Source organism: Sander lucioperca, chromosome 11 (assembly GCF_008315115.2).
Source record: "Sander lucioperca isolate FBNREF2018 chromosome 11, SLUC_FBN_1.2, whole genome shotgun sequence".
Taxonomy (NCBI): domain Eukaryota; kingdom Metazoa; phylum Chordata; class Actinopteri; order Perciformes; family Percidae; genus Sander; species Sander lucioperca.
Window position 1 is genome coordinate 10714937 of NC_050183.1, and position 50896 is coordinate 10765832.

The 50896-nt window shown below is 40.3% G+C and overlaps 1 protein-coding gene across 1 annotated transcript; it reads right to left on the minus strand.

Moving 5' to 3' along the window:
• Nucleotides 1-22493: 22493 nt before the first annotated feature.
• tprg1 (tumor protein p63 regulated 1) lies at nucleotides 22494-47546 on the minus strand. Its single transcript, XM_031311785.2, has 6 exons — nucleotides 47439-47546; nucleotides 46819-47159; nucleotides 45137-45228; nucleotides 37989-38165; nucleotides 24653-24806; nucleotides 22494-23101 (listed from the first exon to the last, which is right to left on the minus strand). Exons 2-6 carry the CDS (start codon nucleotides 47137-47139, stop codon nucleotides 22907-22909), a joined length of 939 nt encoding a protein of 312 aa, XP_031167645.1. The 5' UTR covers nucleotides 47140-47159; nucleotides 47439-47546; the 3' UTR covers nucleotides 22494-22906.
• Between the last annotated feature and the right edge of the window lie 3350 nt (nucleotides 47547-50896).

A 50896-nucleotide genomic window follows, 5' to 3' on the forward strand; every position in this document is an offset into this window, starting at 1 on the left:
GTTAATAGCTCAGCAGACACTTATTTATATTTATATAACAGATATCACATCATGATTGTTTCTGTAGTTTTTGAAGTCTTTTAATAATCTTTTACCCAGCAAGTAACATTCTGTATATCACGGTGGAGCTGACGAGGATGTGCATTCACCCTAGTCTGGATCAACGGAAGTACATTTACGGGATAAAGCCTGACATGTCCCTCATCCTCCGCTCTCTGTGTGTTGCCATTCTCAAACTCTGTTCGCTTCAGGAAACAACAACAAACTGCCATTCTCAGCGTGTGGCTTGCTAGCTCGGTGACAGACAAAGCCTGACAGATGTACTTCCATTGATCCAGACTACCAGTGAGTGGACAAAACACTGATTCAGTCAGTAACACTGAAGAATAAGTCAGTTCACTTTAAAGATTTTGTGTTGATGATTCCTTTGTACATGTTCTGAACAACTGTAATAAAGGTGGTATCAATCCTCTGATCAACTCTTGGCGAGCATGCGATTAAGCATATTTCCCAAAATGTCTGACTATTACTTCCATCTAAAACTAAACAGTTGCGTAATAAAGACAGCTCCCAAACTTGATGTCATTTGGGATTATGGTCCATTCCACAACGCAACAAGCACCCAGATGGTTTAATGTGTTAATTATTTATTATATTATTATTATTATTATTGGAATGCTGCAGGTGATTACCAACCTGAAACCATGTATACAAATAATAAAACTCCACAATAATAGATTTGATCATGTTAACAAGGAACAACAAGCTTGAAATGTGTTGCTATGCCTGCATGACACATATTGTTGTTGCCTTCTATGTTTGTTAGTCAGTATTAACCAAGCAGGAAAATAACAGGTCTGAAAAACAAATCTGTTTTGAAGTCTCCAGCAGGCTGGCTGAGAAGGTTGCAGGACAGGTTTGTTGAGCCTCAGGGGCCTGTGGATCCATTCAGCTCCTGCACTCAGTCTCTCCTCACTCAGATCCTACAGTACAGCTTGTTACTTCTACATTAGGCACATAAACCATTTAAAATATGCGTAATCCTGACAGACGCTCATATACAGCCGAGTTAAGTGATCCCAAAAGATCTCAGAGCCATGCCACTCTCGCGCAGCCAGAGCCTGAGAAAAAAAAAACCCCACCTGATGACAAATCTTTGAACTTTCACTGCTAAAGCAAACACATCAAGTTGATGGTGAGTTTAAATGAATGCATGTCCAGTGCTGTTTGGGGGTGATACGTGATATGCATGGTTGGGTTTTTAGTATGCATTATTCACCTGCTTTTGCTTGGAAAAAAAGTGGAAGGGTGGAAAATGTGATGAATATGTCAGACAGTTTTTCCGTGTAATCTACAGACGCCGAATTGCTCCTTTTCAGCCCCACCCCATTCTGACACAGCCAAGTAACTTTGCTCAGTTGCAACACATTCTCACACACACACACACACACACACACACACACACACCCTCAGGTGGACTGCAGCGAGAGCAACGGATGGGGAAGAGATCAACCGTGGGGTGAACTCGGACGAAAAGTTCAAGTGCCAAACTTACTGTAAGGTGATTCTGTGAAGGCATTGCCATAGAATGCAACACGCGCACACACATGCACACACATATGCACACACACACACACACACACACACACACACACACACACCTCATAACACCTCCTTTCCCGCTGTCAGTATTCGTCACAGAGAGTCATGGCACAAAGAAAAGAAGCTTATCTTTCACCATGCGAGGCCTTTCAAAACACCACACTATCCCTCTTATCAAAACAATTTGCAGGAAAAATGCCAGGAAGCACAGAAAATGTAACTTTAGTCCTGTCAGACTCGGTTCAGATCACGCTGAACTGACCGGGGAGTGTCTGTGACCCATATGCACTGCCAGAACTGTGTACACTGTGGCACAACAGGAAATGCCACAGCCATGTCGGTGGCACCTAGACTGAAGATTGCTGGAATGTAAACTCTGTCCACACAGACATCACACCCATCAGCACTGTCTGACCAATGGCAAGGTGTCACAGTGCCACCAGCAGGTTTTGGAACAAAGGACAAAAAAATTGCACACTCTTAAACATTTTCAGCAACAACTCCATCCTCCAGGATCATCCAATGAGCACTGAGAGCCCTGGAGATGTTATTTCTCACTGTGTGTGTGTGTGTGTGTGTGTGTGTGTGTGTGTGTGTGTGTGTCTGTTACAGCTCCGGCTGTGATTCTCTTTAAGTAATACACAGGCTGCATCTCATAAGTACTTGCCTCCAGATCTTATAACTCAGGCCCCTGAAGGCTGCGGCCATGTGAGCCGTGACAAACAAATTCTGGTTTGCGACTTCTATGAGCTTCGTGTTGAGAAAATATTTACTGTGCATGTAAAGTACGTCCAGGGGCTGGCCAGTTCACGTCTACTGAAAGTTAGCAGTGGCGGACATCTGGTGAAATTGTAGCCCACAGCTGTCGCCAGCCTGACATCTCCTTGCTCTCAAATTTATCTCCCGCCACTGGGACATCTGCGTACGACATGCCAGCCATATCGAAGACATATTTGCAAACTGTGAGGAGGTTGCTGGGGACACAGTGGCTGACACAAGAAGCCCAAGGGCTGCTGCTGCTGCTGCTGCTGCTGGGCGGAGGGGGTCAGAGGGAGAGCCGGGGCACTCACTTAGCGTCAAGACATCACATTCTTCCCTCCTGTGCCGCAGGTCAGGCTGGGGGGGGGGGGCAGTTAAAGGAGGGCTGGTCTTTAACCGGGGCTCACACTGACATCTTAACCTCACTCATAAACTGCTCCACTTGCTGAGGAAAACAGGCCCTTGAGGCAGAAATGGCCACTGCTCGGACCAGTGTGATTAACATTCTTAAAGGATAATAACACTGTTTTGACACAAGACTCATGTGTGGTATGTTTTCACACTGATAGACACACTGTGTGATATGGTTTTGTATTTCTGAAATTTTTGGTTTTCACTGAACAATGCCAACAAATTTGCCTCTGTGCTGCCATGTGTATTGGCTACAAACATGATTAAAGATACCAAAGTAAAAGTACTGATTGATTAATTGAATGATTCTTTATTTACGTGTCATGCACACTTAAGTGCCCAAACCCTGATGTGTTTATACACCAACATTTCAGTTGCAGTGTTCAAACATTTCATAAAATTATAGGTTGTTTTACAGCTCGTTCTTAAACAAAGTATTCTGCCTTCTCTTCTAAGCTTGGCAAATAAAATCTGCTACAAAAAAGGTTCCTTTCTTTAAGCATAATTCAAATTCTTCATAATCATCCACCCAGAAGATATCACAAATCGAGGTCATTTTAGTAAAAAGTGCATCCCTCATGTCCTCGTAAACAGGACAATAAAACAAAAAATTAACCTTGTTCTCAATTTCAGCCAGCTCACATAATAAACAGAGTCTGTCCTCCTAATGACCCTGTCAGTGTATTATTGGATCAGTATTACTGATGCACTAACAAAGAAGTGCTACTTTACTGTGTAGTTGGTCAAAGTCACAAATCACATTTTATAGAATCACCATGTTTTGTATGTTAAATCTTTATCTTAAAAGTAACTAACTACATGTGCAATACATCTATTGGAATAAAATGTACAATATTTTATTCTTAAATGTAGTTGAGTAAAATACTTATGAACTACTCAAGTACAAATAGCTCAGAACTGTACTTGTGTAAATTTTACTTTCTTACTTTCCACTGAAACATGGCAACCCAACAAAAATCATTAAAATGTTTTTTTTGTTTTTTTCATTCTCTTGACATTTTTTGAATGATGCTACAATTCACATTTGTATTTCAATATACTTGTTAAGTACTTTAACAAGCGCAAGCTCAAGACTAAGAACAAAATCAACAACTATTCCACTACTACTGATATTAATGATAACAATAAGAGTGGAAATGGCTCTATTAGTATACATTTGACAGATGTCAAACTTATATATTTTAAAAAGAGAAAAAGAGTGGCAGTCTTACTATTAAATCAGTAAGATATTCAAATATAAATATTACATTTCTTGTATTTTGTGATTTAACTTACTTGCCTTTACACTGCCCCTGAAACTTCTAACATTTAGATGAAACACTGTACGACAGTTTCACATACAGTATATGAGTATCTGCTTGTTGTAGCACTTTACTAAAGCTGTATGTCCTCACTGAGAGAACATTTAGAATGGTGACTTTCTAGATGTATTTTGCATACTTTTATAGACATTTGCTCAACACTCTGCCTGGAATACCTGTTGTCTTTGGAAACTTTGGCACAACATGAGCATGTAAACATGGAGTCTAAGAGGCTAAAAGTGTCAAACATAAACTCACCTCATATGTCTTTAATCCCTGATAAAAATGACTGAGGCTCATAGGAATATAATTAGACTTACAAACACACAACAGTGCCAGTGCTGAGGCAGCCAAAACCATAAAAAAAAACAACACTGATAAAGCAATTTATCATGTTTAAATACATTTTACTACTGTGTATTCTAAAAATATACTGGAACAGTGCATATCCTATGACTGCATATACTGTCTCTATGCAGTGGTGGAGTAACCAAGTACATTTACTCAAGTACTGTACTTGACCACTACATTTCAGAGAGAAATATTGTACTTTTTACTCCACTACATTCATCTGTTACAGCTTTAGTTACTAGTTACTTTGCAAATTAAGATTTTTGCACACAAAACACATGTAGTTTATAAAATCTGATGTTTTATAATAAACTAAACTACCCAACAATATAACGGCCTACAAGTCCAGCTGAGCTGATCAGACCATTACACACTTAGTTGATTGACAGAACTGTTTTGTTTGTTTCCAGATTCTAAAATGTGAGGATTTTTCTGCATTGAGTACTTTTACTTTTAATACTTTAAGTACATTTTCCTACTTACATACTTTTACTTCACTAACATTTTCAATGCAGGACTTTTACTTTTTTTTACAGTGTAGTATTAGTACTTTACTTCAGTAAAGGATCTGAATACTTCCACCACTGTTTTATGTATTGACAGTATTTAGAAGAAGGCAGACTATTTCCCCCTGTTGGCAAGAAGGTGAAGGTTAAACTGTAAACTTAACTAAATGGAATTTAGAATTGATTTACCTTCAGGCAAACTAGTGTAAACCATAAACTCTGACATAAATCACACAATGTTTTCCACTGTAGCCATAAAATATTATCATGGGCATCAGATTGCAGACAGCTATGTTGCGTATGTGTATGAGGGTTTTAATATGAATGTGGGTTTAGTATGTGTGTGTATAGCCTACATGTCTGAGGCTCCCGCCGGTCCCCTCCGCCGCAGCCTTTCCAGCAGCTTGTCATCAGTGCTTAGTGTCACCGCCGCTGACCGTCTGCCCAGCGTCTAGTGGGAGCATCCTGAAACTAGGAGCTGGATGACTAACATGGCAACACAGATACACTCTCACATACAGTACCAGTCAAAAGTTTGGACACACTTTCTCATTCACTTGAATGGGAAAGTGTGTCCAAACCTTTGACTGGTATACTGCCTGACATGTGAAATATGGCAGGGAATGCAATCATTAGTGAATAGTGCTCGTCTAATGTTGAATACATGCCACTATGGTGATTTCCATCAGTTACACATGCTACATGTACAGACTGGAGCTGTCAGCAGCTCAGTCAACACACTGTCACTTAACACCTAGTCTATATCCTTGACGTTTCACATAATATAATCATAGTAATGATTAGTAGTTATTAAAGTAATAATAATTGTAACGTGAGGGTTCGATATGTGGTGGTTGTATCCCTCCAGGGTTTCCCCCACAAAACTTGTTCAGCCGGTGGCAAGTGTCTTTTTTTGACGAGGGCCAGCCTGGGGCCAGTCCCAGACTGATGCCAGTATTAACGTAGAGCCAAGTAGTTTCTGTGATAACAGAATCATGGAAGGAATCGCCAAATTGAGAATTTAAAAACAAGCTATAAGAAATATTTCATAGGGCCCTACATTAAGTCAGTGCTGAAAGCTAATTGGAGATTTAAAAATATGACTATGTGTAAGTTTCCAAACGAGCCGCCCCACTGTAACCAGTTTAAAAAACGTCTTTAAAATACATTCAATTTTTTTTTCTCAGTGGCTTTGGCCTGGTGGGGGGCAACTTAGGCCCGGTGGGCCACCAGGCTGGGGGAAACCTGCACTCTAACTAAGAAGAAACAGCTGGATGGAGACGGTTGACTTTGTTGAGCAGCACTTTACTGTTCTTCACTCTTCATCAGCTCCACAACACTTCATCGTTTTGCTTAATCACATGTAACTGAACTAACCAATCAGACGCTAGCAGAACTTAGACTTAGGTAAAATGGGAGAAAACCACAGAGGTAGATTCATAACTGCTGATATAAATAATGAATCATATAAATACGCAAATACTGTAAATATGTGAATACTGTGTAAACATAAATATCTAAATGGTTAACTGTGTAAACATACAGCTGTGTAAATGAACTCAAATATATGAATTATCTTGTAAACCTTACATAATGATTTCAAATTAATTTTGATTAAATGGACTTTTGTTAACCATGCAGTATGTTTATACAGGAATAAAAACTTGAACCAATACTTTTTGTGTCATGGCCTAACTTAGTTCAGCATGAAGCTAGCCTGGCTCTGTCCAAAGGTAAAAAAATGGAAATATTCCAGGACATAAGGCCCAAAAACGTGCTAAGCTAAGCTAACCGGCTTCAGGCTATAGCTTTAGTGGTATCGATCTTTTCATCTAAGTCCCAGGATGAAAGTCCATATTCTCCAAAAATGTGAAACTATTCCTTTTGAGTAATGGGGTACCTGGTTGAGCTTCCCCATGAGTTAAGGCTAGGTCCTTGTCACAGCGGCCGCTGGTTCGGTTCCGACCTGCGGCCCTCAGCTGCATGTCATCCCCCTCTCTCTCCCACTTTCCTTACTTAATCTGACCTATCAAAAGCAATAAATAAATATACTGTATATATTTACAGTATATATATATATATATATATTTTAAGTAGTTAAAATGAACTCCACCTCAAGAAGCTACAACATTATGCCTCAGTAATATCAATCCAATAATAGAAATGCAATTTATTATTGTAATAATAAAACACTGACAGCGTGCATCCAGAGTACCTTTCCTTTAATACTTTAATTACATTTAGCTGATAATGCCTCGGTTCTTTTACTTAAGTAGAGCTTTAAAAGCAGGACTTTTGATTGTAATGGAGTATTTTTACATTGGGGTATTGCTACTTTTACTTAAGTAAAGGGTCTGAATTCCACCACTGGAGGAAAGCTGTCTGTAAGAGAAATAAAACAGAATTAATTCTTTGTGGTTTCGCAATTATTGTTGACTCAGCAGGTTGGCCTGATACTTTTTGTCTCAGTAATCCAAAACATTTGAAAACATTTGAAAAATGATTAGCTAAATGTGGGGGCTCTGGGATTCACAGTGCTTGGGGTCCAAGGTTTTAAGGCAGAAAAAAAAATCTTTAATGTTAAAAAAATATATTATAAACATTACCCCTTTATGAGAAAGTTAAATGATTTCATTTCATGTCATTTGAATACAAAAAAATATCAAAAGAATAAAAAATATTGCTGCTCTGATTTTTACTGTGCACAAACATATAAAAGTGGAGAGTCAGACAAAAGGTTGCACGTCTTGAATGTCCCTCTCAGCTTTTGTTTTCCATAATAAGAATCCAGGGTGTGTTCTGGGCTGTAACATTCTGCATAGTTGGGAGTGGATTTGACAGTTCTCCAAGTGTCCCATAGCCCTGAGTTCAGCAAACACGCTCCAGACACAACAGTGACAGCTGGGGGAGAGATACATAAAAACAGTGTCTCTATCTCCATTACAAGACAGCAATCCAGACAACAACCCAGTAGCCTCTGCGCGCGAGTGTGCCAACACATCCACATAGGCCCAGAGTACATGCGCGAACAAACACATGCACGCCTTTCCTCACACATTCACTCCTTCACACTTACTGTATTCACTGCTGCGAGGGCAACAGATGGAAAACCGAGGGAGGCGAGAAGAAGGGGAAAGTGCCACAGAGTATAATAAATGCTGTTGGACTTGGCCCGTTAGCAACCAGCATTCCTCTGACAGGTGTAACATGTTTCCCAAACAAACAAGCAACACAGATGTCGGAGGAATAAAAATGGTGACTTGAGGTTGCATGACCTGTGAAAAGAAGCCTGGTATCCAAGCTGGCATATCTTTGAGGGCTTTGAAGGTATTTCAGAGAGATGAGAAGACTGCGTGCCACACCAGTATTGCAAGAGTGTCTCGGAGAATTTGTCTTATGTTACCCGCCCCAAGCATCCCAGGCAGCTCTGGTTGTTAGCCGGGGCCATCCAGGGTCACAGGCACTGATGGGCACTTTTTAAGCCTCTCACTTTCTCGATCACATTCAGCTTCGGGGCAGTGGGGGAAATCATCTTGCATCACAATCAAGCAAAATAACCACTTGGACCTGTCGAGCTAGACATGGAGACTTCCGATGACCCTGACCTGCAACAAAACCACTTGTGCAAGGCCATCCCTCAAACAGGCCTCAAGTTAACTAGCTAATTTGTTAATAGCTAATTCAATTAAATTTTATTTATAGTATCAAATCATAACAAGAGTCATCTCAAGACACTTTACAGATAGAGTAGGTCTAGACCACACTCTATAATTTACAAAGACCCAACAATTCCAACAATTCCCCCAAGAGCATTTAATGCAACAGTGGCGAGGAAAAATCCTTTTAGGCAGAAACCTCGGACAGACCCAGGCTCTTGGTGGGCGGGCGTGTGCTGGTGCCGGTTGGAGACATTGATACAGATATATGATTCATAATAATTATATCAGTTGGTATGATGAACAGTGGATAGCTCACTTAGTACTGTTTTCATACACAACATGCTTCTTGTCTTTTTCAGAATTAGTCTGGATCAAAGGAAGTACATTTCCAGGATAAAGCCTGAAATCGGAGGTCCCTCACCTTCTGCTAAAAATAAAAAATAAAGAAAATGCAAAGTATTTTTATCTCCTATCCTATATATGCATGTGTGGTTTAGCCAGACCTATCTCCACAGCGCTGTGAAGATAGGTCTGGCTATGCAAAAATATTCCAGAATAAAAGTGACAAGTGTCACCAGAGAGTGAGGATAACTCACTGAGGGACTTTTAAGGTTTTGTTTTACAGGCTGGCTGATGTGCCTGACAGAGGTGTGTCCTAGTGTCGGTCCATAGCCACAAACTGCCAGTTTATCAGTTTGATGTTCTACTGTTGGAATAATAATTGGAGTGAAGCGCAGGCCGTATTATCTAGCCCAAGGCGTTAACTTACCTTTCCAGAAAGGAATGCAATCATTAACTTTGAAAGTCATTTGTCTTCTCTGAGTCCATGTGCTTCTCTTTGACAAAGCAGTGATCTACACGTACTGTACTGGGTTGTGAGTGTAGAGGAAAAGGTGATGAGAGTTTAATCCTTCAGATTTGAAATGCAGCACACCCTCATATAAAATGGCTGTTTAATTTGGTTATTATAAGATTTAGGTCAGAATGTGTATAACAAAGAAAATACTACTCAACGTTACTGTAGTTTAAGTACTTTAAAAGGTCCCATGACATGATGCTCTTTGGATGCTTTTATATAGGCCTTAGTGGTCCCCTAATACTGTATCTGAAGTCTCTTTATATAGACCTTAGTGGTCCCTAATACTGTATCTGAAGTCTCTTTATATAGGCCTTAGTGGTCCCCTAATACTGTATTTGAAGTCTCTTTTATATAGACCTTAGTGGTCCCCTAATACTGTATCTGAAGTCTCTTTTATATAGACCTTAGTGGTCCCCTAATACTGTATCTGAAATCTCTTTTATATAGACCTTAGTGGTCCCCTAATACTGTATCTGAAGTCTCTTTATATAGGCCTTAGTGGTCCCCTAATACTGTATCTGAAGTCTCTTTATATAGACCTTAGTGGTCCCCTAATACTGTATCTGAAGTCTCTTTTATATAGACCTTAGTGGTCCCCTAATACTGTATCTGAAGTCTCTTTTATATAGACCTTAGTGGTCCCCTAATACTGTATCTGAAGTCTCTTTATATAGACCTTAGTGGTCCCCTAATACTGTATCTGAAGTCTCTTTATATAGACCTTAGTGGTCCCCTAATACTGTATCTGAAGTCTCTTTATATAGACCTTAGTGGTCCCCTAATACTGTATCTGAAGTCTCTTTATATAGACCTTAGTGGTCCCCTAATACTGTATCTGAAGTCTCTTTATATAGACCTTAGTGGTCCCCTAATACTGTATCTGAAGTCTCTTTTATATAGGCCTTAGTGGTCCCCTAATACTGTATCTGAAGTCTCTTTTATATAGGCCTTAGTGGTCCCCTAATACTGTATCTGAAGTCTTTTATATAGACCTCAGTGGTCCCCTAATACTGTATCTGAAGTCTCTTTTATATAGGCCTTAGTGGTCCCTAATACTGTATCTGAAGTCTTTTATATAGACCTTAGTGGTCCCCTAATACTGTATCTGAAGTCTCTTTATATAGACCTTAGTGGTCCCCTAATACTGTATCTGAAGTCTCTTTATATAGGCCTTAGTGGTCCCCTAATACTGTATCTGAAGTCTCTTTTATATAGACCTTAGTGGTCCCCTAATACTGTATCTGAAGTCTCTTTTATATAGGCCTTAGTGGTCCCCTAATACTGTATCTGAAGTCTCTTTTATATAGGCCTTAGTGGTCCCCTAATACTGTATCTGAAGTCTTTTATATAGACCTCAGTGGTCCCCTAATACTGTATCTGAAGTCTCTTTTATATAGGCCTTAGTGGTCCCCTAATACTGTATCTGAAGTCTTTTATATAGACCTCAGTGGTCCCCTAATACTGTATCTGAAGTCTCTTTTATATAGGCCTTAGTGGTCCCTAATACTGTATCTGAAGTCTTTTATATAGACCTTAGTGGTCCCCTAATACTGTATCTGAAGTCTCTTTATATAGACCTTAGTGGTCCCCTAATACTGTATCTGAAGTCTCTTTTATATAGACCTTAGTGGTCCCCTAATACTGTATCTGAAGTCTCTTTTATATAGGCCTTAGTGGTCCCCTAATACTGTATCTGAAGTCTCTTTTATATAGGCCTTAGTGGTCCCCTAATACTGTATCTGAAGTCTTTTATATAGACCTCAGTGGTCCCCTAATACTGTATCTGAAGTCTCTTTTATATAGGCCTTAGTGGTCCCCTAATACTGTATCTGAAGTCTCTTTTATATAGGCCTTAGTGGTCCCCTAATACTGTATCTGAAGTCTCTTTTATATAGACCTTAGTGGTCCCCTAATACTGTATCTGAAGTCTCTTTAACATAGGCCTTAGTGGTCCCCTAATACTGTATCTGAAGTCTCTTTCCCTAAATTCAGCCTTGGTGCAGAATACAGCCACTAGAGCCAGTCCCACAATGAGCTTTCCTTAGGATGTGCCATTTGTGTCTGTAGCTACTGAGGAGGAGAGAGGGGGGCAAGGTGGAGGGTGGGGGTGTGGCCTTGACCAACTGCCACTTTGCTCATTTGAAAGCCATGTCTCTCTCTCTCTCTCATGGGTGGGCCAAATTCTCTGGGCGGGCAAAGCAGAGAAAGGGGAGGTAACCTTCCTCCTTATGACCTCATAAGGGGAAGATTCCAGATTGGCCCATCTGAGCTTTCATTTTCTCAAAGGCAGAGCAGGATACCCAGGGCTCGGTTTACACCTATCACCATTTCTAGCCACTGGGGGACCATACGCAGGCTGGGGGAACGCATATTAATGTTAAAAAAACCTCAAAGTGAAATTTTTATGCCATGGGACCTTTAACAATCAATTATTATACTGTAGCCTACTGTTTATTGTCAACACTGTTACAGTAGTTGACAGTCCACATTGAAGACTTGCCAAAAGTATTCATAATTTCCAAATCTTTATGTCACTCTCATACTTCCACTACACTGTAAAACCTCATGCTGTTATGCAGTCAAATCAAATGACTAATGTGTACATGTAATCAAATGTGAGGCCATTTGTAGTGATATGAACCCACAGAAAATGATCACCTGACTCTGTAGTTCCCTTCAGCTCGACAGAGCGTTTTACCGTCTGTCAGCTCACCGTTTTGTTTTTCCGGCTCACGACTTCACCGTTTTGATTCAGTTTCACTGTTCTAACCAGTGCTGTTTGCAGCAGACAGCTGTTTTCAGCCTAACCCCTAAACGACTGTCCGATATCTGCTCAGCACTAAACAGCGGACACATTTAGAGATAGCTGGTGAACTTAGTGGAGCATTTAGCAGCTAAGATATAAAAGATATTTTTTCAGGAATTCAAATCAAGTACATAATATGTCAATGTTGTGTTTACAGCTTGTGTCTGCTGCCCCCAAGTGGCAAACAAACTAATTCTGTTAATGTAGAGTAAAAAGATGTCACTTTCAGGTGAAGTTCATTTTTAACTTTACAAGATGGACATTTTTCTTTTGTGTGTTTTTATAGTTCACTTCATTTCATATTTTATATGGCGTTTTCTTTTGCGGGGTGCAAATGTTTCACCAAAACAAGTTCCTTCCTGAAACTATTTTGCAGAACCACCGTCCACACTTTAAGGTGAATCATGATAGTTTCCTCCAATAAAAGTAAAAACTGAAAAACACTGATACGACAGTAACTCCTTAATTAACTGCAAAAAAGGTCTGATTTTGTGGCAGGTAAAAAACTGATCCTCAAACTACTTCAAACTGAGCAACGCATTCTCATGAACAGGTTTGTATGCAAATTCTGAATTCTTTAAATCAACTTGCAATGTTTTATGGCAGCATATACACTTAGATGTTTAAAATGAAATAGATTAAACTGATTAACAGTGTACATTTTGTGGTGAAATGCTTTTTTTTAATAAGCGAAAAGAAAACTAACATCTGCGTCCTTACATCAAACCTCTTATCACGACTGCAAATCTGTCAATGATGTAATTAGTTATGTATACTAAACTTACTGCACCAGTATCTGCCCTCCTGGCGTGTCTCAGCAGTGACTCCTGAGTACAGACTCTACATACAATGTTAGCAGCAAATTAGAGCTTTAATTCTGGTGGAGTACCTCAAGGGCAAAAGGAACATCTGAGGACAGCGTTGGATCATACACAACAACACACCCACGCTCCCTCCTGTCTCCTACACATACATGCACACACACACACACACACTGGGCCATCATATTCATTCTATATCCTGACATTTAGAGCAAGTCACATCACATCTAGACGTCAGCCGAGTGAAGCGATGCTCTTAACTGATAAAGGTCGGGAAAAAGGGAACAAAACACGTAAGCTGCATCATCTAACCACGTAATCACAAACGTTCAGCGGTATAAGACGTATTCAGATCCTTAACTTAAGTAAAAGTACTAATACCACACTGTAAACATACTCTGTTACAAGTAAAAGTCCTGCATTGAAAAGGTCAATCAACTAAGTGATTAATGGTCTAATCATTTTAGGTGGTCTTGTAGGCCTGTATATTGTTGGGTAGTTTAATTTATAATAAAACATCATATTCTATAAACTACATGTGTTTTGTGTGCAAAGTGTAAAGTAACTAGTAACTAAAGCTGTCAGATGAATGTAGTGGAGTTAAAAGTACAATATTTCTCTCTGAAATGTAGTGGAGTAGAAGTAGAAAGTGGCATGAAAAGAAAGTAAACTCAAGTAAAGTACAAGTACCTCAAATTTGTAGTACAGTACTTTGTAAAAGTACAGTACTTGAGTAAATGTACTTAGTTACATTTCAACAATGCAAACATTACATCTAAAGAAATCCGTCATTATTTCAAATGATTAGTGACGCGACAGTCTTTTCGTTGCAATGCTACAGCTCAATGCTTTTGGTAACTGCTTTACCTGCAACTAAAATAAAGGCATGACAATTACAGAGTAAAATGATTACAGGTACAAATGTAGTCCATGGAAACCAAACAAAAACAAACACAGTTGGATATTCTCCCAGTAATGTCACCGCTTTGAATCATTGGGTGACCTGAATGTAAAACTGAAGTTTTCTTGAGGGCCAAAGCTACATAACTTTATAAATGTTCATGTATCTGGCAGTTAATCCTGTTTTTCGGAACATCTTTTTACAACTTGAAGAGCAGAAATATGGATGAGGTGCTTCGCTCCAGGCCAGAGCAGTGCTTGATCCAGGATACAAAACATGTCCTCACTCTGGGAGGAAACATGTTAACCCCTTCAAACCCTAAGGTTATGATACACGATCCTGAAGGTGCTGAACTTAACCGTATACTTTACGTTGTGGGAAACAGCTGCATGCACTCCTGGGATGAATGGTACTTAACCTTGTTTCCTGAAGAGAAAACCTGATAAGAGTCTAAATACTGCTGGCTTGATTTGCCTACATGCACTTGTATTTGTCACTCATTTGTGAACAGAACCAATTTTATCAGTGTACAATTTTACTTTCAAAGCTATAATACTTAAGATTTTCATGAAATTAAATCCTGTTTTTGATACTATTTATGGTTGGCATTCTTTTGGCAATATCCATATAATGCATTTAAATTCTGTAATTACCTCTCTATATAGTTTTTTTTGTTCTTTGGCGAAATCGGATTGATTTGTTTATGATTGTGTTTTGCCTATGTGTTTTATTTTTATTTTTTTATTTCAAAGTATGTTGATTGTTCGAGATAAATAAAAAAACTAAACTAAATAAAATAGTAGGCTAGTTTTCATTGTTACTGGCGGCATCCGCCATTCCTGTGCTGGATTCTAATTGTCTACCTGTGCATGAGGGATTCAGAGTTAACAATACAGCGTGTAATACAGCGTTACTGTAATGTTTCATTTTGTCTCAATCTCAGCCTCACTGTTTGCTCTTTACTCCTCTATCAGAATAGTCAGAAAAGTCCCTCCCCTTCCGGTGGACCCCCATGGGACCTTATTTCGGAAAAAATAGGAACGGTTGTGAACGGGGAGGGACACATTATTTTTTGTTCCCAATTGAATTGAGCCATGGATTACACATATCATGTTTGTCCATTTAAAAGATACTTTTGCAAGTCAATCAAGTCTTAGTTTGTGGTAAAACTGAAGTATAAGACTGTGAAAATTAGAAAGACTACTCACTTCAAAGTCACGTGGATGACGTCACGCTGAAGCTACGATGTTTCCGTGTTCCGTAATGGGATGTAAAGTTACTCTTGCTCCTTCTTTCGCTTCTCCGCTGATAAAACTTTACTGGGTAAAACAGATAAGGTAAGACAACGTTACATAGCTAGCTAGTGAGCAAGCCTAGCATCAAGCAAGGGGACATATATTGTAGGAGACGAGAGATGTAGTTCATACAAAACTAAGTTGTAGACAACAAACCTACGACAAACTGACTTTCTTCACTTGCAAAATTACCTTTTAAATTGACGAACATCATATGGGTAATTCATGGCCAATTCAAATGGGATCAAAACATGATTTGTCTCTTCCCATTGTTACCGTCTGGCTCAAGGCCAGCAACAAAAGGGAGGTCACACACAGATAAATTAGTCAAAAAGTAGTTTATTTAACTAAATAGACTCAACATAAATACAATAGTGGGGTGTGTAAATGTAGAAGACGTGTTTGCAATGTGTGGATGAGTGAATGAATGGTGTGATGTGTGTTGTAATGTGCAACAAACCAAACAAAGAACAAAATGGTGGATGGATGCAGTAGGACCAGCTGAGAGAGAGTGAGACTCCCAGGAGGGCAGTCTTTTATGCCTTCTGTAAGCCACGCCCAGATGGCCAGGTACAGACGACCCTCCCAGCTCCACCTACCCGCCCACTCCCAGTACCTGCAGACAAAGGAGCAGAACATGACAGGCAGGCAGATTGGGAAGGGTCGTCACACCCCCTCCCTTAAGATGGGAGTCCTCACTCTTTCCAACATGCAACTCCAACTGTTACAAGTACATTAAAAAAAAAATATGCCAAAAAGGTGAGTCAAAACTTTTCTGGAATATCAATTTTAACCTGTGTATGTCAATACAACCTGCAGACGCTCTCATAGCTTAACCATCAAGGTCACCCTCTCAGCAACCTTGGTACCTAGGAAGAAATTTAAGAGAGAAAACACCAAAATGGATAGAAAAAGATACTGCAGGAAGGCAAACCTAAGTCACTTAAACAGTCATAGCTCCGGACATGACATCAGCCACCGTATCTTCAGCTCCTTGATGTGGGCATCTTTCTTTTTCACCACTTCTTTCTGCTTGATGAGTTCCTGCACAACTTCCTCAAAGGACCAGTTTCCCGTTTCACCTCCTTTTTCTTGCCATGGATGTCCTTACGTCCAAACGTGATGTCTTCATGTCCTGTTAACTTTTTATCCCTGGCTTTGTAGTTTGTGGAGAGAAACATTAGTGTTTGCTTGCAAGTCTCCACTAAAGGGGTTAGGGGAACGCCGATCTCCAGAACTGCCCGAACGCCCACCGTTGTTCGTCTTGCGACCTTCCTTCTTTCCTGTCACAGGTTCCAGTAGGCTCCTTTTTCTCCTTCTGCTCTTTTACAAGATTACTGTAAGACATAGGCAAGGGAAAAGCAGGCACAGGAAATACAGACTCTTTTTCACTGGGCTATCAAGACAGGAACCTTCACTGGCTCGGCTCATAGCTTGTGTCACTGCACAATTTGAAAGCACCACGGAAATGTTCTTGGGTGACTCAGGACCTTCTACCTGGTGAGTTGGAGTATCCACCAGAACAGATGAACCAGGCCACATACGATTTCCTGCCAGGTCATTTCCAAGAATGATGTGTACTCCCCCCATAGACAAGGAAGGGAACACCCCCATGGTCACTTCACCTTGTACCAGATCTGAGAAAAGTGTCAATTTATGCTGTGGAGCAGAAAAAACAGTCAAACCCATCCCCCGGACAACAACACTGGAGCCGGTGTCTGTCTCAGAGGAGAAAGATAGCACAGAGTCCACAATAAATGAGTCAAGCGCCCCTGAATCTCTTAATATTTTTACAGGAACTTTCCTGCCACTCCCAAGCAGTGAAACATAACCATCAGCTACAAACGCAGCATAACCGGGTTCAATCTCCTCATTAGCTGAGGAAATAATCTGCTGTTGCTCCATCACAGGAACCCTAGTCCCCGACTCTGATGAAGGTTTTGTGTGTTCCCGCACAGCAGCAATGACACGACTTCGCTCTGCACGCAAAGACGCAGCAGCAGCAGACGATTTTGCTGGCGAATACCCAGGCTTCAACTTCAACACCGGGCACTCATTTCTCCAGTGACCCTCACCCAAACAGTAATTACAGACACGATTTCCCTGGAAACCCCTGTAACCTTTCTGTACCTTATGACAAACTCATGTTAGAGTGGGCAGCATCTCCACGACCACAGTTCTCCCCAAAAAAACCTCTATGGGTCAAGACAAACTCATCTGCCAATTTAGCAGCATCTGTAACCTTGCTTACTTTCTGTTCATTTATGTGAGTTACAACACGGTCAGGCAGAGTATTTTTAAACTGTTCCAGCAAAATGAGTTCCTGCAAATCCTCAAAGGTTTTTACCTGAGACGCAGCACACCATCGATTAAAATGAGTGGCCAAATCACGAACAAATTCAGTGTGAGACCGCTTCTCTTTCTTTTCTGACCTGAACCACTGACGATATGCTTCCGGCACCAATTCATAGGCCCTAAGTACAGCAGCTTTAACCATTGGTAGCTAATGAATTGGTAGCTAACACTGTCAGCAACACTCATGGCTGAGAATGCCTCCTGGGCTCTGCCAGTGAGCACACACTGAAGCAGTAGAGTGCTCTCAGTGTCAGACCAAGTTCGGGCCTCCGCTAAACGTTCAAACAACACAAAGAAAATGTCCGGATCCCTTTCATTCAATTTTGGAACTAACCGCAAATTTACAGAAACATCAAATGATGGAGTATGAGGAGCAAGCCATCAGCCCTCGGTGGTTCAGGCTGAAGCTTTCCCTTACTTATAAGGTCCAACCTATAGCGCTCCAACTCTACCTGTTGTCTTGCCTGATCATGGGCAAGTTCAGCTTCCCGAAGACGAACATCTTGTCGTGCCTTTTCTAACTCCATAGCGTTCTTGTGTCCATGCTGCAATTGTAGGAAGTGTAGCTGTTTCTGCTCTTCAAATGACAACCCAGCCCCAAAACCAGCCGGCACAGGTTAGACACTTTAACATCCCCATTTACATCAGATAAACTAGTCACTACCACAGGCACACTAGCAGACTCCACTAGGACAGGCAAAACATCCTGCTCCACTAATTTGGCCTTTAAGGTGTCCAGCAACTCATCTTTGTTTAACTTCTTGGGGAGATCTACGCTGTAATGGTCAGCCACTCTAAATAGCTGCTCTTTTTTGTAAGAATTAAGCAACTCTTCACTTGGACACCGAACAAATTCGTCAATTGAAGCCATTTTTCCAGACAGAACCTTTTCTCAGCAAGAAATACTGTACCAGCACACTACAGGTAGGCAAGAACACCACCAGAAACAAGTTTTCACCACCACCAGACAAAGATGACAGGCTGTTTTAGTTATGGAACCTCATTCCTCTGGCTAACTGCCTAACCAATACTACCTCTCTCACTCAACCCTAGTCTTCATGCAGGCTAGCAGAGGGATAAATTAAGCACAAACCGAGTAACCCGGTTAACTTTCAGCATGCTGAAAATCACCTAGACAGCCATGGAGTGCACCCGAGCAGCTCCTGAAACTGCTCTAACCACCTGCTGCACAAAAATAACAAACTAAAACAAAAAAAAGGTCAATGGGGACAACGAGTGCCCGTCATTGCTTATGCCTGTCAGAAATAAAGGTTCCAAAAGACTCACCAGCCTTCAACTCTGCCCAGCAGTACAGGAAAACATGTTAACATTAACAATTACCAGAGAGAGCAAAAAAATCTGTGTGAAACACTCCCAATTTTTTATTTTTTTTTTCCCAGTACTAAAGATCCCAGACGAGCCCCCATTTGTTACCGTCTGGCTCAAGGCCGGCAACAAAAGGGAGGTCACACACACTAGTCAAAAAGTAGTTTAACTAAATAGACTAATAACACAAATTAACTCAACATAAATACAATAGTGGGGTGTGTAAATGTAGAAGACATCAGTCGTGTTTGCCATGTGTGGATGAGTGAATGAATGGTGTTGTAATGTGCAACAAACCAAACAAAGAACAAAATGGTGGATGGATGCAGTAGGACCAGCTGAGAGAGAGTGAGACTCCCAGGAGGGCAGTCTTTTATGCCTTCTGTAAGCCACGCCCAGATGGCCAGGTACAGACGACCCTCCCAGCTCCACCTACCTGCCCACTCCCAGTACCTGCAGACAAAGGAGCAGAACATGACAGGCAGGCAGATTGGGAAGGGTCGTCACACCATTCACTACCGTACATATTTTTCCGAAATAAGGTCCCATCAGGTCCACCGGAAGGGGAGGGACTTCGCCTCTCTATTATACAGTAATGCATTATTTAGAAACAAATTAAAGTAATGGGATTACTTTTTTCCAGTAACAAGTAGCGTAAGGGATTACGATATAAAATTCAGTATTTACAGGATTAGGGTTAGAGTAACTACTCCCAGTAGCGCTCTGTTACTTAGACATTTAGAAGTCAGCTTGTTCAACCAAAATGTCTCATTTATATTCCTACATATGTTAAATACAATAGATGTGATGTGTGAGTGTGAAAGTCTTGCCACTGTTTAAAGGCACATAGGCACAATGAGTAATGCTGCTGAATGTGGCTCAGGTGGTAAAGCGGTCGCCAATCTACCAATCGGAAGGTTGGTCATTCGAATTCCCTGGCCCTGAAGTTCCATGTCGAAGTGTCCTTGGGCATGACACTGAACTGTGACTTGCTCCCGATGCTGCGCTATCAGTGTGTAAATGTATATCTGATGAGCAGCTGGCACCTTGTATGGCAGCCTCGGCCACAGAGTATGAATGTGAGTGAATGGTGAATGGTTTCTGTACTATGTTAAAGCACTCTGAGTAGTCATTAAGACTAGAAAAGCGCTATATAAATACAGTCCATTTAATTTAGTAAAGTAATGTAATGTACTATTTATTGAGTAATGCACAATTGATTGCAGTTTTTAAATAACTTGACCAACACTGCTCTCGTTACACCGTATTAGACCTGCATTACATTACTACTAAAATATTAAATTAACTGTTGACATAATACAGTAACGTGAGCTATTTAAATTAGCTGATACATGGTTAAATGTAATTTGCTCTTACCAGTGTATCGGCGTGTGTACTTCATCCACAGCAATCCCACCAAGCGGTCCCAAAACGTCCCAGTTAGAGTAAATTCCGGAAACATATTCTTAGTAAATCTTTACAATCATTCCCCAAAAGAACCAAGCAGGTCTGCCTTGTTGCACGGTCCAAATTGTCTTCAAAACTTGACATTTTCAGAGTGTTGCTCGCTAGCTCGAAGTTCACAGAGAGCGGAAGGTGAGGGACGGAACAAATGTCAGGCAATTATCCTGGAAATGTACTTCCGTTGATCCAGACTACTGCTAATGCAAACCTGAACAGCCTGCTGCTGCTTGACACTAAAAGCATACAACTGGCGAAAACAAGGATGGATTTTGATTGTGAAGCAGTCACAACAAACACTATGTATTTGTCACTGAGGTTAACACTGACCACGATCGTTTTTTCATCTACAAACAAAGACATGGTCATATTGAGAGTGGATCAGTTTGATATATTGCAGGGAGTAACAGAACAGGAAGGAGCAGCCACAGTGAGCTGTTAGATGAAGAGCTGCAGGCTGCACACCTCCAACTCTTCAGCAAGGTAACCAACTTCACTATGTACTGTTGTTGTGCTGTGACATCAGATTGTGGTTTCTATCATTATCAATCAACTGCTTATTAAAGCAACACAACTTTGTTTGGCTGCTCTGTGTTTCCTGTAGTAAACTGAAGTTGCTGTTACCAGGGGTGGAGCCAGACGTTGTAAATATTCCTAACTCTAAACCTAACCCTAACCCCTTTGTTTTAACCCAGACCTAACCTAGTGGGTTCCAGGGGCATGCTCAGGTGAGCCCAGGAAGATTTTGTTCCCCATTTACAGCAGCTATATGCACTATTTGATAATAGAATGCCTAAAATCTGGTAAATCATTTGGGAAAAACCTAATAGTTGCCAAGGAAAGAATCATTCTGTAGAGCCTAAATCCTATTTTGTATCCAAGTGTTCTCCAACTGTCTCCATCATTCTGAAACCAGACTTATTTTCACTCCTGCTACCTAAAAAGAGGCAAAAAAGTGTTTGATGTTACTATTTTTAAGTTAAATAACGTAGGGTAGGAATTTGGCATAAAATATTACTCAAGGACTGCAGCAACATTAGGACATCTCAAGTTGTGTCATGGCCACCACTAGGTTTATCTTTCAGCAAACATGAATCCTTATATATTTTGAACAAGGTCAGGGAATTATAACTCACTACTTAAGTGCTCTGAAGAAAAACAAAGTGCAAAGGAATGTGTACATTTTATACTGCCACAAAAGGAAAAGGGAACAAAATTTGGACGCTCATATTTTCTTGTCTATGACACGCTCCAAGACAAACAGGTGATACCATACGAGGCAGAGCGACACACAGTAAACACACAAATCAAGGGGAAATTCCAAAACTGTAAAAATACACTACGAATGATAAAACTAAACTGACAAATGTGCTCCCCATGCTCCAGTGAATCTCTGAGGGGCAGAAAGGCATGGGAATGAGCTTTTAAAAGAGACACTGGGGGAGGAAGAAAGGAGTCCCATTGCGAAAGAGTTGAATTACCATATCACTGAGGAGCAAAAACAAAGCTCCTTGAGAGCAGCGGGGAATCCGTCATCCAGTGAAGAGCGGTGTTGAAATGCGGATATTTCTGAGCACTCAGACACCACACATTGGTAATAAGCAGTGGGGGGAGATCACACAGTTGTCACAACCTTATACAGAACATCCTGAGAATCAAGGCTTCAACAGTACACTAAAGCAAACCTGAATATGGTTTGGCAGGGCTGGGTATCGCTGACTTCCCGAATCGATTCGATTCTGATTCACAAGGTCCCGATTCGATTACATTTTCGATTTGATTTCCGAGTCAATGTCGATTTGTGATATTTCAGTTGCCAAACCAATTCAGCTTTGATATGAAAGATATTCTATGTGTTTGACTCAGATCGATAACACCACTGACTGCTTTCTACAGACACGTTCTTGTTTTGTTTTTCATTGAGAATTATACAGAAAAAACACTGAATATAAGCTATATATATATATATATATATAATGTACAATTGTACAAGGTTTCCTCTCACCTGCTGCATTATTTAAAGTACCAATGTTTACAATAAGAATGGACCCCAATGCAGTTACATTAAAGTCCTTTTTATGTAACATGAACACACAGTAAAGTGCAGCTCTACAGACTCTATAGTCAGTGAGGATTGAGTGACATTTCATTTAGATATCTTGAGTTGAGAGGTCAAGGGACCCCTTTTAAAATGGCCGTGTTAGTTTTACCCTCGCCAAAATGTAGCCTATCTTTCATTATCATATGACACAGACAGAGATCAATTCTGGACTTCATGACTCGATATTGGATCATTCAAATGTAAATCAATTTAAATCGGAAAATCGATTTTTTTATACCCAGCCCTACTCTTTGGTGATCCTTGTAAAATTTGAATGTAAACAAACGTATCAACATGAATTCAAGATTTACAAATCTGAGCAATCAATTTGAACGAAAATAAAACTACTACAGTGTATAAATGCAGAAAGGTTAGAAGCCGATATTTCCTCGAGCCACGCAGTATCCCAGTTTGTTCTGGTTCCCGAGGAAAGACATGAGGCCCACGAACGCCTCGATGTGGATGGGCTGATTCAGGACCAGGACGCCGTTGGCCTTCCCAGGAACCGGCCTCATGGCGTGGACTTTCTGCGCTGCATCCTTGAGCTGCTCACGGAACTTCTGGATCTGTGGACAAGAGGGAGGAAGGATCAGAAATCACATTTATTTCCTGTTTGCACCTCTTTGACTTCACGCCTTGGCCAGGGTGTGGCAAACATGAGGTCCCATTATTATTATTATTATTATTATTATTATTATTTCAGAAGAATTCAATCTTTTCTGTCATACTGTACAAGATAAGTAATCATTAGGCCTTTTGATATAAGATTTTCCAGTTTTGTAAGTTTTGGTTTGTTTTTATATAGCAGCAAATTCCTAGCAACTTGCACCGAGTTGTATGGCAATAAAGTATTGAATCTTGAATATTTAAAAAAAAAAACACAAATATTGAACAGGTGGTCGAGCCCTGAGCTGTTTGAGTCTGTGAGGCTCAGGTGCCAGTCACCATCTATCTGAAGTCACTGAAATGTATATATATATATATATATATATATATATATATAATTATATATATAATTCCCCTCCTCTCTTAGTCAGCATGACAGCAGAAGCAGCATGTATGACGTGTTTGAAACACTGTTGAAATCTCACTACATAGTAGCTGATTGCTCCATTCTTTTCTCTTCCTCATGCTGAGTCGCCTGCTGTAATTGCTCATAAACATCCATGTTGAAATCCCCTGGATAGGTTTTGCAAACACACCATACTTTTGTGTTTTGGTTACAAAAAACACAAATCGGAATTTTGCACGTTAAGTAGTCCACACCTGAAACTTTTTTGAAAGTTTGAGTGCTGGTTTTCTATAGGTATACATTATATCTAATAACTGGGCAGTCTTAGGATCCACGTGTGTGTCAGAGGATTTTATTGGGTGTGGAAACAGATTGACAGATTAGACATGAATGGTATCTGATGCCTAATTCCAGCAAGTCATTTCTGTGTGATGACTCATTTAACCACACGATGAATGTCACCACACTGTTGTTGTTTTAACGGTATAATAGTTAAGTGTCTCAATGACTGTCAGAGTACACACCTCCACTTGGATTAGTCATAAAACCTAATATCAAAATATTTCAACAGATACATTCTGAGAAATTAACAGCTCACCCCAATCACAAACTTCCACAGAGTCCTGCAGCTGTTCCAAACTTTCAGTTGTATATGCTGAGATGTGTTTAGAGATATGACTCTAACTTGTGCCAATTTTCACTGGAAATAGTCCCAATGAAAGCTGCTGACAGTGAAGTCTGTGGATTATTCTGAAAATGAAGCCACAACTATTTGCATGGCTCGACACCAATAGTTTGAAGCAGGGTGTTTTTTTATTGTCATCGCAATATCAACTGCCGCAATAAACACATCGCAAAAGGCTGCGACATATCGCAAAAGAGTGTTAGTTGAAAGAATTTGTTGTATTTTAGCAGAATACTGACAGCAGCAGAAATGCAGAGCTAAGAACACTTTGATATCTGTATATTTATCACAAGTAATATCGTTATCGCGATATTCAACAACGTTATCGCATATCGCATATTTTCCTCATATTGTGCAGCCCCTAGTTTGAACGGAGCCTTCAAACAATGCCACACTGTTATCACTGATTGATCCACTTACGTCGCAGAGAGCAGCGAATGTGTCACTGACGTTCCTCACAGGGTGGTGGGTGAAGGTGATGAAGGGGAAGTCCGTGGCGAAGGGGTTCCACCTGGAGGTAAAGGAGGGCTCTCTTAGCCGGTCCCAGAAGACTCGCACCCCCTCCCCCTCTCTCCTGAACATAGAAAGACACAGAGGAACACAAGTGATTAAGTGTTTCTCTCTGTCAGGGACACGTTTGACTCAGATCGATAACACCACTGACTGCTTTCTACAGACACGTTCTTGTTTTGTTCTTCATTGAGAATTATAAAGAAAAAACACTGAATATAAGCTATATATATATATATATATATATATATATATATATAGATTCAGGTTAATCAGGTTGATTCATTTAGGTACTACAAATTAAAAAGGCTGAAAACTGAAAAACCCTTTTTTCAAATGCACTGTTTCTTGCTGCTCTCTGCCTTTAAGTATCTAATGTTAAAGTAATCGGGTGAACAACTAAGAATGTAGCTACCTCCTGATGTGAAACGGCCACACCTTCATGGACCGTTCTTTTTGCCTTACCTTGATTTCAAAAGGGGGACTACCAGACCTGTTGGTTGCATGGTAAAAATGTAAGAATAATATAAAAAAAATATATGGCACTAATCTGTCCTCAGGGCATATACTTAGTGTAAAGAAAACCTCATGTTTACCAGTCTTAGAGGTAATCTACAGTGTGTTCATCATATTAAAGTAAATACCGTGGGTTTTAATGAAAATGCCCTGGGGTCATATCTTTCCTCGGCCTAATGAAACCTCAGAAGACTGAGAGCAAACAGACCTCTGAACACTCGCAGATCCCATCTTTGAAATGATGTTGGTATCTACATTCTGTGAAGGTCCTTACAATTCTCTATTTACCGTTTGTCCATCAAATGTGATCTAGGGCTCTCATATCTGATTACAGTGTCTGTTCAAAAGGTACAGGGTCACAAAGAGTTTAAAACAATCTCCTCTCCTTCTTGTTTTAGGCCAGTGTTAATAACCTTCCTGCAGCATATTCAAATAAAGCTGAACTAAAAAGCAGCACAGGAAATAGATCTGTAAGTATGAGAAATAATGATAATTTGAACCATGCAAAACCTTGGTGTTTTGTATACACCAGTTTCCATTTACCGCACCTGACTGGACATGGAAATGCCTTTTCTTCAACAGCTCTACTGCCATTGTGATGCTCTGGATCTATCCAAATAAAACCATATGCAATCATCTAATAGGAGCCTTGCATAACCTCCATTTCAACTAGCAACTCCAGTCATATTTCTAACATGCCCGAGGTTCATGTAGCAAACATACAAATAGAACTAAACAACATGACATCATGACTTCACGTAAACATACACGCCACTTGGCTTTAGGAAAGTGCCGTTATCTGTACGTATTTTGATCTACGCTGTATACAGCGGACGACAGTCTGCAACGTCACAGCGTAAACACGCCACGTGGCTTTAGAAAGTGCCACGTGGCGTGTTATCACAAGGCTACGTCTTATCGCGAGGCTACGGTTTACAAAAAGAACAAACAGTTGGGATTAGGAAAACAAAAAAACGTGGAAAGGAAACATCACAGGCGGGACACGTAGTCACACGCGGGACTTGATCCCTGCTCTCCTGGGTGGAAGTCCTGTGTTTGACCCATCCTCCATTTGGTCAAAAGTATCGTGATGTTCGATTTTTCCCATATCGCCCAGCTCTAAGTCGATTCATTGATTGGCTTAATCATGAGTCAGCATGAGGAGCGGGTTACAGATGTCTGGTAAGCTCAAGTTTTCTAAATCCACACCTCCAGATTGTTTTCATTTTCAGACTTGTAGTCTTCAGGCCCAACCGACGCTGACTCAAGTGACATCACTTGAGACATTTATCAGACTTCAAACACAGTTCCTCTGGAGGCCCAAAAGGCTTTATACAACTTCCTTTTTTATTCTTTTTTTTTTTGGGGCGTTTTTGGCCTTAATTTGATAGGACAGCTGAAGGTAGGAAGGGGGAGGGTCTGACTTTCATTTGATATTATATAGACCAAAATAATTGATAGATTAATTGATCATTTATTAAAAATAATAGTTGCAGCACTACATATGTATATATTGTATTATGTATATGCAAAACAAGGATTTAAAAGATTGTACTGGAGATATTGTATGGGCAATATGCACTATTCAGGGGTGGCTTGTGGCTCGGAGGTAGAGTGGTTGGCGGTTCAACATGTCAAAGTGTCCCTGAGCAAGACACTGAACCCCAAATTGCTCTCCAGATAAATAGCTGTCCACTGCTCCTAATACTGGGATGGGTTAAAAATGCAGAAAAAAAATGTCAATACATTGTACTATGTGTCTGTTAGGAATAGTTTGTTTTTTTCATTTGCTGAAGAACACTTCTTCAAGTATCCTTAGAAGTCTTTGCACTATTGCTACATGAAAATGTTTTCTATTAGACTCAAAACTATATTTAGATTGCATATCATTAAAAACTCTGGCCCAACAGGTCTTTGTGAATTCATGATCGGGTAAACAAGTCCCTGACTGATTCAAAACAGTAGCAAGAAAAACCTGCAGTGACAGGTTTGACTCCTCAGTCTAATGTAATTATACTCAGAGTACAGCAGTACATCTTTACAGTAGATTAATAATCCTACAAAAGACACAAAGTCAGTGGTTCAAATGTAAACATGCTGGCAACACGAAAGTTTGTCGGAACAAAAGCAACTCTGGGTGATCACACTTCTACATGGAGGGATCATACTCCAAATTTGATGTGGTTTTTAATTCATCTTTCTTTGACAACATGATGTTTTCTGCCCACGCCCCCCCTCATACCAACACTGATTCAATATCAGAGATGCCTATCAAGATTTCAACATTTCCTTAGGCATTGTGCATTGTTGAAACATTTTTGCCGTACGTTATGCGAGTCATTTGCCTGCTGCATACTTTTTTAACACTGAGAATGTAATATTTGTGTAGGTCTGACACTAAACCCACAAATCTGCCTTTGCATCCTCTGTACTTCATGTGTGGATGTACAAACACTTGGGTTTATTTAGTGCTCAATACTGTGAGTACATGTTGTGCCAGCTTTCAAGAGGCAACTTGCAAACCAATTGAACACATTAAAATTGTGCAAACATGGCTCATAAAGTGTGGCTTGTTATGCAAATCAAACAGTTTTGGTGTTTTGGTGATTCTGTCAGGAGTTTGTGGAATAAAGAAATGTAATTGTGCAAAGTCTTATTAATATTGTACCCGCCGCTTTGCATAAAAAAGTCAGAAAGAAAATAAATAAATCAGCATGCAGGCGATTTCCCAACACTGTTCTGATTCCTTTAACAACCTGTCACACTGATGTGCACATTTTACCACATACTTTGTACAAGAGCGCTTCCTGCCAACCAGAATTAAACACCTGAGGCTAAACAATAGCGCTTTAGCTGTTCCTATGTCACGGTCACAGGGAGGGTCTGCATTACAATGCAATCACCACTGAACATTTTGTGCCTCCTCCGCAGCAAATGCTGTGCAGGGAGTAAAGGGGGAGAAAAAAAAAAAATTGGTACAAAAGCACAGCCCAGGCTGAAAAGACTGATTATATTTCAGCAAAAGCGAGTGAGGATGGTGAGGGTTACGTTTGTACACACTGCCCTTTGTAAGAGCACACAGCTATTGCTCTAGTATAAATGGGGATATAAAAAAAAGCTTTGGCAAATTCCACAGGTAAGCTATCACTGGGAGAGGGACCAGCCCAAACAGGCAGCGCAGGGCTGGGCTTTCCAGCCAGAGGCCTTGGAAGTCTTCACTGTGTTTATGTGGCAGAGCTGGGGTTTGGACTTTCACTGCGCCTCACTTAGATACAGTCACGGAAATACAGAAAAGGTGAAAGCAGGCTACACCTTCGTTATGTCAGTCATAAGTTACCAACGAGATACGGTTTGTGTCAAAAGAAATTTTCCAAAAACTGACTAGTGAACACCTCAATATTGAGGCTTAACAGAGCAAATCCACCCTCTACTGACCTTGAGTTCCACTTAATCCACTGTGTTTATACAAAACGCACACATGCATAAGAGAAACGCTGTTTTCTGAGCTTTAGGGCAAGTGACGAAAAAATTCCTCCCTGGGCTTTCAAGCGCTTGAGACTCATAAGTCAACACACAAGATAAATATCAAGCCCAGCTCCAGTTGTCATGGCAAGTGTCCCACATTGTCTCAGAGCAAACAAACAAATCTGGTCCGATTGCTCAATAGAGCCTGCAGGTTTGTCAGCCATCCATACATGTATCCATCCAACATGGGAAAGGACTACAAAGAGAGAAAAAAGGGTGGAGTGATGAGTACAAAAAAACCAAGGAAAACACAAAGAATTGAGCTTAAGCGTTATACACAATTTCCATAGAATGTTCAAACCTTGAAAAGACATTTACATTATTCACGATAAAAGCTGCTAATGCAACCTCCGAAGCCTAAAACATACAGCCATGTGTGGATACTGTGGATGTCATGATGCAAAAGCTGTGATATAATAGCTGCAGGCTGTTGGCAAAGACATTTCCAGCTTGATAGCAAGTCCACAAGCTGAAAACTGCTCCCAAGGACCATGAATTTAGAGCAGCATGCGCAAAACATTATACACCTATTGGTGCAAATTCAAGTGTGTATTACATTTTTTTCTAAATTTATGCAGTGAAAGTCCTGTTAATGAAAGTGCAGCTGAGGCCAGAATAACTGGGAATCACTGGGAGTCAGTGAAGGAAGCAGTGAGTGAGAAATGTAATCTTCAGTGGTTATGAATAGGCAACGTTAGTGTCAAAAAAGTGTTGCAACTCTTTTTGTAGCTATTAAGGAAACATTTCTTTCCTCATCTATTAGCATATATTGTGCAATGCCAGTCCCCAATGTCACAATGCCTTAACCTTATGTCCCAATACTCAGTATTTGAGGGTTTATTGTTTATAATGGATCCCCATTGGTAGTTATCATTGCATTGATGCATCGCGATGCGGACGTGGACAATTCTGCATGGATGCAGTGACAGACCATAATCAATTATTGCCTACAGATGTGACTTGTTGATTTTCCGGTCTGTCTGTCGTGTTCAGACTCCGCTACATCCAGGAAAGGGCTTTTTTAAGAGCAGATACAATAAAAAGGGGAGTTCATATATATCTTGAATTTGTTGATGAAAACCATGTGTAGCAATAAATAATAATATTTATATATATCGAATCGGATCGAACCGCTGACAGGATAATCCTAATTGACTTGAATCGTGAAGATTCACACCCCTAGTTATCATGGCAACAACTACTTGTCCAGAGGTGCACAGTAAAATTCAGTGCAATCAATGTTCACACTACATAATACATATAGCAGTTACAATATCACTACACACCCAACCCAACACATACAAACAGAGCAAATTGAAAGTGAAACCTAACAATAACAATAAATCTCAATTCTTTTGCACATCCACACAGTGAAGAAAGTCGCCTCAAAAATAACTACTTTAGTTGTTCCATTTCTCTATCATCTATTAAAGTATTTAAAGTAAAAGTACCTCACATTCTAGAAATTGGAAACGATCCAAACAGCTCTATCAATCAACTAAGTGTGTAATGGTCTAATCATCTCAGCTGGACTTGTAGGCCGTTATATTGTTGGGTGGTTTAATTTACAATAAAACATATTTTATAAACTACATGTGTTTTGTGTGCAAATATCTTAATTTGTAAAGTAACTAGTAACTAAAGCTGTAACAGATGAATGTAGTGGAGTAAAAAGTACAATATTTCTTTCTGAAAGTAGAAGAGTAGAAGTAGAAAGTGGCATGAAAAGAAGAGACTCAAGTGAAGTACAAGTACCTCAACATTTGTACTTAAGTACAGTACTTGAGTAAATGTACTTAGTTACATTCCACCACTGCCTGCAAGCTTAGAGTACATTTATTTTCATTCTTGATCTTAGAAAATGTGTGAGTTACGCTGCTTTATTCTGTACTGCTACTCTGCAACAGAAGCTTATTTAACTCTTGTTTTTGCAGCAGATTATTTGAGATGAGACAGTAGCCATGGTTTGTATAACCTGTAAAGTGAAACTTGGAGTAAGACGTCATTTTTGCAACTTGTTTATTTATGTAGCTACCCCAGCAACGTTGCCCTTCAAAGTTTCGCCTCACTGACTCCTCACCTAAATACTGTTTTACTGTTTGCATTTGATTTGGTTAAGGAGTGAAAGCAGCAGTGTCAGTGCTCATTTAAAGAGAATTGGTGGTGTGTGTGTGTGTGTGTGTGTGTGTGTGTGTGTGTGTGCGCACATCCCTCTTCCTTGCTTCAGATTTCAGCATTTAACTCTCCTGCTTCACATCACAACGGTCGTGGCTCTGGTTAAATTACATTATGCTGATGAAATCTTAACTAGCTACTACGTACTGACTGCCCTCTGCTGTCTGGATGTGTAAGCTGCGCAGGTTTGTATGGGTGTGGTCGAAAAGACTGCAGAATGAGAGGAGGATGGTTTGTAGACCAGATCTAAAAGAAACAATGCAAAGACTGACCCAAACTACAGTTTTTACACCTTATCGATCTGTATATAAAATCATAATGAGACCACTTGTGTCAACATAACAATTGACAATGTGAGGAAGAAATTAAATTAATTTATTGTAATGAATAAAAGTCTTTTAAGTAGTTGAAGATGGGGGCTAAACATTTCTCCTGAAGCCTTATTCAGAGGAAAAAAACTATATCTGATCAGATGAGAAACAAAGGAGTGCAATGCTGGAATTATTTCTAACCTTCATAAATATATATATATATATATATATATATATATATATATATATATATATATATATATATATATATATATATATATATATATTTCCTACAACTGTTACTGAAGCAAACTCTAGTGGGGCTGCTTTAAAACCTCCACACCCAACTGTTTCAGACAGGAATAAAAAAATACATGATGTGCTGGGTAATTAGTTTGTCTAGACAGTTTGGAAAGAAGGCACTTAAAGCACATCTTTCCCCACCAATGCAGAATATACTGTGCTTTTTACATCATGGGTGCACCTGGAGAAATGTGGGATGAAAACAAAATCATCTGGAATAAAAATACAGACACTCCCTGAACACTTTCTGTTGGCATCATCAATGGGGGTGGGGGGTACTGACGCCAAAATAACCGGCTCCATAGAAGGACTTTGATATTCTTTGTTCTGAAGCTGATGGTCTAGGAACACCGGGGTCAAATGTTCATGAAAGCGCTTTCAGTCCCATTCAGTTCAAGTTGAACTCTATTAATTCTATTAGAGATGCAACGATTCATAAATTAGTTGTCAACTTTTTAATTGATCGTCAGCTATTTTGATAACTGATTTGAGTAATTTTTAGAAAGAAAGAAAAGTAAAAATTCTCTGATTCCAGCTTCTTGAATATGAATATGTTCTAGTTTCTTCTCTCCTCTGGGACAGTAAACTGAATATTTTTGAGTTGTGGACAAAACAAGACATTTGAGGATGTTCATCTTGGGCTTTGGGAAACACTGATCGACATTTTCACCATTTTATAAACCAAACAACTAATCCATTAATCGAGAAATGAATCAACATGAAAATAATCGTTAGTTGCAGCCCTTCATGCTATTATAAATGATTCATTTCCTAAAGTACTAAAAAGTACAAACAAATGATCGTGGTGGCCTGTTATGTCTAAACTTTGATTTTATGACATTTTACAATCAAATGTTGTAAGAAATAGAAAACAAACATATCAAAAAAGATCTAGAAGCAATGGATTGTCAGGGTTTTTCCTGACTTAGAGTGAGCCTTTGGGGGGGGGCACACACACGGCAGTAAGCACGATCGGTCCACGGACAGTAAAGGCAACGAGTCTGTGTTACCTTATTTAACAGAAATCTATTTGCAATTACTACAATTGATAAACAAAATGTTAATCATGCTTGAGCAAATGAAACCCCAGTTAACAAAACTGGTTAAAAAAATATAATTAATATTTAAATAATACCACTAAAATCACCGGGAGAGTCTGGTACAGCCTGACACGGGATGATAAAACTAAGATTAGCGCTCGTAATCAAGTTTTTGTTCAGTTGTTCAACAGTTGTTTGGAGTCAGAGTTGCTATAGTGAAACAGAATGCAGAACAGAATGAAAATGCTTAGCAACAGTGCAATGCCTCAATGTGGCCAGAAAAAGGCTTGATTTTTCTGACGACACAGCGAAGGCAGCCCGAACTGTATGTGGACTTTCTAGCAAAACTGATTCCCACTAGCAGTTGCAGAATCATGCATGACGACATCAAACAGATGAAGGAATGTGATGTGGCGTGCTGCTGCCTTCAGCCGTCTCTACCGAGGGTGCACACTGACATCAAGTGGTCAGATGACAACTGTCAGCTGGCAAATCAGGCTGCAGATATCTTGGATTCACACACTCTTGGATGGGAACAGTAATACCTCAAGAGTAACAGCCAAGTGTCATTACCATGACAGCTGAATAAGCAGCTGGATCATATACTGGTACACTGATGTGGACAAATGAAGAAATGAAGACTAAATAGGGGGACTTAAAGTGAAGTGCAATCTGTAGTAGGGCTGTCCTCGACTAAAGAAATTCTTAGTCGACTAACACTTATATGATTTTGTCGATTAATCGATTAGTTGATGTAATCGACAGAGCTGTGCTCTTTGAGAGATGATTAAGACTACAGTGCCTGACAAAAGTCTTGTCGCTTATCTAAGTTGTAGGAACAACAAATAATAACTTGACTTGTAGTTGATCAATTGGAATCAGAAATGGTTTATATGAAAGGCAAAGGCTTCTGGATTATGCTTATTATACCAAAATAAAGTTTTGTATCATTCATTGAGTTTTATCATTGAATTAGGACAGAAAGGTCAGATTTGGCTTGGACAAAAGTCTTGTCGCATACAAAAATACCGTAATGTACGGTAGAAATTATACTTTATTGTGAATACACAAACATGCTACAATAACATCAGAGCATACGTAAAGTCATGGTGCCTTGGGAAAAAGAAAATGAGCTTGGAGGACTACATCCATACGTCTCGGCAATGACTCAAATAACGTATTGATGAAGTCATCTGGAATAGCAAAGAAAGCAGTCCTGCAGGACTCCCAGAGTTCATCAAGATTCGTTGGTTTCATCTTCCAAGCCTCCTCCTTTATCTTACCCCAGACAAGCTCAATAATGTTCATGTCTGGTGACTGGGCTGGCCAATCCTGGAGCACCTTGACCTTCTTCGCTTTCAGGAACTTTGATGTGGAGGCTGAAGTATGACAAGGAGCGCCATCCTGCTGAAGAATTTGCCCTCTCTTGTGGTTTGGAATGTAATGGGCAGCAATAATTTGTTGATACTTCAGGCTGTTGATGTTGCCATCCACTCTGCAGATCTCTCGTACACCCCAATACTGCATGTAACCCCAAACCATGATTTTTCCTCCACCAAACTTGACTGTTTTCTGGGTGAATCTTGGGTCCATGCGGGTTCCAACAGGTCTTCTGCAGTATTTGCAGCAATTGGGATGGAGTTCAATGGATGATTCATCAGAAAAATCAACCTTCTGCCACTTTTCCACTGTCCATCCTTTCACCAAGCTGTGGGCCTTTGCAAATGCAACACACTTTTTTAGTTGTCTTCTGTTTAATGCTGGTTTGTGAGCACTAATTTGGCCATGGAGACCACTGCGTGAGAGAATTCGACAAACTGTTGTTATAGATACAGGGGTTTCTGGTGGCCAGCCCAGGAAAAGGGCTGGCCCTGGACTGTCGAAGCAACAAACGGTCCTCTCGAACAGTTGTCTTACGGGGTCTGCCTGACCTGGACTTCACCAGTTTCTTCAAATCTTTTTCTTATCCTTTCCACTTGACGTTTGGATACATTGAAGATGTCTGCCACCTCAGCAGCAGACTTGGTCTTCAGGCTCTTGATGATCAGCACTTTGGTCTGTGGTTGAATCTTTGGCATGTTGTGAGAGGTCAGGTTGCACTTCACATGAAGGTCTGGTGTGCTGGAGTTCTTTTCATACACACCCAGGAATGTGTTAATTACAGTATTTGTCACAAGTGAAGCTCTAATCTGTGATTGGTTGAATCATTTAAAGACACAACAAGACTTTTGTCCAAGCCAAATCTGACCTTTCTGTCCTAATTCAATGATAAAACTCAATGAATGATACAAAACTTTATTTTGGTATAATAAGCATAATCCAGAAGCCTTTGCCTTTCATATAAACCATTTCTGATTCCAATTGATCAACTACAAGTCAAGTTATTATTTGTTGTTCCTACAACTTAGATAAGCGACAAGACTTTTGTCAGGCACTGTAGAAAAGCACAATATAAATGTAGTTAATTAACCATCTGTAAAACTGAGTTTCTCCACAATTAATCCTGCAAAAGCACCACTTTAAATCTTGTGTTTACCAGAAATGTGCTCATAAGTTTCTTGGAAATGAGTAATTAAGCATGAATAACCATAAAAATGACTCATCAACTAAAGAAATCTTAGTCGACTAAGACCAAAACGACCGATTAGTCGACTAATCGACTAAGAGGTGGCAGCCCTAATCTGTAGGAGCCTAAATGCAGTAATTCATGTTTGCTAATTGGCATACAACAATTTAAGTTCATATGTAGTGAAACTACAGTAATTTATATAATTGATTGATTTAAAAGGAACTTGGAAGGAATATTTACAATATTTACAGCATTTACAGTTTACGTAGTCTATATCCACGACGTTCCACTTCTGGGATTGCTCCAGTGCCGCCGGAAATTCTGCCGGATGTCTCTCATTTCGTCTGGATTGCCTTTACCTTCCTCTTTCTTTGTGTTGGCGTTCTAACCTCTGGTGGATTTGTGAGGACTATGGTTAACTGCTCCTCAGATCTCTGCAGGGTAAATCCAGACAGCTAGCTAGACTATCTGTCCAATCTGAGTTTTCTGTTGCACGACTAAAACTACTTTTGAACGTACACATGTTCCACCAAAACAAGTTCCTTCCTGAGACTATTTAGCAGAGGCACCGTGACTCCGTCCAGGGCTTAGCGCCACCCAAGACGATTGTGATTGGTTTACAGAAACCAAAACTTGCGCATGTTAAATTTGGAACCACCGATCGGATTCGAAACCAAATTTTCCAAACGAGTCCAATAAAGAAACAATTCCATTGGAATCATACTTTTTGAAAGGATTCCAAGTTGGAGCCGGTTCTCGATGCCCAATCCTAATATTCACAGCCAGACTTTTCCTACTTTTCTCTCGCATTGATTGTGTGGAAACAAAGTTTCATGTACTGTTACAGCAGTAGGGAGGATTCATTTTCATATATACATGAACTTTACTCTGTAGATCAATTTCTGCCAAAAAGCAGACGATGCAGGATGAACTAGACGAACAAAAGAAGAGACAGAGAGGAAGACAGGGAGAAAAAGAGAGAGGAAGTGTTGAAGATGAAGACTGAAAGAGGAAATGTCTGAGAGTCGGGAGCCGGCACTCCCGGGTGGCTTTCACGAGCGCTTTATGTATAATTTAACGTAATGTGCGGAGATAAAGCCTCCAATAAAGGCTGCGCTCTCTAAGCTCTTCACAGCACGTTACGTTTTATTCATCAAATTAGTTTTAGTTGGTTTGGTATCCCCTGAGCTGACTTTAAAAGGTTTGGATGAAAGGACTACATTAATTTTGCCACTAATCAGTTAAGCGACAGCTCCAAGTGACAGCTATGCACTCCTTAACCCCCCGAAAAACTCTCTGCACACTTGTCTCGCTGCCATGCCTGTTCTCCGGCTGCTCCACGTGTCCCCAGTTGCCCCCTGCACAAATCCTCTACATGCATCCCCTTCACAGCGCTGCCTTAAATTGCTGCATCGGCTCACTGTTTTCACTGAAAACTCCAATCCCTGTCAATAGTAAATCATGCATCATTTCAACCTTTGAAATGTATTAAAAAGGCTGCGTGCTGCATTTTTCATTAAATCTTCAAAATGTTCACCAAACTTGAGAATGTGTTGTTTGATACATGATTGTAGGATAAGTTATGAGACTATTACATACTAGCAGCAACAACAACAAAAAGACTAGGCATGTTTTTGTGTGTTTGAGCTTAATGGTTAATCGTATCCTAAAAGGGATTCGCTTTCTCACAGGGAATTTGACTTTTGTAAAACAAATTAGAGCACAGCGCAGATAATTAGGGCTAATATCTGTAATTCTCCAAGTAGGGTTTTTATTTTTTTATTAGCGACAAAACTCCAAAGACACATTGTTAAGTAGACTCACTGAAAATGACTAAAACTGAGACAGGACACCAGAGATCCAAGGCTTTCTCTCTAGCACAATGCTGTTTTGCACACTGTTAATACGTCAATGACTATATCTCTGGTAAGTTCCTGTTTATCACACCACAAATTACACAACATTAATAACCCTCTGAGGTTAGAGCTGCAGGTTTTTTGGATAAAAGGTATATGTTTACTGTTGAAGGATTAAACAAGGGCCAGTCTGGATCAACGGAAGTACATTTCCAGGATAACTGCCTGACATCCTGCGTGTGTTGTCCCTCACCCTCACCGCTCTCTGTGTGTTGCCGTTCTCAAACTCCTGCTTGGTTCTTTCGGGGAACGATTATAAAGATTTACAAAGAATATGTTCACGGCATTTACTCTCTAAATGGGACGTTTTGGGACCGTTTGCTGGGATTGCTGTGTAAATGTAAATGGACTGTATTTATTTGTATAGAGCTTTTCTAGTCTTAACTACTACTCAAAGCGGTTTAAAGCTATAGTGTGTAGTTTCTGCTGCCCCCATGAGGAATTCTAAGTAATGACAACAAAACTGTCGGCGCGTCCACATGATACATGAAGCCTTCCGTGACCACGCACCCAGACGGTGATACACTGGTAAGAGCAAATGAGGTTTAACCATGTATCCAGCTAATTTAAATAGCTCGCATTACTGTATTGTGTCAGCTCACGTAACTGTATAACAGTTAACTTCATTTAATATTGTATGTGGCGTTTTCTTTTACGGGGTGCAAATGTTCCACCAAAACAAGTTCCTTGTACAGAGCCACCGTCACTGCGTCCGGAGCGTAGCACCGCTCAAGACGATTGTGATTGATTTAAAGAAATACAAACAACCTAGAGCGTTTTTTTTCCTCCTATCCTAGAATGTATGTGTGGTGTAGCCAGACCTTCCTCCACAGCACTGTGGAGATAAGTCTGGCTATGCGAGAGTACTCAAGGGTTAATGAGCGGACTTACGCAATGAGAGCGCGCTTTGGGAAGCTGAATTTGCCACAGGAGATGCGGTCCACAAGGTTCAGTGGGATCCTCTGGATTTGCTCACAGTTGAACATGACAAAGTCGTACTTGAAGACCAGGAGTGAGTTGTCTGTGATGAGAACAAGACGCTCTTTTTCATTGTTCCAGTGATCCACCCTGAAACAACCAGAGAGAGAGAGTGTGTTAGACCCATGATGAAAAATCCTTTCTCTGTTTCTATCTGTAGTTCTATTTCAGTTTTTGGCTCACTGAAATCTTAACCAAACTTTATTCTTAGCAATGTGAAAATTTACAAACTTTTTTTATGTAGAATGCGGGAAGGTGAACAGAGGATGACTGGAAAGCCAATGACACCAAGACGGTGGCAACGGAGCAATCCCGGAAGTGGAACGTCATGGATATACTGTAGACTAGCTTGACTGTAGCTTCATATTTAGCATACATATATGAGAGTGGTGTCAATCTTCTCATCTGACTCACAGTAAGAAGTGATTTTAGCGTTTTCCCCAAAATTTTAAGTATTCCTTTCAATGAACTAGATTTATTACTGTAGGTCCAACTGATCATTAACGGTTAACCGACAAGCAGGCAACGTCCAGTTCACTCGTCTCGAATATAATATCAGCGTTCTGTGGACAGCTGCGGACTGGTACCGGGCGCACAGCCACAAAGTTCCGTGCATAGAGAGGAGTCCCTCCCCTTCCGGTGGACCACCATGGGACCTTATTTCGGAAAAAATATGAACGATAGTGATTGGGGAAAGACAAAGTATTTTTTGATCCTGTTTGAATGACGTCTCGCTGAAGCTACGGTGTCTGTGTGTATTGTACCGGGATGTAACGTTACTCACACGATCAATGGATCTAGCTCGTTCTTTTGCTTCTCGGCTGATAAATGAAGCAGGATAAAACACATTAGGTAAGATAACGTTACATGTGTTGTGGAACATAGCTAAGCTAGCTAGCTAGCGAGCAAGCCGAGCATCAAGCAAGGTGATGTATATTGTGGAGACAAGATATGTAGTTCACTGAGCGGTTTCACACAAAACTAAGTGGTATTTCGACTAGGACTGGGTACTGAATTCATTACTTTTTAGGCAACGACAAAATTGCCTCTTAAGTATCCCAAAATGCCTCGTCATTCAATACCCAATTTCAATACTTAAAGTGCTCATATTATGCTTTTTGGCTTTTTCCCTTTCCTTTATTGTGTTATATATCTTTTTTGAGCACGTTATAGGTTTACAAAGTGAAAAAGCCCAAAGTCCACCCCAAAGGGACTTACCATCTCCAACAGAAAACACTGTCAAAGAATTTCTAATAAGGGAAGAAGTTCCACTCTCTCGTTACTTCCGGCTTCTGAACTGGTTGCAGTTCCACCAGAGTTCCATATAGGGGGCGCTCACAGGCCAGTGCAGAATGAATGGGACTCTATGGAGCTATACCCCTCAAAATCCACTTTTCTCAGGATATAACTTTTTGTCTAGTTATTTGAATGTTGCATTTGAAAGGGGAGGCTAAGAAAATACACACTGCTGGGTGTTAGATTTTTTTAAAGTGGCTTTTTTGTTCTAAAAAGCCTTTTAAAATGTCAATGACATCATACACATATACGGCCAGAGATTCTGCTTTACGGTGAGCTCTGAGTCACTTCCTTTTTTCTCTCGAGGCATCGACAACACAGCTGACAGGTTAGGCTCTCCCTGTTAATACACGTGCTAGAAAGAGGTTTGCTAATGTTTTAAAGACCACGCCGAAATATTCACTCTGACATTCTGGTTCTGCTTCAGATGCCGTCAAGCGGGATCTCCGATCGTAATCAGTCCTTCACTGACCAATCAGCATTCATTAGCAGAATGCTAGCGTGTTATGGGCAACAACGACTCAATCTGTAAGAAATCGAAAGGACGTAAGTACTCGTTCATTCAACTTTCGACCTATAATCCATGTTGAACTTACAAAAACTACAATCAAATCTGAGATTCCTCACCGACAATCAGGCAAAAGAGACAAATTTAGCCGTCTAGCTCCATAGGGTCCCATTCATTTTGCACTGGACCGTGATCACCCCCAGTGGAACTCTGGTGGAACTACAACCAAAGTAGGTACAATGGGGCTGAATAGGGAGTGGAGCCATGGATGTATTGAGTGGAACGGCTTTCCGTAGACGGGCTTTGACACTGTTCACTAACTGCTCCAAACAGCTCTATTGCAAGGGCGTAAATCCCCGGGGGGTCGGGGGGTCAGGACCCCCCCCTTCTAAGGGTTGTCCCCCCCTAGAAATATCATTAAAACAATGCTGTGTATTGTAAATAACATAATGATGTATACTTAAATATCTGTGTAAGTAGTAAAACAATACAAACCCCCCAAAATGCTTTTTAAGTTTAGAAACATTTTGAGTCCCCCCTCCCTTGCCTCACAGTGGTTTGGTCCACTGCCTGCTGTACGTTAGGAATCGGATCTGTACTCGACTCACTCACAGTCACATCGGTAGTGACAGGAATGTAACTAGTAAGTAGGAGGTTCAAGGCTGTTTTATTCACATTAAACATTGGATGAAGTTGTTCTTTTCTCAAATAGAAATGATTCTGAGTAATTAATGAATTAGTTATGACAAAAAGTTTGCTATGTTAGTGTAATATAATGTAACGTTAGCTAGCTTGTTGGATAGAAATGCACCCACTACAACTAACGTTACCACGGCGATAAGCCTAACGTTGTGTGTGTGAACTGATATTAGGGTTAATATTGGAGATCTACAGTTGTGTTTGAAGTGGCTGATCAGTTAAATATATATCCTCTGTCCCAGACGAAACCTAATATTTATGCGGAGGACGCAAGATCATTTTATAATTATAATATGACCGTGTGGTGAACCTATGAACCTAATTCATATTTGATGAGCTTTACCAGTGGCTCACTAATTTACATAATGATCAGCTAATTTAACAAGTGTACAAAAATATTGTATTTCTTTTATATGTGGTCACTTTTTCAAAATAAGTCATTATGTTTTAAGGTATTTTTGTGGCTTGTGTACACGTCCTCTACGAGTATTATTGTGGCTGTATTATTTGTGTCCCCTTCAAAAATTACTCTTCAGAAATTTTATGTTTATTGTCCCCCCCTACTGTTAGATCAGATTTACGCCCATGCTCTATTGTAGTCCAGCCTTTACTTCAGAGACAAACGTGGTCACTCTGTAACACGTTATAATGCTCACCTAGCTGCTAGTGTGGCACTCCCTCATGCTCTGCAACTGACAAGCTAGCAGTACTTACTGAGCATGTGCGACTCCCAACAAAGATGGAACAGAAGTGAGATGTCTCACTCTGTAGCTAAAACAGAGAGCTCAACACACAGGGTGAAAAGAGGAGCTGCAGCAATGTGCAGTACAACAAAAATATGGTGTTTTCTGAAAATTAAACCACATAAACGTATTCTGGTACAACCTCTAAATACAATTATAAACCTGAAAATTAGCATAATATGAGCACTTTAAGGAGTAAATCTCATCAGTGTCAGTGAGCCAATCAGCACGCAGCATGCTTCTACCAAGATCTAATCATGTCTGTGATTGGCTGTCTAACGTTACACGCCTTAGAGACAGGCAGGAAAAACTCTACGTTACACAGAGACGGGGCTCACATAGTAGGAGCTGAGAAATAAATAAAGAGATTTGTCCCGTAATGTATAATGTTGTCATTTCTTTTTGTTTCATAAAATTGGTATTGAAAAAAGTATTGTTTAGGAACCGGTATCGAAGTAACGGTATTGGTATCAGTAACGGTATCGAAGATTTTTGAACGATACCCAGCCCTAACTACAACAAACCTACAAAAAACTGTGACTTTCTTGACTTACAAAATTATCTTTTAAATTGACGAACATCATTTCAGTCAGACAACTCACATTTGAAATGTTTATTATAACAGCAGAACATTGGGTTTGGCGGCCAGACTCCGACCTCATCACTCCCCGCAGTTTAGGTTTACATGAGCTATTATGGAGTAGCTTCCCCCTGACAGGAGCGTGCAGGTGGATGCTGGGGTGGTGGTGGGGCTGAAAGCAGGCAGCGATACAGCTGCAGGGCAGCAGCAGCATTGGCAAGGCGGAGATGGGGAAATTGTGCAGCTTAAATAGACCGCCAAATTGAGGGGGTGTGTTTGGTAAATGATACGGAGAGTGAGGCATTACACCATATGTGTAATTCATGGCTCAATTCAAACGGGATCACAATTATCATCTTCCAGTATCTTCAGTTACCTTTTATCTTCTCTTTTAATAATCAACTGTTACTGAAAATTATTTTCACACTTTGACACTAATTGGAAAAAACCCTATTTTAGTCTTTGTGCATAAATAAAACCACCTACTATACTCTATGTGTAAGTCTTTTATGATTAACACATCTCAGAAAATAAATTAGCAAAGGGGAAATAAATAATCAAATCAAGAACAAATAATAAAAATAAAAGAGGAACAGTCAAATGAGTAAAAGTAGATGAATTGAGATCATCTTGCTTTTTCTAAAGCGAGTGACAATCCCTGAGCAGAGCAAGATTTGAGGAATTTCTCATGCTTTTCTGACATTAGTCCCCACCGGCCTCCCTCTGGGAAATTCAGCAGCAGTGTCACAGAATTACCATATAATGCACTCTCTGTGTTGCTTTATCCTGCTTCTGTAGCAACGGTAACTGCGGGCACAATGTAGGACAAACTTTAACGTGTGTTGGACAGAGCTGCATAAATGGGATGTATTATTCATTCTCACATGGCCAGCCTTTTAAATGTTTCCTGAAAGCTTGTGCAGGAGTGATACAACCTGACAAAGTGCACTTGGTGAATGTCTGGCAGTCTCTGTGTTCCAGGCAGTTAGTTCAATACCTCTGCATTGACTTATTCTTGGAGTTGGGTTTGATAAGAACATTGATATTAGGTTCACGTAATTAATGAGGACGTTTCTATCTAATCATGCTGAGGCAATATGGGCTTGTACTGTAGTATATCATACAGAATTGGGGAACCACAACGAGTGGCCTCAGAGCCGGTTCCAACTGCCTCGAGCTGTGCTATTTTGGGCCCAGCGTTACAGAGGAGCACTCGGAGAAACCACGCCGTGCCAGTGTCGTGCAGACACCTGTCCCACTTCAAGAGGAGTCAGCTCCGGTGTCTCGTGGCAGAAACACTTTCTCTGTGTAGCGTTAGGCGTTTTTTGCATCAACTTTAATATCGGACCATTTCTTTTTAATTTGGGCCACGGTCCGACCTCTGAAGCTGTGGCATTAACAGCTTTTTTTGGCGTTAGTAATGCCCACACTGTGCTCTCCAAACAGATTTTCCTCTTTTCCACCTCTCAGACAAGAACTACAACTTCACATTGAGTGAAAGTCCTGTGCTTTTTTTTCCTCTCTGTGCATGATGTTGGTATGGATGAATATTAATTTGGGGCATTTCACTGACTATTTAAGGGCAATTATGGGCATGACATGAAGCCGCCAAAGCTGCGCCACATTTAGAGTCGATTGTGATTTATAAAGGGAATCCGGCGTAGGACATGCGTGCGCACGGTTTTATACAGTACAGTCTATGATCGCTACGCAGTAACTTCAACCGTAGGGACAACAACACTAATTAGTTATATTGCAACATCGTGTTTACAGGTGTGTCAACTGCAGCGGCTGTGAGAGAAGGAAACGAGATGAATGAGGACAGAAACGTTAACATAAATATTCCCAAAGAAGTCCCATTCACCTTGTCTCACTTCACCATCAACGAAATGTTCAGTTTAATGTGAATTAGAGCAGCCGATAGCCCGCTAGCTCACTACACAACGCCTCAGCTAATGTCGTGTCAACCCGCAGTGATTTAATACAGCAGCTGGGTGAATGAATTTGTTCACCTAGCTAGCGATAGCAGGGCAGCAGCCCATCACATCCCAACTCATTTTGACGGTAAAATATACGGCTACTACCACACCTGTAAGAGGGGATAAAAAGCGTGCCAGACCGTGGCTTTTGCCAGAAATGTATTCGCTGCAAACAGCTGGCTATCGGGTAGCTCGTCACTGGAACAAGGTCGGCACACACACCAGTCTGATGGCAAGCAAGGAGGAGGAGATACTGCGGTGTTGAGTGACAGATGGAGGGTTGCATGAAACAGATAGAGTTTACGTTGCTGTGGACGCAGGATTCCAGCCATAGAGACGAAACAGGCTATTTTCTTTAGCGAAAGCAATACTATCGTTTATAAATCAATATTTTGTGACCGCCTTGCTCTACATTATGTTGTGGTGTTGAGTCTTTTGTTTCCCTGTTTTTTGACTATTATTATGTTGTGTATATTTCTGTTTGTTTTCTGTATTTCCCTGTTGATTGTGTATGTTTCTGTGAGGATTGTTTGTGTTTGTGTTTGTGTTTCCTGTTTTATTTTGATAGTCTGTTTTCTGTCTTGTCATGTCTAGTTTTGCTTCCTGTGTTTCCCCGCCTTGTCTGATTGTCCTGCCCCGCCCTGATGTGTTTCACCTGCTGTATCACCTGTCCCTCATTTGCTCGTTACCTCATGTATTTAACCTCTGTGTTCGCTTTGTCTCTTGTCAGATCGTTTTGTGTCCTGTCAGTGGGTTTCAGTCAGTGTGCCTGTGTTTGTAATCTTCCCTGTGGTCTTTTGTTCCTATAAGCTTTTCCCTGTGAGTTTTTTCCCAGTCTCTTTGCTCCTGTTTTTGGTTTTTTTCATCATTCTGGACTTTAGTTTTTGCCTGCTTCCTTTGGTCACCTTGTGCTTGCCTACTGCTTTTTGGATCCCTTTGTTTGTTGGCACTCTGCCTTTTTTTGTTAATAAATCCTTTGGCTCAAACTTCTCCTTCCTGATCTCTGCTTTTGGGTCCTCAAATTCCCCGGCTCATGACACATTATCCCTTACTTAGAACCCATTCAGGCTGAATCAAGTCCTGCATCACCCTGTCGGGGCTCTTATTCGCAATAATGACCGGCTTGCTTTACGTTATCCCTTACATAAAGGTTCAAACTAGAGCTGAAACGATGAGTTGATTGGAATGAAAGTGTGTAAATTTGATAATCAAGTAATTGTTTTAAAAAATTTAAAACAAAAATGCCAAAAACTCACTCTGCCATCAGCCAAAGGCTGTGAACGCTGCCATCTACTTCTTGATCCACCAGAGCTTCAACGTCTTTGATGGCCTGATTCAGAGTGCCAGGCTGAGGAGACAGAAATGCACGGGTGTCACTTTCTAGTTTTTTTCATTGTGACAATCACAATGTGTGCACAGAAAGCTTAAGGAGGAATCTTTGAGGCAGATGCACAGCTGGGACTGGTACTCCAATAAAATGTCAGTGCGTCAAACAAAACGACAATAAACAAAAACATGAAGCCTCGACATATGAAAATGACTGCAAATGAAGAAAGCTGAGCATGCAACTTCTGTGTATAAATCTGAGTAACTCAGGTAGGCTATTTAAAGACACAAGAGAAAGCTTCAGTACATAATACAATCCACATCCAAATTGTCAGCTACGAGCATTTCTGTTTTCCAGTGCAATCCACACTCAAACTGTAGTCTTTACAACATGCTATTGCTATTCTATCCTTGCATATTTTATTATTTCAATGGCAAGTTAAAAAGATAAGGTGTTCATACAGAGGGCTCCTGATAGTTAACTCTAATCTGAGCCTGGCAACATGGGATGACTTCCCATCACAACCCAATCCAGACCTGCAATAAACACTGACAATATTTCGAGTTGATTATTCGCTATGGATATTTGAGGACTTGTGGTGTTCTTTTATTAATTGCCTGGTGTTTATATAGATAACATACATGTGTACATGTAATAACAATTAATTACTGAGCTATGGAAAAGGGGTAGGATTAAATAAGTGTATACTATTCCTAATCCTTTTCAGACATGTCTATGTTGGTTAATGTTTCTTATTGTTTATTGAATGTTTTGCTTATTTAAGTTATTTGTACATTTCTTTGATGTTTTGTTTATTTTTGATATGTCTGAAATAAATGTCTTCATTCATTAATACTATATATATATATATATCCAGTTTCCTCGACAACACATCTGCGCATCAGCCTTCTTCCCCAAAAAAATTGATTGTAAACATGAATTGTAAACAAGTATTTTACACAGTGGTGGAGGAAGTACTTAGATCCTTCGCAAATGATGTTGCAATAGCCTACCACAATGTTGAAATATTCAGTTACAAGTAAAATGAATGAATTTATAATTTTACTGAAGTGAGTGCAGATGTATGATCATCAAAATATATTTTAAGTATTAAAACTAAAAGCAAATAATCTGCAGCACAGAGACCTTTAACAGGGTAATCTTGTTGACTGGTATAGGCCTATATTAAAATATCATCCAAGCAATGTGTGTGTGTGTGTGTGTGTGTGTGGTGTGTGTGTGTGTGTGTGTGTGTGTGTGTGTGTGTTTTCATTGCAACCTAAGCTAACACTGGTACAGTAAGATGCTAGCATTTGTTTACTGTTGTACATGCCCCTACAAATTAAATAAATAACAGAATTGTGGTAACCAACGTTACAGCTGTCAACTAAACCACAGAAATGTTGTAGTGCAAAGCGTAGCTAGTGTAAAGAAACAAAAAAGTACTGAAGTTAACTTAAATATAGGTAACACAAAATTGTACCTAGCTTAAGTAACGTTAACGTTAGCCTAACACTTGATCGATTTTCATGAATTTCAATTAAGCCAGAAGTTGGAACGTGATGTGAAATTTCAAAAACTGTTATCAAGGGGAAATGTAAAAGTCTTTACCCTCAACACAAAGAACCTCCTGATCTTAAACTGGACCAGAGGTGACTCCACAGAGTAGTCACTATGCTGGAGGCGGGCCTCTCCGATCACCCCTGCTGCTGCCCGCTCCTCCGTACCCTCCGCGGGGGCAGGAGGCTGAGTGTGCTCTGCCCGCTTCTCCGTGCCCTCCGCGGGGGCAGCAGGCTGAGTGTGCTCTGCCCGCTCCTCCGTGCACTCTGTGGAGGCAGCAGGCTGAGTGTCCTCCGGGCCGCCGGGAGAAGAGCTGAGCTGATGCTTCTGCTCCTTACTTGGCGCACCTTCCTCCTCAGCTTCTGCCATCATGATGGGGCTTCACAAAACCTCTTTAAAAAGATTAACAACACTTAGCCTATGTGTAGCTATTTATCAAGTGAAAGACGGGCAACTTCTTCTTTAGTTAGTAGTAGTATATATTTTGACTCAACTGAAGGGAGGCTTTTATGAATTGACAATCTTCCCTCTAGTTGCAGGTAAATAAACGCTACATAACTTCTCTAGTATCGAAACTTAAGTCGCTTCAAACATATTTACTCCCTAAATCTTTTGATTTGAGTCAACATTTCAAAGTGATAGTACTATAAAGAAAAAGAGGATTTGCTTACCACTAATTATCGATGTTACAGAAGGTGGTAAAATGTACAGTAGATTAAAGAGGCAGTAGCAACAGGTGCATCACTTCCTTGTTCCGAGTTTGTTTAATGGGCGTGCACAGCAGAACTGGCTGCGTCTCAGAGAAGCTTACTCTGGTCTGATTTACAGTGTGACAAACCTTACACACTGCGCACTTACTGCACCTATATGTATACTAATCTATAAATAGGTGCCTTGCTGGTTTCTGGACATGTTTTATACTTTACTGGATTAATATCATCCTAGTTTTTATGTATTATGTTTTGTTATGAGACTGGGTAAGGGGTTTAACTTTACTGTATGTCTCTTAATGACTCCACTATCTCCAACGTGCATGACCAGATTTACCTGTTATGCCACTGGCCAAGTTTCTTTGTGCTTTGTGTATGTTTTTGTGTGTCAGTCTGTTTGAAGCAATTTGATTAAACTCCACACCGAAGGCCCCACTTAGGAAAACAACTCCTCTTAAACATTCTTTCTTAATGTTATTTCGTTATATGTATGTGCTATTTGTTTCTGTATTTATTGTTTGTTTATTTCATATTAATGTTTAAATATGTTTATATGTATGCACCAAACCAAAGCAAATTCCTAGTAAGTGCTACTTACCTGGCAATAAATCTTTTCTGATTCTGATTCTGAAGTAACAGCAAAAGTGTTTCATGTTGATGCTCTTATTTTCTTCTATTAGTCAGCACTAAATGGCATTGGAAACAGTCCATATACTGTCATTTTGATAGGATCTATCTGGGGTGTGTCCCGTCAGACCACTTATCACCAAACTGGTTCAGGGAAATCTGCATGATCAGGGCAAACTGGTTATTGTTATCATATCTACTAGGTAGGCCCAAACGCAGATGCCAGGAGAACTACGCACATAAGATATTTCGGCTTTACTTTACAGTAAGGTTTAAACTAATCTAAAATGTATTTAATTCATTAATCTAATAATCTATTTTATTACCAAATTTCTGTTAGCATAGGATCAAGACTAAGGAACAATAACTTAGGCCAGGGGTCTTTAACGTTTTTTTAAGCAAAGGAGGCGTTATTATGGATCCCACATAACGTCCAGGCAAGACCCGCCCTATGAAGCAGCTCGATTGGTTGGGGTTAGGCATTGACCTTGAGTGGTTAAGGTTAGGATAGCCAATTAGTCAGAGAATAGGATCTGAACAAATAGGGTTACGTTACCTAGCGTAAGCATGGACGCCTGGCCAATAGTAGTGTGTAAATGCTATTGAAGGGCGGGTCTTGCCTCGAAGTTGAGTGTGTTCCATAAGAAAGTTTAAAGCTACATTGTGTAAGAATGAAAGAAAGTCATGACCGAAAGAATGAGATCCAGGGTACAAGCGGCCGAAATGGGTTTCCTCAGGAGGGTGGCTGGTGTCTCCCTTAGAGATAGGGTGAGAAGCTCAGTCATCCGTGAGGAGCTCGGAGTAGAGCCGCTGCTCCTTCGCGTCGAAAGGAGCCAGTTGAGGTGGTTCGGGCATCTGGTAAGGATGCCCCCTGGGCGCCTCCCTAGGGAGGTGTTCCAGGCACGTCCAGCTGGGAGGAGGCCTCGGGGAAGACCCAGCACTAGGTGGAGGGATTATATCTCCAACCTGGCCTGGGAACGCCTCGGGATCCCCCAGTCGGAGCTGGTTAATGTGGCTCGGGAAAGGGAAGTTTGGGGTCCCCTGCTGGAGCTGCTACCCCCGCGACCCGTTACCGGATAAGCGGAAGAAGATGGATGGATGGATTGTGTAAGAATTTCTCCCATCTAGCAGTGAAATTGTATATGACAACCAACTGAATATTACTTTATAGCCCCTCCCATTCTGATCGCATTTTAACTTTGGTCTTGTTGCTTTGCCTGTCACGTTGACGTTTTAATTCTCTTTTTATCTTCCTTGGCGACTCCGTATACATGTCGTCCCCCTCCCTGGCATTCGTCACGGTGCCACTGAGTGTAAGAGGGCGAAAGGCAGAGGTATGTCCCTCTTTGGCTAATGTATTTTAAAGATGGAGGTATGTCCCTCTTTGGCTAATGTATTTTAAAGATGGCGGTATGTCCCTCTTTGGCTAATGTATTATAAAGATGGAGGTATGTCCCTCTTTGGTTAATGTATTATAAAGATGGAGGTATGTCCCTCTTTGGTTAATGTATTATAAAGATGGAGGTATGTCCCTCTTTGGTTAATGTATTATAAAGATGGAGGTATGTCCCTCTTTGGCTAATGTATTATAAAGATGGAGGTATGTCCCTCTTTGGTTAATGTATTATGAAGATGGAGGTATGTCCTTCTTTGGTTAATGTATTATAAAGATGGAGGTATGTTCCTCTTTGGCTAATGTATTATAAAGATGGAGGTATGTTCCTCTTTGGCTAATGTATTATAAAGATGGAGGTATGTCCCTCTTTGGTTAATGTTTTATAAAGATGGAGGTATGTTCCTCTTTGGTTAATGTATTATGAAGATGGAGGTATGTCCTTCTTTGGTTAATGTATTATAAAGATGGAGGTATGTTCCTCTTTGGCTAATGTATTATAAAGATGGAGGTATGTCCCTCTTTGGTTAATGTTTTATAAAGATGGAGGTATGTTCCTCTTTGGTTAATGTATTATAAAGATGGAGGTATGTCCCTCTTTGGTTAATGTATTATGAAGATGGAGGTATGTCCCTCTTTGGTTAATGTTTTATAAAGATGGAGGTATGTCCCTCTTTGGTTAATGTATTATAAAGATGGAGGTATGTCCCTCTTTGGCTAATGTATTTTAAAGATGGAGGTATGTCCCTCTTTGGCTAATGTATTTTAAAGATGGAGGCGCAACATGGCGGCCGTCATTCGAGCGACTCGCTTGTATGTATTCTGAATGATTCTAAATGTCAGATTCTACGCTTACGAGAATACTTTGATTAGTTGATGGAAGTAATTACACATGAATGAGTACATATTTGTGAAAGAACAAAGGTTTTTTGCTAAGAATCAACTCAAAAAAATCACACAATGGAGCTTTAACTAAAAGAGAGACGGATCAGGGACCCCTACAACATATATTGTATAAAATTAAGTTGCACAATAAACTGGGTCTACAATACAGTGTAGGGCCGCCTACGCCTTTACATACCTTTTTAGTGCATAGCTAAGCTATTAAAATAATAATTGTTGGCATGATTTTATAAATCATGTTTTAATGTTAAACATACAGTACATGTGGTACACTGAATGCTTAGGATTAACTGTATCTGTGGGTGGCTACCTTAGTGACTATCTGCTAAGCCTATGTGTTTGATTTATATTTGCTAATAATATGTTGGATTCATGTTAAGACATTTTAAAAAAATTTAAGAAACTTTCAAAAAATTAATAATTTGGTGGCCCCCCCTGCAGTAACTCTGAGGACCCCCTAGAGGTCCTGGACCTCCTGTTGAAGATCCCTGATTTA

What these genes read in the sequence shown, in the direction of transcription:
- tprg1 (XM_031311785.2), bottom strand. Translation starts at nt 47,139, where the DNA reads ATGATGGCAGAAGCTGAGGAGGAAGGTGCGCCAAGTAAGGAGCAGAAG. An exon ending in AGCCTTTGGCTGATGGCAGA is followed by an intron (nt 38,166 to 45,136) that starts GTGAGTTTTTGG and finishes TGGTTGTTTCAG; the next exon opens with GGTGGATCACTGGAACAATG. An exon ending in CCAAAGCGCGCTCTCATTGC is followed by an intron (nt 24,807 to 37,988) that starts GTAAGTCCGCTC and finishes TTCTATGTTCAG; the next exon opens with GAGAGAGGGGGAGGGGGTGC.